This window comes from Notothenia coriiceps, unplaced genomic scaffold (assembly GCF_000735185.1).
Source record: "Notothenia coriiceps isolate Sejong01 unplaced genomic scaffold, NC01 NC01_scaffold00024827, whole genome shotgun sequence".
Classification (NCBI taxonomy): domain Eukaryota; kingdom Metazoa; phylum Chordata; class Actinopteri; order Perciformes; family Nototheniidae; genus Notothenia; species Notothenia coriiceps.
The window spans coordinates 3,390-61,714 of record NW_011357528.1 but is presented as its reverse complement, the minus strand read 5'-3'; the positions used below and the strand labels follow the sequence as shown (position 1 = coordinate 61,714).

General features: G+C 39.1%; 4 protein-coding genes and 1 long non-coding RNA gene across 8 annotated transcripts; 2 read left to right on the top strand and 3 right to left on the bottom strand.

Moving 5' to 3' along the window:
• Positions 1-16,747: 16,747 nt before the first annotated feature.
• LOC104955804 (tudor domain-containing protein 3-like) lies at positions 16,748-23,527 on the top strand. Its single transcript, XM_010783199.1, has 7 exons — positions 16,748-16,952; positions 17,877-17,961; positions 19,459-19,524; positions 20,196-20,356; positions 21,467-21,608; positions 21,731-21,802; positions 23,306-23,527. Exons 1-7 carry the CDS (start codon positions 16,915-16,917, stop codon positions 23,501-23,503), a joined length of 762 nt encoding a protein of 253 aa, XP_010781501.1. The 5' UTR covers positions 16,748-16,914; the 3' UTR covers positions 23,504-23,527.
• Positions 23,528-24,942: 1,415 nt separating this feature from the next.
• LOC104955803 (uncharacterized) lies at positions 24,943-27,020 on the bottom strand. The gene is made up of 3 exons (XR_799485.1): positions 26,829-27,020; positions 26,047-26,224; positions 24,943-25,108 (listed from the first exon to the last, which is right to left on the bottom strand). It is a non-coding gene; the product is annotated as an uncharacterized lncRNA (long non-coding RNA).
• Positions 27,021-28,783: 1,763 nt separating this feature from the next.
• On the top strand, positions 28,784-35,635 carry LOC104955802 (cadherin EGF LAG seven-pass G-type receptor 3-like). Its single transcript, XM_010783198.1, has 8 exons — positions 28,784-28,904; positions 29,481-29,687; positions 31,856-32,030; positions 32,961-33,073; positions 33,849-33,928; positions 34,612-34,738; positions 34,986-35,105; positions 35,560-35,635. The coding sequence occupies exons 1-8, from the start codon at positions 28,815-28,817 to the stop codon at positions 35,566-35,568; spliced, it is 921 nt and encodes a 306-aa protein (XP_010781500.1). The 5' UTR covers positions 28,784-28,814; the 3' UTR covers positions 35,569-35,635.
• A 3,409-nt stretch (positions 35,636-39,044) lies between these two features.
• Positions 39,045-42,535, bottom strand: nsun5 (NOP2/Sun RNA methyltransferase 5). Its single transcript, XM_010783197.1, has 5 exons — positions 41,386-42,535; positions 40,229-40,439; positions 39,882-40,046; positions 39,568-39,636; positions 39,045-39,383 (listed from the first exon to the last, which is right to left on the bottom strand). Exons 1-5 carry the CDS (start codon positions 42,308-42,310, stop codon positions 39,179-39,181), a joined length of 1,575 nt encoding a protein of 524 aa, XP_010781499.1. The 5' UTR covers positions 42,311-42,535; the 3' UTR covers positions 39,045-39,178.
• A 605-nt stretch (positions 42,536-43,140) lies between these two features.
• Positions 43,141-53,675, bottom strand: mybl2a (v-myb avian myeloblastosis viral oncogene homolog-like 2a). Of its 4 annotated transcripts, none has more exons than XM_010783194.1 (14): positions 53,516-53,675; positions 53,379-53,429; positions 53,100-53,159; positions 51,866-51,968; positions 51,495-51,566; positions 51,168-51,260; positions 50,824-51,044; positions 50,527-50,647; positions 47,985-48,038; positions 47,509-47,735; positions 46,518-47,220; positions 45,518-45,760; positions 44,911-45,111; positions 43,141-44,747 (listed from the first exon to the last, which is right to left on the bottom strand). In XM_010783194.1, exons 2-14 carry the CDS (start codon positions 53,387-53,389, stop codon positions 44,145-44,147), a joined length of 2,712 nt encoding a protein of 903 aa, XP_010781496.1. In that variant the 5' UTR covers positions 53,390-53,429; positions 53,516-53,675; the 3' UTR covers positions 43,141-44,144. The 4 variants fall into 4 exon arrangements, with proteins under 4 accessions (XP_010781496.1, XP_010781495.1, XP_010781497.1 ...); XM_010783193.1 differs by having other exon boundaries at positions 53,379-53,432; positions 53,516-53,674; XM_010783195.1 differs by lacking the exon at positions 47,985-48,038 and having other exon boundaries at positions 53,379-53,432.
• Positions 53,676-58,325: the final 4,650 nt, after the last annotated feature.

Below are 58,325 nucleotides of genomic sequence, written 5' to 3'. Positions count from 1 at the left end.
CTATCTAAACAGAGTCCCTTACCTCACTGAGCTGTAGTTATCTCTCTCAGTCTGACAGCAGAGAGCTCTCCCTCTCATTGTTTGAGAAACAGCTTCTAATATCCATTAGCGCAGCTAGCTACCCAGATGCTAACAACAACAATGCAAATAGTGAGTTTGGTAGAAATATACTGTATAATAGTAAAGTTATTTAAGATGATGCCATATTTATTGAAGATTTACATTATAAATATTCCCCACAATAATTCAAAAGCATATTCTTCAAAACTCTCTGCTGTAGTATGACCAACACAGAAGACTATTGATGTGTGTGTAGTGAGTTTGGCAGTAATAAGTTGTATAATAGTGATTGAATATTATTGTATTCTCTTTTTTCGGAGTTGCACTTTGCAGACGGTCCCTGAGCACTCGTTTCTTCTCCGGCTGCGGATAGAGACCAATGTAACGTGTCCAGCTCGGAGGACGGCCCGTATTGGCTCTTTTTGATCAAAATGTGATTGTAGTTCGTTGTCAGCCTTACCACGGTACTTAGGAGACGTCATTTGTGTCTGAATAATGTTTTTTTCATGAGTTATTGATCCGTGAAATCAGAATCTCCCGATATCGTTCCAACTTTACTGAACTAAGCCAGAAGACCGTCTGATTTCGTAGACTGCTCGGTTTGCTGTTGCTTCACTTTATTTTTATATACATATACATTTATTTTGGACGAAAACTTAGCGTGAGGAAAGGCAAGTGTGGGGTGAGTGCGTGAGATATGGGTTAATTGCGTGACTCTCACGCTCAATGCGTGAGTGTTGGCAGCCCTGTATACATATACATACATACACACAGTATATGCGCTTGGGCATGTGTTTATCTTACAATTACCAGCTCTGTTAACAATCAATGACTTTAATTAAGGTCTAAGCCACACTTTGAATTTGGGAAGCCGTGGTTAATAATGTATGCTTGATCAATGTTAAACTAGAGACAGTAAGCACCTGCCTTACATTTCCTAATACTATTTGATTAAAAGTCTCTGAGGCTTGCTAGCAATCAGAAAGTCAGGGTCAACTGAGCTCCTCAGCACTGCCGATTCACATGAAACTGTGTTCTCAATAGAAAATGTGTAAGATACCCACTTGATGGGGAAAATAAGATGGCTGAAGCTTCAGCACAGCTTTGGCAGAACTTCAGAATGCAATTTCTGCACACTGTGGAGTTTGATCCACATTGATTGTGCATATGCCAGTTGAGTAGCACTTGAAATGTTTTAGCTCTATGAAACCTGATGTACTTATATGATTCTGTTTTCTTCAAGTTTGTATTTTGTTGGTCGAACGCACTTATTGTAAGTCGCTTTGGATAAAAGCGTCAGCTAAATGCAATGTAATAATAATATGGCAGCCATCATTAAACAACAGTTAAGGAGACCATTTACACTGACCATTAACTCTTTAGATGCACATATAGGCATGTAAATATTGTGTAAGGCACAGTAGACTTGAAAAAGTGTATCTGTGTATAAATGTCTTTCTTTGCAAGAAATAGCCAGAACACTGAATTTGTTTGTATTGTCTAATATCTAATATCTATATCTATATCTCGCCACTCTCCTAAGCCGTGGTGACATGGTGTATCACAAAGACAGAGCAGAGACATTTAAAAAAGGTAACACCAAGTAAAGCCCCATTTCATACACAGCAGGGGAAGTGCAGACACCTTAACACAGTGGGGTTTCTAGAAGTAGAATCATTTTGTTTTTTTCAAGACCACGACTGCTACACAAAACACTGGCAAAGGTCAACAAACATTTTGTGTAACACAATACATGACACGCGTCTCTCATGGCGAGGCAGTCTATCTCTGCCAGATATAGCATAATACAATGCAACTCAGTATGGTGGAGATGGGCAGATGGTACCGGAGCTTGTTCCTCTCCTGTGAAGGTCACCGTTTCAATACAATGAGCCAGACCTTGTATCAAATGGAGAATATGACACTTCATCCACTTTGACAGTTTTTTTATTTTGCAGCTTGCCTTTGTGAAAGGAATTTCAGTATGATAAGAGGAGGAGAATAATTGAGAATTATAGCTGTATATATTAGAAAGACATAATGATAAGTATTATAACATTTCTACCTGATACCAAGTTATTTGATAAATATTATGAGCATTTCATCTTAATCATTCTCCAACTAAAGAATGAAGTTAAAAATGCATGAGCACACAGTGAACACCAATATTTACATTTCATCTAGGCTTATTTGCACAAGATCTGCATATAATGCATCGCAATCAATCAAAGTGTATTTATATAGCCCAATATCACACATTTCACATTTGTCTCAGGGGACAATTTCAACAGAAAATAATTGTAATAAATGTAATAATAGCACGCAATCTTCTTGGACTTTTATTGCACAGGAGGCTTAAACAATTAAAATCAGCGAGTGATGTCCTGACGGGCTGCTATAACTATAAAAGCAACCACTTGTCACTATGCTTGCTGTGATTCAAAGCCCCAAGCCTTGAATATTCTTTGCATAAACACAATGAAAGCCCCATGGCTCCAAAAGGCTTCCTGCGCCCGTTACAATAGCTTAACCTTGAGCGTATTATTGCTTAAGGGCCTGGCATTAGTCTGATTATAACATCAGAGCCTGGCCAGCCTCATAAAAGAATGCTTATTCTACCATGGTCTGAAGTAATTTAAGAATAGAAAGCAGAATTACATCCAGCCTGCCGAGTAAACTGCACCTACTGCCACAAGATGTTAACTCAGTAATTACCCAAATGAGAAAGATGCTTTATGTCAACATGTGTGTATTCATAAGTCTTAAACATGCAATGTATCTTAGCCTGTAAATGTAGCATTATGAACAAATTATGTTTAGAAGGGTGTTAATGTGTTGCCTTTTGGCCAGTGGCAACATTATTTCACCATGCTGGTAAACAAATGCCGGCATATAAACAGACTGGTCCCCATGGTAACTAGAGATGGACAGCCTCAGGCAACTTGGAGGGATGTCTGATTATAGCAAATGTAATCAATTCAAGTCATTGTGCCACTGCTCACCTATAAATATTTGTAAAACATGTAAGATGATAATAATAATAATAATAATAATAATAATAATAATAATAATAATAAGATAATGTCAGTTGTCTGCAAAACAATGAGAGATTAATTCAGCATTGGTTGACTTCTGTGACATCTGTTAACAACAGTTTACTTAGATTAAGAAAATCCATCTTAAAAAAGGTTAATATGAAATCAAATCAATACAATAAACACCTCATGGAGGCTACATTTTCATTATTATTCAAACCAAGTTTCACAGACTGAACCCATATTAACTCTGGACACACTGGGGTAGATATTTAATGGATATCACATATATCACCGCAGGGAGTGTTATTGGTGGTCGGAGAACATTAATGTAAAGTATGGCCTATGTTGGTCTGGGAGAGAAACAATGGTCCATAGTTTCCATTTCTTTGGAGATTTAATCCTTTTTCTCTGAACTCTAACAGTTATATCACCCTCTATCAAGAACCGTCTGTATGTTTGAAGGGGGAGTAAAGGAAAAGCTTAAGGCTCAAAACAGAAACTTTGAAGGAAGACCACTCAACCATGATAGCAAACTCACAAAACATCATCAATTATCTTCCCGCACTCAAAAGTGTTGTCAAGAATGAATACCAAACCTCATCCATTTGTGTTGTGAAGTACTTTTACTCAAAGGTATCAACAATTAATGTTGTGACGCACTATCAGCCAAAAGTAACAGAAATTAATAAAGCTTTAAATCTATTTTTGAACGGGGTGAGCTAACATAGATAAAAGGAGATAAAGAGGTTTAGGTGTACTTTATGAATGCAAAATAAAGGGTTCTTTGTGGCAGTGTACAAACATACAGAGAAACATATTCTACTAAATGCGACAGTTTATGAATACATGCAATAATAGTTTTCCATAGTCATATTCATTATCTACTGTTGCATCTGAAACAGCCCTCCGCCTGACTTCTGGCACGGTGCCTGGAGGACTGTAAGCCCCGCAGCTCTATGGTGAGAGGGCTCGATCGCTCCACAACATCAGACAATCCTCACTTATTTGTTGTAAATATTTAGTAAATATCATTTCAAGTACTGTTTTATACAATATGGTTAGATTTATTTCGCATTTTGTTTTGAATCTGTTAAATATTGTTGTCCTCGACACAGTTGTGTGTATTTCTACCAATATGTCCGAGAGCAAGTGTTACTACATCTCCAGATAGACATGACAAGACAAATGATATCGCACTGGCGTGAGGTCAAATTACTTTTTCATATTGAATGATCAAATTCCATCCTCCTCAGTCTCTCTCAGGCAAGGTCCCATGTGAGACATCATTTTTCATTGAAAAATACACAGAATGATATAATATGTGCCGATGGTACGGGCGAAGCGATATGGTCCTAGTAAGTAAGGCAGCAAAAGATAAGGAAGTAAACATTTTTTAGATAGTTTTTAAAAAACTTACAGTTTTGGAGGCAGTAAAAACATACTGGATGACCATGTCCCTCTTGGTGCTGAGGTCCTTGTCTCTCAAAGGGGTCTTTTTTTCCTCATTCAAGTTCATGTCCTCCTGAAAAGGAAAAATAAAAAAGGAAGATATAACTGTTTTGACATTTTAATTGAATAATTTAAAATGCAATGTTCTTTGAGGGTTTTTTTTTATATCAGCAAACCTCTAGCAACCTGACTTGATTTGTTTTATCCAACAGCGTATTCATTATACGATACTTTAGGAATAAATGCTCAGGGCCAAAGTGTTAGCATAGACTGCTGATCCTTACCTAGCAAATTAACTTTTTGCTATTAACTTTTATGTAATTAATTGAATATTGCAAAATTGGGCAAAACTTTAGACAGTGATTTAATTCCTGAAATGGTATTAGTTCAATTGAGGGCGATGTCATATTAGAGGGTTAGACATTATTGCATGAACAGCAGAACAAAGTCCTATGTTACAGAGAAAGCCTGTTAGTATAAGAGTGTTGCATTATGGGGGAGCCTTAATGTGGTTTTGCGAGTGTCTACCTGACTGTTCATCTACAAAAAAGCATGTCTGGAGTTAGTCAGGCCCAAAAGTCTCAAGTAATTTAACTTCCTTGAGTTATCTACTTTCCAATGACGAGTGATTTCAGTTCTATGCAGGACATTAACAGTGTATTACAAATGAGTAAAGCAAACAGTCATCTCCCAACATCTCTACAGCAGTTCACCCAGCACCCACTCCGGTATCAAATAATGCCCTTTCGCAAAATAGCTAGCCAAAAAAGTATTTGAAACACTAACAATCAGAGAAAATCTGTTTCTGGTCCTCAAGTGGAGGCAAGCATTTGACAAAAAAAAAGGGTTAATAGAGAGTCTATTATTAGAACCATCATGCTGCTGAAAGATGTGTCATATTTGTCAAGTACTCCATTTTATCAAATAATTACATTTTAAAAAGTGTAAAAATGATTTCCTGTATTTATATGACACATTTAAAAGATTTTCAAAACAAGCCAAATCTTTACCATTTTAAGTCACTGTGGCTTTGTCTTGCTTTAAAATATTGGATTTACATCAAGCAACTATATTGTTTTTTTAAGAAAGTTTATTACAGCTTAAGGAAAATTTGATTTATTTTTAATGCCAGTGACATAAAAGCATAAATATTAATTGTATGATGTTACACCTCACTGCCAGACAAAAGTTGATCATCCTCCGTCCCAAGTTTGAGCCTTTAAAAGAGTGATTCAAGAGATTGTAATGTCAATTAAGGCCTTATTTACGATGTACGATCGTTGTATTAAATGCCTTTAGAGGACTTCAAGGAACCCTGAAAAAGATATTGTACAATAACAAAAAAAAAACTACCATCATTTTTTCAAACAGAGCCAAGATCTCCTTTTCTGAGGTGATCTTTGATGAGAGATCCTCAAAGTGATGTGAGGTGGATGATGAAGCAGTGGACCAATCATTGGCATTTGGTTTAGGGTGAGATAACGGTGGCCGCTCCTTTTTACTCCCTGGGATCCGAATACTGGCGAATCTGTCCAGCTGAACAAACAACAATGAAAACACACTTCAAAACATGAAAAGTACAAAATAAATATAGTGATAAGTACACAGAAGATGCAAAGTGAACAGAAATTGTTAGATATTCAGAACAGATTAGCAACACTATTAGTTTATTAATGAGTAGGAATGTCACAATACCAGAAATGAACTAGTTTACACCAATACCAGTGAAATTCCACTATTCTCAATACCCATTTAATAACACGGTAAAAACAACGAAAAAAGAGATTCCATGTACTTTAACATACACTTCTTTATTACTGCTTGTCTACTGGATTTGTTAAGAAGTTATACAGCTCATAATTCCCTCTCTATTAACCATTTACATATCTCCTTCTGAAATGTATTCCAGTATCTCAACAAGGTAATGTTATCATTTACATTAGCCTCATATAAAATGTTCAATAAATAGTTTGAACACAACCTCATGTTTGTCAATAGCACCTCTATTCACCGGCAGCTAACAGCTAACGTTGAGCAGCTTTCCTCCTGCTGATTCAACAAAGATTTGTTGAGGAAATGTAGCATTTTAAAGGAAGAGTAGGGTGTCCCCTGGTTGCATTAATAGTGAGTTTTATGCGTCACAATCCCTGGTTCTATCGTCACAGTTAATCTGGAGCCCTGATGTATTTATGGCACATTTCTAAAAAGAAGAACCGCCCCTTTTTCTTTCTTTTTTTTGCATTGACTTGGTTCTGGTAGTATTGTTTCTCATGACATCCCTTATGATGAGTTAGAAAAGAACGTATATTAGAATAAACAAAGAAAATACAATACACAGAACATATGTTAAACACACGTTGAGCAGAGCACTACCTAGAAAGTATGTAGAATAAACCGTAACATTAGTCGATGAGACAGGCAGTCAGTGTTGCTCTGTGCCGTTAATAAATCCAAAGTCAGGCACAAAAGACAAGCAGATTAGATGACTTTTAGTGATGTTAGATGTTGCAGAGACTGACAAGAGAATAGAAAGCATCAACTTCTCAAATCTTACCACATCATCTGTGATGTTTCTAAAGGGTAAGTGCTAAAGGTGGGGAACAGAAAAAACAAATCAGGAAACAAAAATAACCTGCATTAAATGTTAAACATACAGCAGCCTAGAGCAGATTACTGTTATTATTTTTAAAAGACACATCTTTGATTGCTCACTTAGTGAAAAGTGTTGGTTCTTTAGATTCTGCATTAGAGAATTAACAAGGTAATGTTGTGGTGTTGTAGTTTTAGGAGAGAAGGATACAATAAAGTCTGAAGGGATAAGGACCTGGAACTCTTGATGCTGTTTTGTCCCCACAATATTACACTCATACAAATAAAGACAAATATCCTTTAAATTGACATCTACGGTTTAACTAGATATGATGTTAAGGTATGCAGTGGCTATCAAGGATTTGTTTTAATGGACCTAATGTTTGTCAGTTTAGTAAAGCCTAAAGTACTGCACATTCCCCAGGGGCCTGTACTATCATCACCAAGCACAATGGGTGGGTGCCAAATGTCCGGACAAAAAGCGAAATCTTCTAGCTACACCCAGCAGGGCAGTTTAGCAAATGATTCAACAGGTTAAAATATCTCCACCGGATTGACATGGTGATCAACATCAAGGGGACTAAATAATTATAAAACTACCTAAAAGAAAGGCCTTCTCTAACAAGCTCCTTGTTGTCTGCTTTTTCCTAGACTTAATGTTCAAGTTACCATCTGTATTTCAAACAGGTATAAGGATTCAAAAAGGCCAAAGGAATGATCCTAATAAGGAATGGTAAATCAATACAGAAAATATTGAATTTCAAAATGTTTTCATAAAATGAAATGCTGAATGAAAAACTGACATGGAAAGGTTACATTTTCTTCAAGCATAACAGCAGACGGTACAGAACTTCAGATAAATAAATCAATACACACCAGTGTTTAATTAATATAAAATGGCCGGGTATAAAATGTGTCAGCCTGTCAATAAGCCATCCCCCTAATGAGTGTTTCCAGATTAACATCGTACAATTTGGTTCAAAATGTGCTTGAAAGCAGACAGAGAGTTGACATGGGAGAATATTAATAAAATGACCCACCATAGGAATTAGTTGTCTCCACAGATCAGCTTGACAATTGTGCAAACTAATTGGACACAGCTGTCAAACTTTTACCATCAAATGCCCACAGCTTGACGAACCAGTGTAGTACACTGTACTGTATATGGAACAGCACCCAAGCTAAACATGAACTGTTCTGAAGTTATATTGTCATAATATGCTTAGTATTATATAGTGAGTATGCTCAAAAGTAAATAATCAAGATGTCATGAAGTACATGAAAGAAAAACTAGCGTAAGGTTTACATTAAAGGTGGGGTAGGTTTTCAGTTTCAGAAACCGGCTCGAGATACACTTTTTGTTATATTCCATGGAATGCTCTTAACATCCCGATAGCAATGAATATCTTAAGTGCTTTGACAAAAAATCCATAAAAAAATGTCATCTGTGGAACCCGTAATACTGTAAAAACTACAACCATTGGATTGCCGCCCTGTCTGTCAGCCTTCCATCTTGTGCACGCACAAATGTATCTCGTGCCCTCATTGGGCGTGCCGTCATTGGGCGTGCATTGCAGCAGTACTTCAATGACTCGCCAGCAACAGGCGGCCACTTTCACCAGGGCAGAGTTAGGTTCAACATCGTCTACTGGNGCCGTTACAAAATAATCGGCTCGTTCGCGACCGACACATCACTAACAGGCGGCCACTTTCACCATGGCAGAGTTAGGTTCAACATCGTCTACTGGTCGCAAAAGAAAAAATGTAACGGAGCAAATTAAGAACAAAAAGAAAGTGGAAACTAGGAGAAGTGAAACCAGAGTCAATATCGGAGTTGCTTTGGCTGTGTAGTATTGCTAACCTATATATGTGTTTAGCTTTGCCTGATATGTAACGTTACTGCAGCCTGCTCTCGCGGAGGTGCTCTGTAAGGAAGTCTGAAGGAAGGGGCGGATTCTTTTTGGCTGTGTACTTTCAAATTTTAGTGCACTCGAGCCGGTTTCTGAAACTTACCTACCCCACCTTTAAGCATATAGAGTAGGAAATGAGGACGTGTTATTTCACACATCTCTACTTCCTTTCCCCTACACTTTGTGGGTGATAAAAGGACAAGCTGTCTTTCTTAACACTTTGCCGAACGTCATCATAATTGAGCTTTTCAACCTCATGGAAACAGCCATCGATCGCTATTGGATTTTAGGGGCAACTCAACAGCGACCTAGAGAGATTTAAAATCTTGTCTCTTTCAATAGTAAACTGAAACTCAAGACAAAGGCTATGCCGCTGCTAATGCTTGTTTCATTTTAGAACTACATCTACTAGTTTGACAGCTTGGTCAAAGTGTCATGTTGCACTGGTCAAACTCATTTGAATGTGGTTAACATTTTTCAAATGTATGCAAAAAACAGACCACAACCATATCACCACAACGATACACTGCACAACTGCTTCTCCTGCACTCCATGGGACATGAAAAGAAAACCTTTTCTATTTTGGATAGAATGCGCTGAAACTCCCTCCGACGCTGTATATGGAGGAAATGTGCCGTAAGAGCATAAGGGAACGTAATGCTAGAAGGAAAAACAGAAGCTGACAGCTGGAGAAAACCTACCCCAACAGCACCCTTCAACTGAACTTCTAGGTTACTTGTTGTCTCAGTCCTTTCACTGCTAACGCAAACAAGTGATGGCCTAGTCCGAACAGTCAAATAAACCGTAGCAGTAACTTTGTCCTTAGTTCCGGCAGGATTAATGCAATGATATATGATTAGGACATAATGCCACGTAGATTTTCATTTTTTTCACAATTGTTGCTACTTGTTTTAAACAGTCTAACCCCAGGTTAATCAGCGCCTGTTAACAAATACCATTGTGGATGCCCTGAAGTCAGCTTTAGAGCAAGTTAATTAACTAGCAACGCTTTAGTGTTTGTTCAGATTATCAAGATCTCACTATTGCAACTATTTTCATTAATAGACTAAATAGGCTGGCCTGACCACAGTCATTTGTCAATATCAGTAAATTCATTTTACTTTCAGCTATCACCCTGTTCATTTAATTAAACTCTGATAACATCTTTTTCAATTAACTGGGAAAACTAATTCAAGAGAAAAAGCTGATTTATAAAACATGGCGCATGCTTTCCAATACTGAAATAGATGTAAAAACAGAGAAGGGAGGCTTCATGGAGGTTGGGGAAAACAACATTAAAGAATTTCAGACCAAACCCAAAACAACATCCAAAGACATCTCATTTTGAAAACATATGTATAAGGGCAATTCCACAAACCTAATAGGGTTGTGAATTATCATGACAAGGCAAAAGTGAACACTACAAAGGTCTCCCCAATGGATGAAACAATAGTGCTTTGTCATCCTTGCCTTAAAATAAAGATTTAAATGAACATTTCCTGTAGAAATCCCCATTTTCTTAACATAAGGGGTTCCTTTTTCTCCATGGTTGGGTATGTTCTAGGGCTAAAAATGTTATATAAATATCATAAAAATTTCAAAATGCCCAACATTTGTTTTCTAAACTTACAGTACATGGAGATGAAAAACAATTGTTTTACTGTCCGGTAAAAAGGTTTAAGGTTAATAGAATATGTAAATTGAGTGTGTCACATATAATTAATTCCTTTTGAGTTATTTGAGCATGTACATTCAGTAACATTGCCCTTGAACAATTAACATTTTCCCCAAACATTAGTTGGATAGAACAATGATAATAAACGCCCATTAATGAGACCATAAAATGTTATTAGAGCTTACACTGAAGATAACTGTTGAAAATGAACAGTCCTTCTCACCCTTTTTAACCTGCAATTACCAAAGGTCAAAACAGCATATCAAAAGAACATTAACACCGCGCATTTACATGTCTTCTGTTCTATTTCTCTTTAATTTGATTATACTCGGCTAAAAAATAGCCACTGAACATAAAGTGGCCTTTAATAGCTCATCTACTTTCGACCAATTGCAGTAAATGTTGTGGTATTGCAGTGCCCCCTATTGATATGACTAAAATAAGGAATGCCCTTAACTGTGAAAAAAAATATGTACAACGTTTTTAGTACGTTTTTAGTATGTTTATAATAATGGTTTTAAATCATAAATGTTGTAAGACAGACCAATCTAAAGACAGAGTAACTAAAGGCTGTACCTCAACAGGTACATGTATTATTTAGTGAGACTAAATAACAAGATGTCCTTTGGTTGAGTATTTCTGACAGTTAGTTCTATAGAACAAAATGGCGAGTAATTAGACATTCAAGGCTCTCTGGGAGGCAACATGGTCTCAGCTCAGTGCACTGCTTTTTGTCTGAGTATATCACAAGAAGAACCAGAACAATAACTAAAAGCCTTAAATGTGTATTTCAGCTATTGTAAGGATGTGTAGCTTTTCTCTCTTGTTGACAATGGTGAAAACAATCTGGCTAGAATAAGCTGTCTATACTCTGTCTATCCAAAAAGAAATATTTATATCGTCATTTATTGTATCCATCATTATTACTGTATTGTAACTTATTTTTAGTGTGCATAAAACTAATCAGGGTAAAGTGATTTATTATTATATTTACAAAATTGATTTCTAATAAAATGTTGTGTGCATTAATTCTGAACGAGTAAACCATAACGTTACTTTTACACACATGGAGACATAGGATAATGTACATTGCCAGTCAATCTGAATGCTTTAACACACTAGAGCTGCTGTATATGAAAAAATGAAATAACTTTTATTATGAATTGGCTCTATATAAAAATGACAAATATTATTCTGACATGAACCAAAACCAACCAGACTTTCAAGTAGCACTTAACTCTTATTGCAGTAGAGATGGTGTTTCTATTAGTGATAGTAAATGATAAGACTTTGGGATAACAGGCTGGATTGCAGAACCATTGATGCGCACACCTTTTACTACGATTGTAGACAAAAAATCTTTGAATCCCGTCAACAGGGTATTAACTTGTGTGAGCTCTCTCCTAAGAATGGGGTCAAAGGAAGGTTGAGCGTGCGTTAAGTAGATCTGTGTCATACACATGTCTCCTGTCTGACAGGTGGCTCTGTGTGTTGCTAAAGAAAGTCTGGATGCTTTGAGAAAGAGACTGCTATAGAATAAGTCTAAATGGCAACCAACACCTCCCTATATCGACCAGAATAATAAATCAGACATTCACCAGTCAGACACAATGTTGGTTGGTTTGTGATAGTAGGAAGGACATGGATTAGTGTAATGGCTAAACCCTGTGCTAATTTTAACCTTTTGATTTCCTACATGCAAATTCAACACAGTAATTGTTATTGTCAATAAAAATGATACAGTAAAAGATTCCGTTGAGTACGAGCTATACTGAACTGTAAACAAGATTATTCTGCGACAGATCATATGTCAAGTAAATCAAGTACACTAAACAGTGAAAACACTTCCACCTCAGTTCTGCAGCTTTAGCTGTGAATTGCTCAAAACTTAATCCAGCTGAATATCTGTGTTGAAACAGTAAGAAATATAATACATTAATACAGTCATTATGACATTCTAGATACACCTACTATATAGAAATAGCACATTTGCGTGTGTGTGTGTGTGTGTGTGTGTGTGTGTGTGTGTGTGTGTGTGTGTGTGTGTGTGTGTGTGTGTGTGTGTGTGTCTTAATTCCACGGGTAGTACAAATGACGTAGAATTGTTGACATGTTCACATGACATCATTGGGAAAAAATGAAATGGTTTCCTACCCCCACCCTACTGTAGTTGTACACTAACACGTCACTGCAGTCTTCATTTACAATAAAATAGAACATAACATACATACGTTACAGTTTAATCTGCCATACTTACAAACTTTGGTTTGCGGTCTCCATCATCGTTTAATGTGTTGAGGTTGGAAGAGCCTTTCTTCTTGTGAGGTTTACTGTCTCGTCCGGAAGTGGGTTCAAACCGCTGATTATAACTATCCATGATTTTGACGTTAAGTTAATGATTTCTCTCTATAGCAGATGGCCAGCCTTGATATGTATCTAATGCTCGCACACAACCTAAAAGTCTGAAGGACACCACCCACAAAAGTGCCTACATTACCACTAACGTTGTAAACTCTGGGTTAAAATCACATCGGTTTGTCAAAGTCAGAGACGTCCATAGGGATATGTTCACTCTCAACCAAAGAGTGGTAGAATATCTCAACACCCCGTTTAGCTAACTAGCTAGCAACTTTGCTAAACTATCACTCACTGGCTGCTTTACTTAGCGCTAATCCAATTTAAGGACTGTCACGTAATGCGTGAGTTTCCGCGAACAGAAAGACTGCTGCATCCAACGTACCGTTGCTGTCCTCTGAAAAAAGAGACCCGTACAGTAATTCAAAGCTCTATACACATTACAAACTGTAGCCGAAGCGTTGGCTGAATAAGTTATGGTGCAGATATTTTTTTTTTGACAGACCCGCGCAATGAGAAGGTCAGCTGAGCGTGTTTGATCTAACCAATAGCATCCACTGAGACACAAAAATGGCATCGTCATTGGCACAGCCCCCTCTGTGTACGGTTGAAAAGACATTTGATTGGCCGTATGGAGCTGTCAATCAGTTGCAGTTTGTACAAGGGTTGTTCGCTTTACACACCTGGGTCTCCCGTCGGTGTGATGGTTTTTGTAGCCTGGGTCTACCTTATAAACTGTCATTCCTGTAGTGCCGAATATAATTTGCAGATTTAAATTGCATTACAATGTATCAATTTAGTGAAGTCTTTTAGGAATCAACCCACAGGGCACATTTTCATTATTGGAAGCTGCCAAAAACAAAATACATAATCAAAAAACGCTTCAAAGTAGCCTACACATAATAGCCTATACATATAGTAATTTTATTGTAAATATATTTGCAATAAAACACAAAGTCATCCAAAGAGACGCTAGAATTTGCATTATTTTGGAAGCCATTCTTAAAACTATTAATTTTCTTTTTTTGGAAAGCTTAATCTAATGTGGCATCGGTATCAAGTCGTTCCATCATGTCAAAACATACATTGCCCTGAAAGCTTCAATCAATTGTGTGTAAGTAATAAAAGGTCATAAAGGCTGCAATTAGGTTCAATGAGAAATAAATTGGTTGGTCAAATAGCATTTCTTACTTTTCAGATATGCTACAGATGATTTTGTGTAGGCTATAGTATGTATTTTAGAATTTGTTTTACCCTTTTCACCATCCTAACCTGTGTTGTACAGTGCTCTAAAAGCCTAACTTCTAATGCAAGCAGTTATCTGAAGTGTGGCTTGGAACTGTCTCTTTTTTTAAATAACCAGGCTGTTACACTGATGTTGTTGTTCTGTGTTTGACCATTTAAAGTTAGCCTCAAGCCATATCCCAAATACCTTGTCTGATGCAAACAGCAATGATGTGATGTGATGTGATGCAACAAACAGACACTTTTGTGAGAACCTTCTCATGTGCTCTACTCAAACAGTGAAAATCTCCCTCAACACACACAGCATCTGAGCATTTTTCAATTTAAAGCCAATAAGGAACATCTGTGTCAATCTGTTCTGTATCTGTTATTAAAGCTCACAAATTAGAGAAATTAGAGAAAATATTAATTGTGTGGAAAAGGACATCAGTGATTGCTCTTGGTGGATGTTTTTTGTAAGCTTATATTCAGTTGATGTTGTCATTAAGCAGTTATGCTTAATCATGCAGAAATGTCTTCCTGAAGACAATAATAGCCTAATGATGTTAATAGGATAACATGTCACAAGTAGTAAACCTTTACACTGCCTTTGTGCTTCCAGACAGCTACAGGCTTGCCAATCCTTCTTAAGACCTCAGCATTGGATTCAAATTATAATTAGACATGTGTACTCCACTGACAGTCACACTGTAAACTATTGTTTGATTGAAAGTCTCTCAAAAGAACATATCTTTGCCACTAGCAAAAACAAGAAGTCCACACTGTGGCTTCTTAACAAACAGGTTGCAGATGCCTTTTAGCTGTCATTCACTCTGTTATATTTTGAACATTCATTTTTTTTAAAGGCAGAGCTGTGATTCAGTTTAATTATGCTTCCACAATTAACATATACTAAATATGCGATTGACTGGGACACATTCTCACCAATGGGTAAACTGACATAATACAGAAAACTGGCATGTACATTTGGAATAAATAAAACATATGCTTTTTGTGTTCTTAGTTTGAAGTCAAATGTCACTATTAAATACAAAATTCAGTTATAAAATCTAATGTTTTTTCTTTGACTTCAACCTCTTGAAATCTTCTTATCTTTCAAGACCTTTATTCCTTGAGTCCCTGGATGGCTGCCTGCATGGCTGCCTGCAGTGTGTTAACGCTCTTCTTCCAGCCAAAGACATGCCTTGTGGCATCGTGCCTTGCTAATCCTTCCAAACAACAAGAAATCTACCCTTCCAAATCACTCAAAGAAATGCCATGGGGATACCAATCCTGAGGCAAAAATAGTACAAATGTAAATGTTTGTGTATTGATAATAAAATTGATCTTTGTTTTTTGAATAAACAGAAAATCTATCGCCTTGAGCTTGAATGTTGTTTTTTCATAATTGATTATTGTGTGCTTTATAAGAATGAGTATTTCAAGACAATATGTTCATAACATGCACAATTACAAATACAAGTCAAGGACAGATTGTTTAAATAAAGTACATTTACTCAAATAAAAGATCACATCACATTGTGAATGTTTCTTTTGTGCATAGGTTTTTTAAGAACTTACCTTACATGTTTATGTATTTATACAACCAGTCATTAGTCTGTTTGCTTTATAACAACATTTTCATTTTAATTCAGTAGTTCTACTACCAGCAACCACAAGTCTAAAGTTGAATGCAATGGATGCAATGAAACAACGTTGAATACTCTTTTTGGTAGCAATTATTAATCAGCTGTTCCATATGACAGAAAAAGAAAGAAGAACATCTTGTAAAACCTGTGCAGTGGGAAATAAGTTTCTGTCTCAACAATTGAGTGTGCATACACTGCCATCCAGTGGTCCCAACTACAATTGTATAATCAGAATCCTGGGTTTTATTTGGCTAGTCTAAATAGTAATACTTATACTACACCTTGCCATGTGTCCCCAAATAATGTGACACAGTTGTGCTTTCAGACTGACAAGCCGTTCTGAAATGGATGTATGATTAATGCTTTCAAATATTTGAGCTAATATGTTACGTTCCAGACATGCAGACATGTGATGTTATGTGTCAGGGTCCCTGTCTGACTTATACAGACTGTGGCCCTTTCTTTTTGTATTGGTTTGCATATAATATACAATACAAACGAAAAGAGAAATAAAGAGGGAAATGTAAGCCTGCCTACAATTATTTAAGATATTGTGTTGCTTATTTGTAAAGGCACTTAAACGCATAATTGAATAAGCAGGTATTTCTATTTTGGCAGGATCCTACTGTATGATATAACATCGCATATTAGGAGGACAGTCACCTTACTAATGTTGCCATTAGTTTAAAAAGGATTCCAGTAAGAAAAGGTTAGGTTATAAAGAAAAAACTATCCATAAGAGAAGAAAAAAAAACGCTCAAAAAAATGTTAAAACGTATTTTGACCCCCACGGCACTCCATACGTGAACACTGGATGACGCTAGTTACGTAGAGTCGTTCACATTAGCAAGCGTTATCATTGTTAGCTGAAGAACATGTATTACCGAATCAGATAGTCGTTATTTAAGTGTGCTCACTTATAACTTATTGGTGTCGGTATTTACACATCTACACTGTGGACGAAAATGACTGATGTCACAGAGTCCCTGACCAAAGAGGGCTGGTAGGTAGCATTGTAGCTAACGTCAGTGAGCTAGCTAACTCAATGAGGTGCCAGATTGGTGTTGGCTTGCAACACTAATCATTATTAGCTATACATTGACTTTATAATTTTGCGAGAGCACAACGGTTTCCAAAGTAAACACGACCAATTCAGTCTGTGTGGATCGTGGCAACGCTATTACTTATACGGCTATCTAACTTCGAGCTAGCGAGATAAATAACATTAGCTTGATATACCATTAAAGCTAATACACAATTAGCTTGCCATTATAGTAACGAACACCTATGACTGTACACTTTGTGTTAACCGATAAGCAGTGATTCAGTGGTCAAAGAGCGCTGGATTCAGCTAAATTAAAACACTTGCAACGATTTTGAAAGTCAGAAAACGCCTGGTTTCTGTAACTTGACGTTGTTTATATCTCATATTAATATATGTGCTGAATATTTTAGATGATCGCTGCCTTTAAACGACATAATATTAACATTTACCCTCCTATACTTGTGCGGTTTTGTAAATGGTATGGTCCCTACTGATGTGTTGCACTCTTTCCCAAATATTGCAATTCTATATTTTATAGATGCCGCTTCGAAATTAAAGGACATCTGAATAATTTTTAAGGGGGCAGATTCAGCCAAATATATATTCTGATGTGAGAGGTTGAGGACCTGGTTCCCGCCTTTAACAACCATAGCCACATTATTAAGCCTTACCACGTGGTGAAACACATTTTTAAAATCTCGAAGCTGTTCAAAACATGTCCTTAATTGTCTAACATTACAGCAGATATACAGTAGTAGATAACTTGTGGTTATGATGGCAATGGTATTTGTGTCTTTTACAATGATATTGTGGTTGGGCAAACTCACCTACCTGTGGAAACAACTGTCATCTCTCCTCTCCACCTTGTCTGTTGTCTCACAGGTACCTCAGCGATGAAGGCATAGCAGAACTGAAAGGATCTGCACAGAAAATAACTCCCAATGACATTATTCGTATTGCACTTAATGTAAGTTTAATTTAGCAAGTTCTACATATGCAACTTATTTCAACTGAAATTGCTTAGTATGTATTTAACAGTATGCAAAACAGTATTCAACAATGTGTTCTCACAATAATTATTACATTTGATTTCATTAGGCCATTAATTCTAAAGCACATACTGATGTACTCACCAAATAACCATGCTAGTTGAACAGACAAAGCTAGAAGCACACAATTGGAAATTCTTTCTTTATTCTTTCTTTTGAGTGAATGTTCAGTATATTTGATATTTTGTAAGTGAACTAAAAAGCATATTATTGAGCTTATTGCTATCTTAGAATGAACCTTTTATTGGCAGACCCAGCATCTGCCAGTTAATTGCAGGCACTTGTCCACTGTCAAAACACGATGTCGGAAAATAAAATGGGGCCCAAAAATGATTCGAAACATATATTTTAAATTGAAAGAGTAAACAGAAAAATTCACTAAGCTATTCATGAAGACCGGTAACAAAGACGGAAGAACCACAAACGGCCTTGGAACTTGAAAAGCTTTTCTGTAAGACACACAGTGAAACTTCTTACCTGACTTGCAACAGCAGACAATTCCTTAACACACAATAGTTTAATTTACTACAAAAGCTGTGTCCTTTTATGTTTTGGCCAGATGCTGCAAACACCATTTTTACTTATCACAGCACACCTAAACCAACCAACCAACATTTAGCAACTTAATTCTGGACCTTGTACTTCAGTGAAATCTTTAACATAATTTTAGGATTAATTTGGACCATTAGCTGCTTTACTCGCTTTATTCTTTTATCACAGAACCCTGATTTCCCCATTTTCTCTACCCTGTTTGGAGCCTTGATGCAACCTTTTGAAATAATTGTGTTTTAGATAAATTCATTCCAACTTCAACATAAAGAATCAATTCCTGTTTTAGTTTTACTGGGGATATAAAAGCCCTCTGCTTAGAGATATTGTTGCCGCAGTAAAAAAACAGGAGTAGGTCATAGACCCTCTTGGGATTACTGCCTCGTTGCAGCCAACAGCTCTGATTCAACAGATGTTTGCAGGACGGAGATCATTAGAAAACAATTGACCTTTATGTTCGTATCAAAAGAGTTATGAGATTGTTTGAAAATATATAACTGTTAAATCTACAGTAAACCACAAATGTAAATGTTGAAATTATTTAAATTAGATTGTGCTTAATAAACTATGGAAATCAAAATGACGACATCTTTTACACCATATAATATAAACTGCATAGTTTGAGAACTACATATATGCCTTTATAGCAGAAAAGCATGAGAACTTGATGGTTGTTTCTGGGGTTGAGGGTAGGTGAAAGGCTTCCTTTCTTTCTAACAGGCAAATTAATACAATTAGTTTTTCTCTGAAGCACACTACAGTGTAGGTAGTCACATCTTTGGATGCATATATCTATTCCATTATTCGTTTGTTGTACTTTTGGCACAGTATTTGTTATTTTCAATTAAGCAGTGTCTCATTTGCAGAGTGACCTCAGGCCTATTGGGAGAAAATGTATACCGCCAGACATCAATAGTGGAAGAATTGAGAAGGTGAGTGCTACACAAACTATTATACAGCCAGTACAAAGTGATATTTATGATATGTTTCTGGGAAATAAAGTGCTACTATGGTTTTTTCAGCTCAGTCAGTGCAGGCTGTAGTTCTCATGAGAGCCACTGGATGGCCCTGACACACTGACAAAGAAACATCCGAAAACTGCTCGAACTGCTTAAAACGGGGGTTAAGCAACTGAAAAAAAAAAATGTAAAAACATTGTCAGAATATTAAATCATAATTCTATGTGGGCATAACCCATTCAGACATCTTTACATGATGCTTGTCACTCTGGTCATACCCATTTCCTCTTACATTGTATCTCTAACAGAGAGTGTCATCCGAGCAACTATAATTACATTAAACATACAGATTATAGTAAAGCCTGTGGATTGCATTAACAGGTGTTACAGTCATATTTTCTCGGAAATACTAAAACAATTTTTTGAGAGAATTTGAATCTGAATCTATTCAAAAAATAGTCGCTGAATCAAAAATGTAGCTATGAATTTAGCAGGAATATACCTTTTCTGATACACGTATGCTAAATAAAGAGAGCAAAAACTCAATGGCTTCAGAGTTCTATGCTGGCACAATCTTCCCCCACAGGCTGCTGTTTTTGCCTTTTTAAACCATAATTAATTTGCTGTCTCTTGCACATGGCCAGTTGGAAGGTCCATATGTTCTTCAGGTGCAAAAGGTGAGGAATGTCTCGGCTCCTAAAGACCGCGAGGAGTGCCAGGGCGCGCCGCGAATGCTGCGTCTACAAATGACAGATGGGCACACCATCTGTGTTGGATTGGAGTTTAAACACCTGTCTAAAATCAGGTACCCATATAAGTGTCGTGTTGTGTTTAGGAATATGTTAAGGTAGTGCAATCACTGGCATTAGGTATACTTTTATTCCATAGGAAGTTAAATGTATAAAACAAATTGTAAATAAAAACACATTTTTAGTAGCAAAGGAGGCTGTCATTAAGCCAATTCATCATATATTTCAAAGCAAATGTGTAAGACGTTGCCCTCACCCTTCCTTTTCACCTCCTTGTGAACACTCACCCCACCACATGCTCAATTTTCCATCTATTTGCAATTTCCACATGCTGGCAGCTATCTAACAATTTCCAGCCTTAATTACATCTCCATCCCAGCAATGGTGGCCTTGGTGACTGCTGCCATGGTGACTAGCCAGTCTGTACAGGCGGAGTGGCCAGAATGTGGGCCTTGACTTCCTGATGGGAAGCGAGGAGAGAACAGAACAAATCCCCTCTTTATGAGCGGCACACGCGCACTGGCTGCCAACAGCGGTGCCTCGTGTTTCTTATGAAAGTGTGCGTGAGGCCATAAGTGTGGGGCAAAGAAGGATGAGATGGATTACAGGACCGTTCGGTGTGTGACACAGTGATATAGAGGAATGATGATTAAGCAGTGAATTGCTACATTGAGTGAAGTGTAAATAGTGTGTGTATACGTGCTTGTATGTGATTGAATCGAGGATAGAGAGAGCCTCACTTCTGCATTGGCCGCTATCACGAGAACAGCATCTATCCCAGAGGTTTGGAGTGAAATCCCTAATTGTTGCTTTGGCATCCGGCATCAGTAGCTGGAAATCCCTCTAAGTCTCTGTGCTTTCTTAATGAGAGAGGCAGAGGCCTTATCAGGCCTGATGAGATAGAGGGGGCTTTTAATTTACCATGAGGATGGGTGAGCAGCTGGGATTATTAATAGTCTCTCCTAGCCTTGCCACCCATCCCCTGGCACGGCTCCATGTCATTTATAAAGTGGTATGGGCAAGGCAATAGGGTGGGGGACCTGGTATAAGCAGTTCTAATGTCCCAGACCCTTGAATGTTTTGCCATTTAACAGTCAGTTAAACAATGTAATAACAGCAATTATTTTATACATACATATTTATTGTTTTTATTTGTTTTTTCTCAGTCTTAATACCCCCCCTGGAACAAAGGTAAAGCTCCTTGGTACAGTCCAGGTTAAAAATGGTCTTTTACTGCTCGATGACTCAAAGATCTCTGTCCTTGGAGGAGAGGTCTTTCAAATGGTGGAGAAATGGGAACTACAAAGGGTGAGAGGCGATTTTGTCATGATGACTCAGCTTCTTTTGATAATAAATGTTGAAACCATATGATAGAAATCATTGTAAATCCGCTTTAAAAGCCTGTTTTCAAACTTTGAAATGATTTCTAGAGTCTGGCCAAACACAGCAGGAGTAACATTGGAGCAGAAGGTGGACCCCCTCCCTTTGTGGCGTTTGATCAGGTAAGGATAGTACAGATAACAGAATAAAGTGAACTGATCTCTGAATAATATACACTTCCATCACATTGTCAAACAATGGAGATTCATGCATAGTTTTAGATGTGAAATAAGCAAGTATACTCTTTTCCTAGAGCCTTAAAAAACGATTAAACCTCCTTAAATTCTTCCAAATTGTTTGGTTTTGCCCATTAAAATGTAGTTTCTCATTTGAGAAAATACTGAGCCTGAGTCAATACTCCCTTGCAGAGGATCACTGTATCAGCTTGACACTTGGATTTGGGGATTTCCACCCACTCTAAACTCCAGACTTGCTAAAGCTTTATAAAGTAACATGAAGAGCATTTGTGTATCTTCACACAGCGTTCTCTTTCACAGTTTAAATGTATTTCTAACGCTGAGCCACTCTATAACTCTGTGTGGATTTGATGTCTGCTTTGGATCATTGTATATAAATAATATAATTTTCATGGGAAACTGGCGCTCGGATGCAGATTACAAAAATAAATTGGTGCTTATATTGTCCTTGGCTCTATGTTTCATTTTCTCCCATCTGATTAGTTCAATGTATTTTATACCCCATCAGACAATAGAATATGTTTGCCTCATTCTGGTTCCCTTACATTTTGTTAGGCATACTTATAATGAGAATCAAAAGAAATTAGCATGCAAGTTTGAGTCGTCAAATTATTAATCAACACACTTAACCTTAATGATCACTACGCATGCAGATTCCCCACAAGAAGCCTGGCGTCTCCATGGAGCTCTCAGACATTTATCTTTGGGAACTGTTTTCTATCGAACATAAAATAAGTTAAATGTCCATTGCAAGGTCTGTGAATTACCCAGAGTACTAGAGATTTTTTCCATCTTCAAGATTTTTAAAGATTTTTAGGCCTCAATTAAGCCTCAGTGGTGGAGAGCTCAAAACCCGGGGAAATTAAAACCTTGCTGTATAGCTTGCGTTGCGCTGCCTTATTGGGGCGAAAAAACCCACTTCAAAGATATATATTGTACACCTAATGCATTTGGCGTGTTATCAATTGCAAGTCATTAACAAGTTTTCCACGTTTCGTCAACCCTGGCTTTATAATCGTGCCTCGTATCACTTGTCCTGCTCGGAGGGCTAATGCAACAAAAAGATGGTGAAAATACTTAATTAGTCTTTGCTCCAGCCACTTGTTCACTTCTGTGAGTGATCACACACACAGGCATGAGACAGCTGCAGGAAGTGTTGAGTATCATATCAATACTTCCACCTGATAAAACAATACAGTTCAAAGTTGAGATTCATAACATTAACAATGAGCTGAGAGGCACCCTTGAGATTTGCGATACAGTTGGTTGCTACAACAATAACTTAAACACCATAAGCGACTTTATTATACTTCTAACTCCAACAAAATGTGGACATGTCAAGTGCAGTGATCCTTTTTTAATGAGCTCTAAATGACCGAGGAAGATCTTTGAGCTCATGTTCTTACTCTCTCTTTTTGCTCTCCGTAGAGGTGTGAGAGGAAGGAGGAAGTGGACACCAGAGACCTGGATCAGAGGAAGACCCTGAAGTCTCAAAGTGTTGCTAAAGGTCCGGACGAGAATGATGAGTTTGAAAAGCAACGGACAGCAGCGATTGCTGAGATAGCCAAGACCAAAGAGGTATGTAAACCCTTATCATGGGCCTTTATCACATCTTGGAAATGGTAGCCACAAGGTACTTTTGTATTGTTTTAACTGTCTCAATATATAAGCTTTCATGGACATGAATCTATAAACTATATTCAGTGATGCAAATTAGTCGCTTTTCGGCGCCTCCCGCTTTTTTAACGCCGATTTGGGTGACTTGTGTAATTCGTGGAGAACCGAAGAGTTTTCGTTTTCGTTTGGGGGGGGTGAGTCCGTCCATCAGTCGGACGGACGGATGGACGGACAACTTCTCACTTCAAAAAAGAAGAAGAAATCTAGATTGCAAAATAATTAAACGAACGAGTGCCTGTTTTTCCTGGCCAAGGACAGGTTCCTTGAACACAACAGGAGCGTAACGTGGTTATGTCTCGTCTGAAAGGAGTCTAAACTAGAGTGCGGACGGAGAGCACCGGAACGCCGCTCCAGCTCTTCAAATATTGCAGTACCCATAAGGAGCCGTACACATGCCGCAGTGTTTGCGTGGCTGTGTCTTTAGTTGTAAGCACAGTGGCGATCTGTTATTAGCATCTGGTTAGCTAGCTATGCTAACGAATTTAAAGAGCTTTTCTACAACCAGGTGGAAGAGAACTCTCTCCTGAGAGGCTCAAATAACCTCAGCTCAGTGAGGTTAAGGCACACCTTGATATGATCATTATAATTATTAATGAGACATTAGAGACTAAATTATTAACAGTTATAAAATACTATATGACTGTAACAAAAAAGTTGTTAAAAATAACAAGAATACAGTTTGAAAGGGGAGTGATTTGTAAAATATCCAAAAAGAAAAATCTGCTTCCAGTTCTGTTTCATATTGATGTTGAAAGATGTATCCATAGATCTCCTCATGTTGTTCTCAAAGTGCACCAGATTGATGCTTTTAACTTAAATATTTAAAAAAAAATCTTCCCGGTGAAGCATGCCCCCGGACCCCCCTAGAGGAGGTTAGGTCCCCCCCACTTAAATCATGTTCACATGGATACTAAATACATTTGCACACATCTTGTGTCCATATCTTTCTGNCCCGCGCGCGTGCCGAATATTCGCTGCTTATTACCACCGAATATCCGGAGCCCGAAAAATGGTATTCGGGACAGCCCTAGATCATTGACACGTTACCATGATCCACACACAGCTATGCAATCAGGATTAAACATCAGTGGTAAATAAAACAACCACAAAATCATAAATGGAATACCAAATCATATCATCCATGGACGAACACAATTATTAAATAAAAAGCATATAAAAAATATTCACTTCCTCTGCGTTTTCCACGGCAGCAGTGAGTTCATGCATTAAGAAAACATGACTGTATTCCCTTCAGCTCACAGTAGCCAGATGCATGACTACCAATAGGGACTTTACCCGTGGTGGGGAACTGTTGTTATGAGTACTTTCTTACTGAAGAACTGGATGGAAAAATATTATTAAAATATTCATGAAATGTGTTTCATACATCAAGTACCAAAGTAGTTGAATCCAGACTATTTAGCTTACCATCAATGGAGAAAACTCCCATTTTGGATTCAAGAAAGTCAAAAAGAGTGCTTGGACCAGATGGCCTTCCCCCTGGTCCCTCCTCTTCATCTTCATTTCTAGACCTGCCTCTTCCCCTTCCTCTGCCTGAGAAGAACACAAAAAGAAGAACATGCAAACCCAAATAAGAACAGTTGGAATGATGAACCTGGACGTTTAAATATAAATACCTTCTGGTCCCAAGTGTCTACATTTAAAGTAGTTATAGCGGGCTCTGTCTGCATACATATATGTGTGTCTGAAGAAAAACTACAGGAACATATAAACACTCCTTCAAGTTTCTCTAGAGGGAATTCAGAAGAAATCCATATTTGAGGGATTGCCTCCAAACGGCTCTCAACATGATGATGGCTGAGCCAGCGGCTAGCAGCTAAGAGTGCTAACAGAGCGAACAATGCAAAGGCAACAGAGCTGACTTAAACTCATGGCCAATACAACATTTGACATTTCCGAGACAATGCTGTGTATCATGATTGGTGTATTTTGGGGGTAAGCAGTGTATGTGCGGAATGCAGAAACAGAGATAAGCCAGTGTTGCAAACCAACAGTGAATCACATGAAACACAGAGGGAGAGCGCCTTTATTGTCTGCTTAGGATGACATTACTCCCTAGTGTATTTACAGAGCAAATTTTTGTTTCCCCGCTTTATTAATTCTCTGAATACCGTATATAATAATAAAAAAATAAATAAAAAAAAGTTCAGTGTGGAAAAGTTAATGTTCTGTAGCTGATTCAAATAGATGATGTATAAAGCAACAATGGAAAAAACGTCCCTGTGCTAAACGAGTTTGGGGGGGGAGCAGTAGTTCATTCAGGGTGACAAAATATGTTCCAAGTTACTGCAAGTTGATTTTCCGAAGTAGAATATCCATCTTAAATGTGACAGTTTGCCTGGGAAAATAGTCAGTTGCAATTTTCACGCCCTTAATCTTTAGAAACATAAAAGTGCTTTAGGCTATGTGGCATATTCTCAAAGCAAGATTTTAAAACACAGCAGGTGTGCGTGTGTGTGAGTCGAGTGTACCTCTGGGTGGGGGCCTGATAGGTTCATCTACCACTGGGCTAGTTCTGGCCTCAAAAGTTCCTGTCAGTAGGCTATTTAGTGCCACTTCCAGGTTGTTGTTGTTATCCATTAGCGCCAGCCGAGCATCCTGCATGTTAAAGCCCATCTCCATGATGTCTCTCAGAGCACGTTCATCCACCTACACAAAAGGTGGATAACATTACATTAGGGAGAAGAAAAACAAAGATTGCAGAGAGAGAAAAAGACCTGTGGATGGATATTGGTTTGCTAAGTAATATTAGACTCATATGTAAGGTTTGTTGTGACAGAGAACCCTCCTTTTAAGAGGACATCTAGGTTGGATTCGTGGGCATTCAAGTTACAAACTATCATTAAAAAATCCCCAAGCAAAACACTTTGATATCCTGTTCCATCCTATTTATACGTTTAGCCCAAAGCTGGCTGAGTTCTGCCTAGAAGCTGGCGGGTCGACACACAAAGCTAGACGAATGGACTGCCACTTGATTGCAATAAAGGTGGCCAGGCCTCATATTCATTTCGATTTCCACTATACTATAATCAATGCTTCACATAGTCTATGAGCCATGAAATAAGACTTTAATCCAGACAAAAGAAACCAAAGAGAAATGCAGTACAAGTTCCCTGCTTTAAATTGCTTTGTTGCAATGAATAGAGGCTTCAAAAATATGAGGTGCAATCATCATTTGAAACTAAGAGGCATTCGTAACGACCGTATATTAAACAGACTTTTGTAACAGTTCAAAAAAAGTTTGTCTTCTCACCAGCTCTCGATAGTTTCCATCTTCTCTGCTTTCAGGTCTTTCAAATCGCTCTTCTCGTCTCCTCTGCTGGTATGTGTCTCGGCCCCGGAAAGAGGAAGCAGCAGTGGATAAATTACTGCCCGCATTCTCTCCACCACCAAATGTGCGCGGCCCCTAACAAGACAAACAACAGAGATCAATACAGCCTCAGCGCTGCACAGAAAAAGAAAGCCGACACAGGAAACCAAACTTTCTAGTTGACAGTGGAGGTAGGAAGTTACTGTTAAAAGCAGTCGATGTTGAGATGAATGTCAATAAGGGGCATTCATTATCGAATCCGGGCCAAATCAAACAGTTTGTGCAGAAATTGCAATCAATGAGAGAAACAGCCAAATTAGTGAACATGGCAAAAAGAGCAGTCCCTTCTCAACATACATTAAAGGTTATTAAAAACATTTTGATAAACACAATTATAATATCAGTGATGCAAACACAGGTATGGTGAAAAAAGAGAGAACTATTCGAAGCAGAAAGAAACATCGTAATATACCATCTGACAAAGGCCTGTGCTATAATGCTTCAATTAACTGGCTGTTCTTTATAATATACTCAGATCAATAGGAGACAGAGATGTTAAGTTATAAATCAAGGGTTTTTATTATTATTTACAGCAGGAGTGGGGAACCTTTTTCCTTTCAATTTTTACAACATCCTCCGAGGGCCGTACAAATTATTGAACTCAACCTCTGCTTAAAAAAACTAAAATCACAGCCAATTCATTTGGCCTTTCTTTCATGCTGTGCAAAGAACAAGCAGATATCTTACCATGACTTGCGCAAGTATGGGGTGGACCTAACCTCCTCTAGGAGGGTCCGGGGGGATGCTCCCCCGGGAAGATTTTTTTTTAAATGTTGAAGTTAAATATATCAATTTGGTGCACTTTGAGAGCAACATGAAGAGATCTATGGATACATCTCTCAACAACACCCATTTGAAACAGAACTGGAAGCAGATTTTTCTTTTTGGATATTTTACAAATCACTCCCCTTTCAAACTGTATTCTTGTTATTTTTAANAAAAGAATGCCGTGAATAAACCGAAATACACGTGTCGAAGCGGTTTGCTGCTGATTACTACGCCCCCCCCGCGCGGAACGAATATTCGCTGCTTGTAATCAGCAGCGAATATTCGTTCCGCGCGGGGGGGGCGTAGTAATCAGCAGCAAACCGCTTCGACACGTGTATTTCGGTTTATTCACGGCATTCTTTTTGTTATTCTACAGTATTGTTGTTTTATAGTTATTTGTTAATGTATACAACCCAATTTGTGTTCTTTCAAATTGAAAAGGATATTGCATTGTGTGTGTTACTTTCGTTGCAGTTGTATATGTCTTAAGTGTAATTTGGCTTGGCTTTCTATTTTGTATGGACATGCTTTTATTTTGAAGGAGAGTTAGCGCAGATGACAGGAAGTTGTTGTTGCTATGGAAACAACGTGATGGAGATTAATGGAGAAAAAGTAATATCTACATATAAAGACGGAGAAAGTAAACGATAACGTTTATGGTTAAGTCTTAGCACCCCCCGAAGAGGCACAAGCTCTTATGTTGATATTGGAGATTACAATAAATTCAAAAAAAAAAGAGAAGAATATCCGAATAACGAAATTGAAACCCGAATAGTACTCCAACGAATGAATATTCGGGTACAGCCCTACAACTTAACCCTTTTTGTTTGTAATGCTGATGGATTTTAAGATGCTTTCTCATTCTCCTTCTATGGTCCAATTTTGCAGAGTTGGAGAGTCAAACTTTGATGTATTCATGAACTTTAAGTCCTAATGTGGAAACAACATGGACGCTACAAAGTAGATGTGTTGCACATAAGAAACAGTCAGTCTTTCCATTTCTTTGTGTCTGTCTCTTTTAAAATGAGACTTTTTCATAACTAACCCTCTCTCTGTCTCTGCAGGTATGAGATCGGGGGTTGTTGGACGGTCAGGGACTGCATGGTTGTCTACAGGAACACCTCTCATGTCCGCTGTCAGTGTCAGAGACTGGGCACCTTCGGTGTGCTGATGGACAGCTCACACAGAGAGGTCAGTGGTTGGTGGAGACCTACTTACAGATCCACATATTAACAAACATTTCATTTAATTCATCATCATAATGAGGTCTGTATTGGATTAATTGAACATCTCCTATCCTGATCCCGCTGTTTAGACACACATACCTATTTCTGCAAGTGTCTCAGTTCTTTTTTTTACTTTTAAACATCTAAGCTGAAAATTGCTAGATTTAGGATGTAAAGGTTTGAAATCCCACATAATTAATTCGGCCTAACATTCTGAGGGCTAAAGGAAACTTGTTACAGCTGTAGAAGGTTTTCACGGTTTAATACAAACCCCCTGGCCATCGCGGCACAGCATACTAAGTGATGATGGATCAGATGTGGATGTTTGAGGTTAGAAGAGTGAGGAATCAGAAACCTCATGCCTCAAGATGAATTTAAAGTTCTATATTTCTACAAATAAGGTGTAGTTTACATGAATTGAAGACATCTTTAAGATGTTTATTCCTCATCATTAGATCCTCTTTTTCTTTTCCTCTTCCATTCCTGTCCATCTTCCATCAACTGACCCCCTCTCTCCCTCCTGTCCTCTCCCTCTGAGCAGCAGCTGGAGGGGGATCTTGAGACCCTGGCCCTGATCACTTACTCCTGTCTGTGCCTCTCCATGATGGCCCTCCTCTTCAGCGTCCTGGTGCTCTCCTGCCTCCGAGGCCTCAAGTCCAACATGAGAAGCATTCATTCAAACACAGCGGCGGCCATGTTTTTGTCGGAGCTGGTGTTTCTGCTCGGGGTCAATCAAACGGAACAACAGGTACGATTCTGGTGGGGGAAAGTGTGTTTGTTTCTGTCGCCCTGTTTGTTTTGTTGTGGCTTTAACTTCCTTGTCTTACTCATTTGTATCACTACAGTTCCCAACTTGCAGTGTTGTGAATGAATAAGATGTATTTTTCGCCTCTAAACTGTTCACACCTCCACACTGCAACTACCAGTTTAAATGACCTTGCCTTACACTGTTTTCCTTCTAATCACCCTCTGCGTCTCTCCGTCCAGGTCATTATCTCTTCATCTGATGTGTGTCTGGTTTTGTAATGCTCCTCCTTATTGTTAAAATACTCTTTCTGATATACTTACTACTTTTTCTTCCTCTGCCTCTTCACTTGATCTCTTGATTCCCTCCTCTCTCCTGACATCTTTAATTTGTCAGTTTTGCTGCATCGCAGATGTGTGTGTGTGTGTGTGTGTGTGTGTGTGTGTGTGTGTGTGTGTGTGTGTGTGTGTGTGTGTGTGTGTGTGTGTGTGTGTGTGTGTGTGTGTGTGTGTGTGTGTGTGTGTGTGTGTGTGTGTAATTCATCACCTGGCTATATTTCTGCCAAGTTGCTGCTCTTTGTCTCTGGCGGTTTTCTAAGGAATCTATACTGAGCTTCTTTTAACCTCAAAATCTTGGATGTCAAATTCTCCTTTCTTTATCTTTAAGATGTAGTGGCTAAGCCGTAGTATTTCTCAAATCAAGTATTTCTCCTTTTTCCAAAGTCCATGAAGGTTGATAGACAGGAATGTTTATTTGATTATTTCAGCTGCTCTCCTCCAGAGTTTGACAGAGAGAGAAAGTCAAATTAGATCTGAGTTCAGTTGTCGCACTTTAAGCCAAAACAGGACGGACAGCTTGAGCCTTTTGAGCTGTAATCCTCCTTATCTGCTGTTTATATTAGTTTAGGACACATGAAGAAATCACACCAGACTGTTTGTTCTCACTTTATTCTTTTTGTATCAAAGCATGGTTCTAAAAGCTTGCTGTCAGTTGCCAGCAGCCATCTTTTTAACTCACAAACCTGTGTGTTATCAAGACTTTTTTATTTGATTCTGATAGACAGCACCTCAGCTCTCTTAGAAGACAGTGACTTGAACTTTCAGATGTGTCAGTTCTGTAATTTAGAGCCACTTGAGTTTGAATGGCATCTTTTTCCTCTGGTTAAACAAACAAAAGAGACCGAGGGACGGAGTTCAAATAAACCTCTTCAGACACGCTTGAATGCAGCCTCAGGGTAATTTCCTCCGAAAGCCTAAATGCTAATACAGTATACTGCATTATTCATGGTGAAGTTTAGCATTACTTCCAATTCAAACAGCAGGACTTATCTCACAAAAGTGATTTGGAAGTTTTTCTCCTGCCCTGACAGAAATGACTGGGATTCCTTCCTGATCAAATGCAAACCCTGGCATTTGATGGAGCTCAGAAATGTATGCTATGGCAGATTACAATTCTCCTAGCACTGATATGACATCCTCTCTGCATTTGCATCCCATCTAAAGCAATACATACAATTTCTACATGTTCTTCAATACTAATTGATTTAAAAAGTATTAAAGTAAATATATCACCTGTGTAATTTCCATAAAAGATGATTAAAGATTTAAATATATGATTTTAAATTAGTGGTTTAAGCAATGGAATTAATTATGAGCTGATAATCCCCTTAAAACCAGGAAATACAATTGCCTTAACGATCACATTACCTGCGTTCTTTGCTGTTTTCTTTCCTCTACCAACGGTGCTCACTGTCATTCCCATAATGGACGTTAACAACGCACTCTTGGGGGTTATTACTTTAATTCAGCACATTAATGACATCAATTTATATTCATATCAGTTATTTTGTACATTTCCTGCAGACTTACTCTAACATGCTGCCGTAAACTGTTCATTAGTCGCTTTAGTAATGAAATTATGAATGCCTGTTACTTCATTGCTGACACCTGCTGCGTTGTAATAAAGACTTGTTGGTGGCTTGCCAAGACGTCTGCATCTGTCCCAAGATCAATATAGAACATTTTTAATTTCCCTTCGTCTTTTCCTTTTTTTTTTTCATTGCCTCTCCTTCTCTTGTTTCATATCTGTCTTTTATTTTTCTTCCCCCTTCTGCTATATTCCCCGTGGTTTTTTCTCCTTCCTTTAATTATGATCTTTCTCTCGCCCTCCAGTTCCTGTGTACAGTCGTCGCCATCCTCCTGCATTACTTCTTCATGTCCACGTTTGCCTGGATGTTCGTCGAGGGGCTTCATATCTACCGCATGCAGACGGAGCAGCGCAACATTAACTACGGTGCCATGAGGTTCTACTACGCCATCGGCTGGGGCGTGCCCGCCATCATCACAGGTAAAAAACACACATACAGATGCAGACATGTGAGATCTTTGAGAAATGTGTCCGAAGCATGTCTATGCATCCATGTCCCTGTCACATTTATACATTTATGAAAACACACTGTCATATACGTACACACATCACACACACACAAAGTCACAATGAGTCTGGCTGTTCAGATAAGGTGTGCTTTTGACACTTGAATTAAATAGGTTTCTGTGACATTTTAATATAGAGATAGGAAAGTACACACACACACACACACACACCCACACCCACACAGACGCAGGCCATTTCTCCCTTGACACATATGGTAAGAAAGTAATATCTGTCTGCTTTTTTCTGTCTTTCTTCTTCTTTTACATACACACACAACCATTTCTCTGTCAACACCCGTCTCTGTGGCTTTAAGTGTCACAGTCTCACACACACACACACACACACACACACACACACACACACACACACACACACACAATTCCTCTTTCCTCCGGCTCGGAGATGTGTTTAATCTGTCTGTCCGTCTTGTTTAGGCGCTTCCTGTCTGCCTTACTTTTGCAATTCAATTTGCAAACCCTCAACTGACAGGACCTTGACAGTTGTCCTGACAAGGACACCAAGGAGTTTTCACAGTTCACATCACAAGTGTCCCAGTTCTAACCAGAACTGTGAATCAAGAAACATACTTATACTCACATCTCTGAAGACTGTCATTATGCATATACAGCCCAGTTGCCAATGACCTGATCACCTTTAACATGAGGATTTGTCCACTGAAATGATTACGAAGATAACTATTAACTAAAAAGCTTAATACCTAAGATGAATTGGGATATGTTCTTTTTACGTCTCTGAGCTGTCCTGCTACTATCACTCAGATGATTACAAGTACATGCTGTCACTTCCTGTTGTGTCTGATCTGACTGTGTGTGTCTCCTGCAGGCCTGGCTGTGGGCTTGGACCCAGAGGGATACGGAAACCCAGACTTCTGTTGGATCTCCATCTATGACAAACTCATCTGGAGCTTTGCTGGTCCGATAGCCATCGTCATACTGGTAACTGGTTTCGTTTCTTATATTCTCAATACGAATGTATGCAAACAAACTTATAGTGTAAACATTCACATGATAGACTTTTACTTAAGGGTTTACTGTTGATAAGCGTTCAGTTTACAGAGTTGTTTTTGTTTTGGAGAGAAACAACCATTTGAGCTTTTCAGATAAATTAAAATCTGCTTAGAGTACCAGGCTTGAACACTTCTTCAGATAAAATGTGTAAACTTCATTATGAATTTATCCTTAGCCAAGTGTTAATTGGCTGCACTCCGAATTCATTTAGGAAAGTCAACACATGTTGCTAATCCATAGTTTTAATAACTTCCCACATGAAGCTATAACCTTTTGCTCTACAACTTGACTGCACTTACATCTTAGGCATGCAACTGTGCCAGGCTTTTTTAAATTAATGAATAATTACAGTGCATTCTGGTCTGTTATCAGTGTTACTCTTTCATACACTTTAACCTTTATTAGATGTGGGTTTTTTATCAGTCATTTGTTCAACATGTCTTTTTTGTATTCACTAATTTGTATTTTTTAACTGTTTGAGCAAAGGAACCAAAACTAAATTAAAGAGCAATTCATTTGTCATTTAATTGTCTGTCTTTATCTTGAATTTATTCAACCTTTTTCCCTCTAAGATGACATATTTTATCCACATTGATTTTGTTTCATTTATCCTGACCCCTGATGTTGCTCACGGCAGTATTAGATTAGCTGAAATGCATTAAAAATGTTGCCTTATCATTTCTATTGATTTCCTTCTATCTAGATGAACGGAGGGATTTTCATGATTGTTGCCAAGATGTCTTGCAATTCCTCTCAGAAGGAGACCAAGAAGCTCCCTGTCATGTAAGTACTGGGCCACCATGGTAAAAAAAAACGTGTTTATCCTAATTAAAGATCTTCAAAAGATCAAACTATATAAAAATGGTCTAATTCAACTTCTAACAACCTTTACATAGCTTTAAAACTACAAACTAAATATAAAACTCCTACATTGTTTTCGCTGTCATACAAGTCGCTGTCATTAAACAGCAGTGGGGGGTGGAGTGTTGAAAACTGATCTGTGTTTGAATAACTTACAGAGAATATATTTGTATTTGTCTCATTCAGTCAATGTTAATTTGATAGACAACAATCATACGAGGCCTTTATCGATCAAACTATAACGACTCAAAGAAATCCCTTGAGCTCTGTGGTGCCTGTCTTTGCTTCGCTCCAACAACTCTGTCTTTTTTTCCCAAAAATGTCTCTCTGTTGCCTTTTTCTGCACTCTTCCTCTCACTCGTCAAGCCTCATTCTAGCAGGATAATTAGGCGAAGTGACCTTATACATAAAACATGTACCTATTAACAGGTGCTTGTCCCTGTATAAGTCATAAACTTGCACATCCAAGTAGGGATGCGACATGTTGATGTTGTCTGTCTAAAGAACTGCAAACGTATGCAGATGTTATGAGTCATTATGACATGTAAATGTCAGCCTTTTATTACCCATTTCTCCCCCATTGATCTCCATGTTTCTCTCTCCAGAGCTACTATTCGCAATGCCTTCTTGCTGTTGCTGGTCGCCACCTCCACCTGGCTGTGTGGTCTGATGGCTGTGAACAACAGCATCCTGGCTTTCTATTACATATTCGATGTCCTCTGCTTAGTCCAGGTAGGAACGCAGTGCATCTTAATACATGTTTTCTTTACTCTAACACTGATTCCATTTCCATCCGGATAATAACAGCTATCGCATTTGTATAGACGGAAGATAAATACATATTTACTGCCCAAATAGTAGTTACTTTTTTAATTGCTCAAATAACAAGAGGAACAAACATTGCTTATATAAAGGAAAAGACGTCATATATCCACGTATCCAAACTTAAACTGTGTCTTTCTACTGCTCTCTATCCCAGGGTCTGTCGGTGATGCTGGTCTTCACTTTGTTCAACTCAGAGGTCAAAGAGGCCTGGAGCGTAGCCTGTTTGGGAAAAAAGAGTCCCGGAGAGGACCCACCAAGACCATCGCAGAACACTGTAAGTTACACACACACACACACACACACACACACACACACACACACACACACACACACACACACACACACACACACACACACACACACACACACAGAGAGAAACAGCCTCCGTACTACAGCACCTTACTGGTGCAGCTTGTCTCTGCTGACCCTTAAGAATATAGGTTGTCTGGTATCTTGGTCTGGATAGACGTATTATGTTATCACAGCATATTTTGTTAATAAAGATTTAAAAAAGATTATTATAACATTCTAATGGGGTGTTTGTCAGCTGTAGGACACTTGCATCATGATCACAAAGTCATTGACTATGTTTTAGTCTGTTCTACAGTATTCCCCTTTCTAGCTGCTCATTCACAATGTGGCCATTACGAAAGAAGCACAAAGACCCTCCTGCCCTCCATTCCTCCTTCCCTCCTATCCATCCATCTCTCCTGTCCTTCTGCCTTCAGGGTTTGTGACTGACCTAGATACAACTTTCTACGGACCAGTGAAACCCTGCCTGCTCTTAAGCCCACTTTTAAAAAGTTGTGTGTGTGTGTGTGTGTGTGTGTGTGTGTGTGTGTGTGTGTGTGTGTGTGTGTGTGTGTGTGTGTGTGTGTGTGTGTGTGTGTGTGTGTGTGTGTGTGTATCCACTTATATCTTGTATGTGTGTATGAACTTTTTAGTTCATAGCTCACTGCACTCCGTTTTCTTTGGCCTCTCTTGTTATGTCTCCTCTGTGCTTTCGCCAGTGTGTATTTTTCTGTGCGTGTTTTTGAAGTTGTGTATGCATTTCCACAGTGTAGAGTAGAAATCTAAAAAAAAACTAAGAAAATAGTTCCCCAAGACAAGGATTCCATATACAAGGGTTACGGAACAGAAGGTTCCAGAGTTTTCAAGACAAGGAGTCGGAATTCTCCTTCCTTCCAGCCACATTCAGCCACCTGAACACACACTGTTCACTTCTGTCTGTGCCATCAACTGATCAACTGTGCTTGACTACTCTCTAGTCTCTCGTTGGAAAATTGTAATTGTGTTTTTAAGTCTGTTCTGTACTCTGATACACGGCAACAGCATATCAATGGAGTCCATTGAAGAAAGCAGAGGCAACTCTCCTTTGGCTCTAACTACTCCACGCTCTGTTACCCCTGCTTCTACCCAGGATGGTTCAACAGTCAGCGAGAGTATTCAGAAATCCAGCGACAACGTGTCCATGGATTTCCTTGAAGGAAGCAAAGGCATCTACAGACCCATCAGGGTGTTGTTCGACGCCCCCATATATTAGCGGGCTCTGCAGATCTGCTGGCATGTCAGCTCTTACAAGACCAAGATCGCACTGGTGATTGAACTTTTGCGGCTTCAGCAGAAAGACATGACCCCATCTAAGGTGACTGTCGATGACATGACAGACCTGCTGCGAGAAGAAAGCAAAAGCTCTCTGAGAGTGCTGCTCTGGGACTTTGAACTAGAGGACCGTGAGGAAGACGTTGCAAAGCCTCTTCTCAATCTGTTGTGGGAGGTAATCAACAGCATTAAAAAACCGAGACATCGTGTTTGAAGCCAGAAGGCTGCTCATGTCCCCGGGTGACATCCCTGCTGGTTTTCGTCCCCCAAAGCTGATGAACTTGGCTCAGGAGTACGGCAGGAGACTGACAGAGCGACTGCAGTTTGTCCCCAGCTCCAAACTGCTCGGCCCACGAGATGTGGTGTTGCATGTGGTACCAAAAGTCCTACAAGGCTTCTGGTCACCTCCTCGAAGCACCTTTCTCAACATGCCCTCGCAGAAGCTCAATCAAATGGCTGTTGGGGTTCTGATCGACTGTGCTTGACTACTCTCTAGTCTCTCGTTGGAAAATTGTAATTGTGTTTTTATCCGAGATGATATGGTCATGTCTATCCAGGAAAAGCTCAGACAGATGTACCCGGCTCAAGACATCCGGAGGAGGGAGCTTAACTCCTTTGCAGCACAAATACTGAACACCATTGCAGATGCTGCAGTGAGTGAGATGTGTGTGCTGTTTGAGCCTCAGAGCAACACACGTGGTTGAAAATTCAAGCAACAAAACCAACTGCAGCCAGCTAGCAGATGTAGTGGATGGATGGTGCAAAGACCATTCACACCCTGGCTGGAGATCTGAATGAGGAGCTTGGTCTGGAGGAAGACAGAGAACAAGGCCCTGCTGTGACTCTGGCTCTTCCAACCCCCCATGATGGACCTGTTGTCATGACTGCAGCGGAGGATGAACGGACAATTAGGAAGCGTGAGGTCAAAAGGAAGAGACGAGTCCAGCCCTTCTTGGTTCAGAAACAGTCTGATGCTGCTGCCTACCTGAAGACGCAGACTGAGAACGTTCCTCAGTTTTCCATTTCATTTCTATTACTGTTGAACAATTAAATTAATTGTTGCATTTAAGTCATACTGTTTCATTTTTTATGATTTTGAATTCATGATCTAACAGTTACTGAAAGTTTTTAAGGTGCATTTCTAATATGAACAGTTGTGTAATTGAAGGGGTACGTTAACCATAGCTGTTAACCATACCTGGATTTCAAGGTGATGGGTAAAAAGATAAATTACTTTGTAAAAGTGTCTCTTGTTTTGCTGTTTGAAATCATTCTCTAAAATCAAAGCTTATTGTTAAAAATGTAAACCAGCAAGGCTTCCCCTAATTATATTAGGTAGTATATTAGTTAGTCATATTGAATTCAAACAGAAGCTTGAAGTTCATTAAACATTTTGATTAAAATAATAATAAATAAGTTGGAAAATATTTTTGAGGTTGAACAAAAAAAAAATCAACCATGGTCAAGACTTAAATAGGAAGTGTGTATCTTACTTGGTTAAATAAAGAGTAGCAATATACCATCAAATATGTCGGGCAAAAAAAACAAACGTAATCCATAAACTGAGATCTATTTATTATGGCAGGGAGACTAATAAAGGATGAAAAGGAAATAGGGAGAATCAGTCCTGCTGAATCCATCCCTGCTCAGTTCCTGGCCTAATTCAGCCCAATGTGTGTAATATACTGTATGCCGTTCATGTATACACTATCTGGAACTCTGTGTGTGGTGTGGTGTGTGTGTGTTTGTACCTGGTTGTTAAACTGTCCAAATATATCCTCAGCAGGCCCATAAATGTCTGCCATGTCAAATGTGGTCAGACCAGCATCTACGTAGGCCTGCATGGCCTCCACTGGAGACGAGAGAACATAAAATACAATATTAGTCAATTATAATCTCAACGACTGATGTTAACGTAGTCTACATCTACACAAATCTGTATAGGGTGTTTTTTTTTCTTTCAATTCCAACCCAGTGACCCTTTCCACAATAATTCAACAAAACGTATAGCTTTAATTTTTTCTGCTATATTTCCACCATATTAGTGTTTACCTGCTTTGGGATTATTCACGGCTCCGTGAGCCCCGGACACCTGCCACATCCCGTTCAGCACCCGGCAGATCTCCAGACCTCCGGACAGTCTCACTTTGGGCACCGGGGACATCCTGCGGTTTGAGCCGGGGAAGAGCTACTAGGGGCGGCCTGCGGTATGAACACAAATCAGCTGTCTTCCACGGTGCAAGGCATCACATGTTTTTCATTCATGAGAGTTGTCAGTCAATTTAACGCGTTAAGCCGTTTAATACTACAGGGTGGAAACATATAAATCAGCAACATTTATACAAATTACTTACTTTATGTTTCCTACAAGACGTATCCGAAACAGCTCCTCAGTTCTCAACAACACGGGGAACAGTTACAAAACATTTTTGCGTAAGTGTTATAAAAAGCCTCGAGTGATTCAACCAATAGGTGACTCTGTTTAGACGGATATTGAACTTCTTCAGCTAATAGGCTGTTGGCTTACTGCCCCCTACTGGATAGAAACGTACATTTCTCTGTGGAAAACAAAACACCTGAACATGTTGAAGAGAAGTTCAATCAATCTTAAATAAAACACAGAGACGTGATACAGTAAAAAATAATCTTTACTTTTCTGTTACATTCCACACATCAACAGAGCCCTTCTTAATAGAGCATTCCCTCCACATTACATGCTGTAGCAGTCCCATCTTGTTTCTTCTATCACTCCACTGTTTTCACTGTTTCCACCGTTTCTACCGTTTCCACTTTCTTCTTCTTCTTCTTCTTCTTCTTTTTCTTCCTCTTTCTCTTCTTGCTGGGTGTACCGTCAGCCTGATCAGCTGCAGGAGTCTGTTTGTCCTCCGTCTCTGAAGCTGCAGGCCTCTTCCGACGGGTGGAGGGGATGGGTGGTGTCGCCTCCTGAGCGCTGTGACAGAGCAGACAACTAAAGTCAACCTCTAATTTCAGAAATCAATTATGTAATAAAAGAATACATGCATCTGGAGAGGGCCAGAGCGAAGTGCCACTGCCGAATTACTTATTCTGAGCAACCATGACCCAATTACAGTATTTTAGAAACCAAGACAATAACTTGACCCCATAGTATTTACCTTATCTGAACCGCTGGCTCCTGCTTCTCTGCTTCATTCACAGCCTCGCTGATTGTGACAGGAGGATCACTGAAGCACAGAAGAAAATACAATTGTAAACCAAAAAGAAATAGCTACATATATTCAATTAGAGTGGAATGAATGCCCAAAATGTAGTCTGGATCATTTCCATTCATCAAAATAAAGACATCAAAACTGCATTATATTTTCTACATGTGTGAAACATTTGCATGTAAACACTATTTTCAAAACTACGACAATAAGAGTTGAAACATCAATATATATTTAACTTTACATGACACCCCAGTATTCACCTTATCTGAACTAATGGCTCCTGCTTCTTTCTCCCAGCCCCGTTGTGTTTCTCCAGCAGAGCCACGAAGAAGCCGTGGGTGCGGGTTTTTGCAGGGTTGGCTCGGAGACACTGAGTGAGCGGCTCCAGGCCTCGTTCAGGCCACTGAGACAGCAGATTAACCAACCTGAAGGATAAAACACACCTTATCAGAGTTCAAACTAAAAGTTCAATCAAGGAGGAGCCACAAAAGACGTGTCCCAAACAGCAAATATAAAGGAATAATAGGGAAAGCCTATGATCAAATATTTGCAGGTACACAAACATCACTGAGTTTGTTATTAGTTAGTGAAAATGTACTATTGCTACCTGAAGCCGGGGTTCTCCTGCAGACAGGCCGCTACGACTCCCTCGTTCTCCTGGCTGTGGATGGAGCAGGTGGAGTACACCAGGCGCTTCAGGCGAGGGAACTTCAGGCCGTGGTTGAGACAGCGCAGCTGGAAGCAGGCCAGGGCGGCCAGACGAGCCTTAACCTTCTCCTGGTCAGCAGAGGACGCATCGTCCCGGAGACACACCATGCCTGGAGGACACATAGGTTTTAGAAATTATATTGAAATCCTACTATTGCATGTAGAGCATGCTGATTATTAAAATGTGTACAAATATTTTTATTTCATTCAGGTTGTCAGGGACATTAACATGGGGATATTCAGAAAGGAAGTTGACTTTAATTTGAATTAAACAATATAAACAACAATATAATAATCCCGTACAATGCGAACAAAGCACCTTGAGTCGCAACTGGTCAAGGTGCAGCCAGTGTTTCTACTCAAATACAGTCACGTGCTTTTGTATAGTAGTCATTGGGTGGTTAATGGAAAACTACAAAAATAAAGTTAAACGTTCTGCTTGATATTTGGACCTTTAATAAAACTATAACAAATATTTTAAAATATGTTTTCTTGTATAATAATGGATATTTTGACCTCTTCGGGATTCAAACTGTTATTTAAATGAAACCGGTAAGTAACAAGCCACCATAATATCAAAAAACTGTAATTCCATAGATAGTGCTAGGAACCCAGACACTGCAGACAAGAGGGAATATACTGGTAAAATATGAAACAAATAAACATAAGGAATCTGACTCCAACCCAATGAGCTTGGCTGGGAAGATTTAGTCAACCTAACTGCGTGTAGCTATAGGGATGATGTGTCGTTCCGATACGGGCCAAATCCCTGGAGTACCTGATGATTTTATCCTAAAATGTCCCTGAAAAACTCTCGTTGCATCATTGGACATGAATATGTGGTATCAAATAATCTCCAGTCAGCTGAGATGATGATGTTACAAGATGGATGCAGTGGTGACTCAGGGGATATGATGAACACCAACACGGTTTATATTAAAAGCTGTGTTGCTCAAGGGAGATTGTGATCATATATGATTGTATGATGTATACATCATAAAACTATACAACTAAGGTCACCTTCCTTAATTGGGGATGTAAAGGATGATATTCTACCTGATCCACTGCAGGAAGGATCCAGCAGGACGTATTCAACATCTTTAAACTGCGGGCTGTCAGGGTCCACCTTCAAGAAGTCCTGGTTGGCCAGCTGATGACAGGTGACCCCGGATCTGAGCAGGAGAGTGGCCATGGTGGACAGACGCTTGGCATCCAAGTCAAAGGCAAACAGCTTGCCCTTGTTCTTCATGATGGCTGCCAGGTGGCTGGTTTTGTTGCCCGGGGCGGCACAAGCATCGATGATATGTGCACCAGCCGGGGGGTTGAGGAGGTAAGCAGGGAGGCAGCTGGCTTTGTCCTGCAAAATGATGTGGCCGGCCTTATACAGGAAGTGGTCGTGGAAGTCAGTGTTAGGAGGGAAGACCAGCAGCTCTGGCAGATGCATGTCCATCACAAAGTATTTCTCCTTCAGGGTTAAGTCCTCCAGCCTGGACGCCTGTCCCAGGTAGGAGAAGCCATCCCTCTTCAGATAGTCCACAGCATCCTCCACGGTGGTCTTCACGGTGTTCACACGCACATACCTGGGCAGATTTTCCGCGAGCACTTGCTTGACGCTGGCCGGGAGCAGGTCCTCATTCTTGCTGACCTTCTGCTTCACCTTCATACGGGCCAGCACCGACTGCAGCCGGGCGCGGTGCTTTATCATCATGGTCTTCCAGGCTCCTCCGCACTTCAGCCCCTGGCCTATCAGCAGGTCGAACACCAGCACCTTGGCCAGGTTCATGCGCATCTTGGTCTGCTTGAGCAGCTTGGAGGAAACGATAATTTCCTCCAGGACTGAGGAAAACTTCTGGGTCTCCAAAACCAGAGCGAACAATGGTTTGATGTTCTCAAATTTGCTGTCGTAGACCAGAGTTTTCAAAGCGCCCTGCTTCTTCTCAGCTTTGTCCAGGATTTCTGCGGCTTTCACGTACAGAGCCATGGCCACTTTTAGCTAGTTAACGACTCAGACTACTTTACCTACTTTCAAATGTTTCTCTTTTTACACCTGACCGGAGACATTCCTCCTCCTAAAGGACCTTTCGCTCTTCTGGTCAGCTTTGTTCTACTTCTCAAACACGTTTTTATAAGACCAACTTCAAGATTGTTTTCCCACCATCCACATGGCAGAGGAAAGCTCGTGACACCGGAAGTACTACCTTTGAGGCACTGTTTTGGTCTGACGTAGGAATGCCGGGGCAGCCAATCAACGATGGCATCTGAAAAATAATAATATTACGGCACTTTTTATGATATACACATTATTAGTGCAACGAAGAAAAGCAAAAAACAAATAAAAGAAAGACATCTTAATAAAATTAAAATAATTGAATGACCAGACATTGGTTTATTTTATTGATATAATTTATCAAAGGTTGCTAATCAAATAGAACATATCCACTTGTATACCTTACTTCTAAATGACATGATAATGCCTTACCTTCTTACCATAAATACCCTAGATTGTATATATAAAACTTATAAACTATCCATTAAAATATTTGATAAATGTTTAAATTACAGGAGAATTGAAAATGTAATTTTAATGGACATTTCCAAAAGCCTCCTTGGTATTGAAATAATAATTTCTTCTCTTGGTTGATAGATTTCATTCCACCTTAAGTCAGGGGTGCTGGGGATAAATCACTCAAAATTAAATGATCAACTATCACCTTTTAGAGTGACAGTTCCCAGGTCATTACAAAATGAAGTTATATTGTTACTGAAATGCAGAAAGTGGCAGTAGAAATGGATGTGAGGGACAGGAAACTGAAGAGAACATAGCTTTATTATTTCATAAAAATGATATGTCCATGTGGAGATATGCAAAATCACAGGATTTAAGTTCACACTGGTGTTATTATTATATTATTGGTACAATATGGACGATCATCGCTGCAATACATCAGTTAGCTGTCATTCAATGTGAACTTTAGTTCAGAATTATCTTTCCCATTGATCCCCCATCACAAGTTACAATTCAGTTAAGATCAGAAACAGTTCATCAACAAGACTCTTGAGAAAACATTTAATTAAGGGCACCTTTCAAGCATCGCTGACCAAAAACAGAAAAATATAAACAATTTGAGAAAGACTAAGAAAATAAACATGGCTTTCAACAAAAAGCTTGTTCAATGTACTTCCAGGTGACCAAATACACAGTATATCTGCACTTGCATAAACACACAGCATAAATAACAAGGAAGGGACAAAAATGGATTCCAAAAATGTAGAAAATGCACTGTACATTTTGCCTTAGGGTACTGAGAAGCCATGCATGCTGATTTACCTGCCTAGAGCAATTATTATCCAATTGCTGCATAAACAGAAACACACACTGATGTTAGAGTTGTGATTTTAAGCAATGTTATTGAGTGTAGCATCTTTTTTTTAACAATTTCAGGAAAACATTTTTTACACGGTAAATTATGCTCAAGTCAATACTGTTGGAATGCAGTCGAGCTGCTTTATGTGAAGAGCAAAGAAGTTGCATTTCACTCAATCCACTAGCAGAGGAATAGTTTGTGCTGTATTACAGTATCTTGCTATTTTAACCAAAGAGATCCTCAAGCTACTCTTTGTCAATATACTTTTAGTATATTATATATTGCTGCTGTTGACTACTGCTGCGATGTTCAAATGATGCTGAATTCAGTTGGTTTAATCCAGTGTTTTGAAGACATGTATTTGAGGGGGATACCTTCATTTTTTAAAGCATAGTATGTAGAATCAGTGGTGGAGGACAGAATAACCAGACCCAATTGTCACATAACCAATCAGTGTTTAGTGACCCCACTGGGCTTTTTACCAGTCTTGGTCTTTAAAGAGTTTTTGTATAGAAGCAGTCTCTCTGTGGTGTGAGATGGCAGGCGGCTCCTCTTGGCTCTCACGATGCACGCTGCCATGGGACACAGCCGATCGAAGCCCCCCGAGGTAGCCGGCACTGCCAGCAGGTTCTTGGTGATTCTCTGAAGCAGAGGAAACCGAGTGGCAGATTTCCAGAACAACACGCTGGAGTTGCTTTCCCACAGCGGTTCTGATAGGTACACATCGAGCTCTGATGTCTTCATGCTCTTTGCAGCCGGCTGGAGGAAGTTGAAGATGGACTTACGCTTGAGGTTGTTCCCGCTGAGTCCGTCGGAGTTGTTGTCGTCGGAGCTGCCACTAGATACCTCCATCGTCACGCTGTCTTGGCTCTTCTCTTCGCCATTCTGCTGGTTGACCTCTTTGCTTGTCTGGTCTTTATCTGCCTCAACAGGGGGAGATGCTGAGGCCCCCATGCTTTCCACTGCGGCTTCCACAATGGTGCGCGCCAGATGCTTTGGTGGTGGCGATAGGAAACCTGTGATGTCCACCTCCTGTTTGGCATCAGGAAACGGCTGAGAAAAAAACATTCAAGCGAGGATGAGAGTTCAGATTCTGGGTGCAGATCCTCAGAGGAGTAACAGAGCGCTCAATATAAACACTTCCATTCAAATGTACAAGATGCCATTTGATGCAATACATAAAGCACAACATAAAAGCACTGCTTTATTTCAATACCTGCAGTTTGATCCTCGGGTCGAGCACAGCAGCTATTATCATGTCCTTCTGTTGAATCATGGACTGGAAGTGTGTGTGGAGGCCAGTGCGCAGGGCCTTGTTGAAGTGGGTGTAGTTAGTGACGAGGCTCTCCAGAGCCTTATCAAGGCCGATGAGGGACGGTATGATGAAAGAAAAAGTCACTCCATTTCCTTGCAGTACCTGGTTAAGAAGAAGCAAAAAGGAAATTATCTCACATAATCTTTTACTGACAACACTACTGTATTTCCATACATGTACATAATATTTCTAAAAGGTATTCACAAAGAAAGTATCTTATACTTAAATCTGGGCTGAATGTACTAATGATAGTAGATATTAAAAAGATAGTAAGTTTCAATGCGTATTACTTCATATTTCTTCTTAAGCCGTCTGCATCATTATTTTCCACCATTTCAGAAATAAATTACAACAAGAAAGTAAAGGAAACTGGAAATGCAAGTATAAATAGGAAAGGATTTGTGACCAAATCGCTCAAGTAATGTTCGGGTTTTTAAAAAACATATACAAGTGCAATTTATTATGAAATATGATCCAACACATCCATGAAATCTACTTTCTCTTTTACCTGCAAGGCCTCCTCAAAAGGCTCAAGAAGACCCAGGATGTCGATCACTTGCTCCCTCTTGGCCATGACCAAAGGCGGGACACTGGCTGTGTCGTTGGCCTCTATGCGAGCCTGAGCTAAGAGAGTCATGATGGCACTCCAGGTGGACTCCTGCACCATACGCCGTAAAGACAGCATCATGGAGTTCCAGCGACAGCTACTGGAGGAAGGGCACAGGGACACGTTGCACTCCTTCATCAAAACCTAAACAAATAAAAGATTCAAAACAAGTTAAAGAAAATAATAATCAGGAAAGTATACTCTCTCGGTTGCTGCAAACAAAAAAATGTCAGATCTCCGATAGAATTTAAAATATGTATAACAGTAATGTTTGTATAAGCTGTCTCACCTCAAATAGCACATTTAGCTGATATTAGCATTTTTGTCAGACATTGTCTTATCAGTGAATAAGATGACATTTGCCCCTGTTTATCCGTTTGTCACATCAACTTTGCACCGGCTAAATGTTGTTTATTTATTTGCCTTTGATTTGGACAGCAGCAGCCACACCCAGCTAGTGTAAACGGTATTGGCATAAACATCACTATTTGCACAGAATCTTTTAACGGGTGCCTGCTTTAAATACTCAATATATCTGATGTCAGTAAACTAAAATAACCATTTAACAAAATCCTACTTCTTGATAATTTTGGTGAATAAATGTTTCTGTACACCAGCAAGAAAAAAAGAAAATGAATCCTTCATATCATGTACAAGCTTTTTCATCAAAAAATCGGATTAAACCTAAATGATGTAGGACAATACATTTGAAAGGTTTAATACACAGAATAGACCTAATGAACACATCATTTCAACAAGACACACTGCCGGCACAACCTCATCTTTGGATGTAAAATCTCTGAAAGCCGAAAAACTGATTTGGTTACAGAAATATGTACCGTTGTAAAAAGAATATAATAATACAGGGTAAATTACACTTGCAAGAATTAATTTCTCCTACCTCGCTCCAGTAGGCGCTGCTCCTAAAAAAAGCCACCACGTTGTGGACCTGGGAGATTACATTTTCCACAACCCTGGAGTTCTGCAGTGCCTCTTTAATCACAAGCTGCAATGTTTGGGCCACACAGGTGGCCCTGTTCCCAATCTGTAGCTCTGAAAAAGGGGATTCTGTTCCAGGCATCTGGTTCGACAGAAATGACACCATCTCATCTCCATCTGGTTCTCCCCTGCTGGATGAGCACATGATCTTATAGTCGCAGAACAAACTGTTCCCGGCCAGGGTTTCTTTGGCCTGGTTGGTGAGGACGTAGCCGATGCTGCGAGGAAATATGCCGTAGCTCAGCAGAACACCTTCAAGCTCCCTGGCCACAGCCGTGCTGAGGTTTTTGTGGCTGAGGTGGCGGAAGGCCACAATGGGACGGCGGATCTGCCAGGACTCACTGACAAAGTGGAGCTGCACCACGACTATGGGATCCTCCACTGGATGGGCATCATCCCCTGCCCAAAGGTCAAAGGTCACGTGAATGGCGCTCTCACCATCTTTGGATTTGGCAAGGCAAGCTTTAAGGTCACGAATGAGCTGAGGCTTGATGGTTCTCTCCACATCATCATAGAGTTGTAGGCCCATGACACGCTGGGACAGCTTGTTGCATTCAGGCCGGACGGTACTCATGAAGGACCTGAAGCCTGCACCTTCAATAAAACTGTGGGGAATAAAGTGAAGGAACATTGGTAAAGTGCATTTTAAATAATGGATGCAAATGCATTAACAAGACTAGTGGTTGGATGTGTATATTTAAGTACATTTGCTTTGCCCAACAGATTAGAAAATGTGTATTCTGATGCGGTAATTCAAAGTCAGGGGACACATATAACATGAACTACAGAAGGTAGACCCACGAAAGGATTTATCTGACTTGGTAAAGTAAACTTAGTTTAACAAACTAACAAATCCAGCAAGGACACTATCAGCCACTAGCGCTACAATTCACCTGAGTGGCAGCATGTCCTCCGCGATCATCCTCAGTGCTGCAGTCACAAACTGTTTCTGTTCCACTGGCGCAGGTGCCGGAGCAGCACTTGAGCTCGAGCTGGGACTGGAACTTGAACTGCGGGGCAAGGAGGGACTCATGGATGCTACAGTCTGTGGAAGCGGAGTGGGCGTCTTCGGTCTGACTTTCTTCTGACACTCCTGCTTCTTTTCTTTTTCTGGCCTTATCTGCAGAAAAACAAAGAGTAAGCAAAAAAAACAAGCTTGGCATCTGGAAGCATCACCGAAAAAAATATACATTTTATTTGATAACATGCATCCCAGACCACCCATAAAATGTTATCTGGTTATTATTGTCGTGGCTCTGTTTGGGAGCTGCTTTATTGTAATGTAACTGAAGTAGCTCTACAACATTTTAATGTCTTTCAGTCGGTAAAAGTTAAATAGCAAAAAATATAACCATCATAAATAGCTTACCACTTTTGGAGTTACTGGTTCAGTGTCTAATACAACGTCACATTTGAAGTCCAACTGTAAAACAATATACGAGTTGAGCACAATAGTGTCTTTGTAGCAAAATATTATAAAATAACCACAAAACACATTTTCCTTCCATAATCTGAACAGCCCCAGTGCATGACATTAAGGATTTTGGGAGATGGCCCTGTGGGCCATCTAAGCTCATTTACAGATGGCCCTGAGCCCAATAGAGATTGCCCTGAAAAATGCGCGAGGACGTAATGATGCACCAAGGATTTGGGGGGCCTCCCCCTAGAACATTTAGATTTTTGCAGGTCTTAGATGCTGTCTGGTGCATTCTATAGACTGAATTATAAGATGAACCACCACAATATTATATTGTACAATTTCAATTGTATTCTTCATTTCACTTGTTTGTTTGCATGAGTTCTTGTTTGTGTTTGCTCGCTTGCATGCCCTGCATAGCTATAAGAAATACTTAAGTTGTTGGTCAAGACACTTTCCATCTGTTGAAGGCAAATGCCTTCATCAGATGTAAAAAAGTAGAAAACATTACATTCAGTTATATCTGCCAAAACAAACATTATTTAACCTATTATGGCCCTTTGTTAAAAATGTTTGTAATGTTATCTACTGTTAGTCTGGGAGACCTTGAGTGTACACTGGCCGGCTTATTAGAAATTAAGAATTGGCAAGAGGTCGAAACCACCCTGAAATAACTGCTTTATACAATTATTAATTACAAACAAATTGAAACATTGTAATACACTGACTTNCATACACGATTCATACAAGATCTTTTTGTTACTGCTGAATATATACTTATATATATATGGGCACCCATTTCCACCAATGAAGACTACAAATATGACAGAATATCTTTAATTGCAACACTATCTCACCTATCTTCCTTCATCTTAAGTTTTTTAAGTTTTCTTGTTTTATATTTATATTTGATCCCTACTATAATTATAACCAGGACCGTGTGTACATCCTAAAAACGCATTGGCTATGTGTATTTAATCTACATATACCGCAGGGCTCAACATTAACGACTGCCCGATGGCCCGAGGCAATCTAGTATTTAGCTCGGGCAATGAAGCCTCACCTGCTGGTTGCCCGATCGGGCAATCTATTATGGCAATTGTGGAGACGTGTCAGTGCCTGACAGCGGTCAAATCGGTTGGAAAACGATGAAAAAGTTGCCAAAAGTCGGTCAACCCGTCTTTCTTCATGGACGTCACCATTTTGTGTGCTTCGCGGATGCGCTCGGCTCCTCTCGACTGCTGCTCGGTCAGCTTCCGGATGAGGAGGCATTCGTTTGACCAACTTCGCGATGTTCGGGCTGGCCCGGTCAATACGATTTCTATTCAATGAATACTACCCGGACAATGAATCGAATGCAACCACATTTTCGCGGGAATTTCAATTTTTTTACGGATTCTGATGCTGAATACCTAACGATCAAATCATTTAAAGTCAGTGTATTACAATGTTTCAATTTGTTTGTAATTAATAATTGTATAAAGCAGTTATTTCAGGGTGGTTTCGACCTCTTGNAAGTTTCTAGACCAACAACTTAAAGAGCAACTTGCAGGTTAGAGACATCAATTTCTTTGAAAATCTAGTGTATTCATCATTTTCCTACACATTTATTCACTGATGTCTCTAACCTGCAAGTTGCTCTTTAAGTTGTTGGTCTAGAAACTTTCCATCTGATGAAGGCAAATGCCTTCCCAGATGTAAAAAAGTAGAAAAAATGACATTCAATTATAACTGCCAAAACAAGCATTATTTACACTATTATGGCCCCTGTTAAAAATGTTATAATGTTATTTTGATTCTCTTTTTGGGGGGGGGGGACTGCGGCTCAGTCTTTCCAGGTTGTTCACCTGGCTTTGGTGGACTAAGAAACATTGTAATACACTGACTTTAAATGATTTGATCGTTAGGTATTCAGCATCAGAATCCGTAAAAAATTGAAATTCCCGCGAATATGTGGTTGCATTCGATTAATTGTCCGGATAGTATCCATTGTATAGAAATCGTATTGACAGGGCCAGTCCGAACATCGCGAAGTTGGTCGAACGAATGCCCCCTCATCCGGAAGCTGACCGAGCAGACCCGAGCAGCAGTCGAGAAGAGCCGAGCGCATCCGCGAAGCACACAAAATGGCGACGTCCATGAAGAAAGACTGGTTGACCGACTTTTGGCAACTTTTTCCAACCGATTTGACCGCTGTCAGGCACTGACACGTCTCCACAATTACCATAATAGATTGCCCGATCGGGCAACCAACAGGTGAGGCTTCATTGCCAGAGCTAAATTCTAGATTGCTTCGGGCCATCGGGCAGTCGTTAATGTCGAGCCTTGAGCCCACATAATGTTAGAGTATATAAGTAATCATTAAATATTATAGAAATGTATATTCAAATGTTCCCCCTAAGAAATTATTGAGAAAAAAAACATGAAAATGGCTGTGAATGTTGAAAAACGATAAGCCTTTTATAGTATGTGCTAAACTTAATAAGTACTGTACCTCTCCTTCCACAAAGTTCTGAATATCAAGGGAAATGCTGTCAGCTAGGTCTTTGTACAAGCCCAAATCTACTTTCCGCTTGATGGTGGAGTTCCAGCGATTTTTCACAGAATTGTCTGTCCTGCAAGAGGAACCAAAAAATATAAATTAAAATGTCTTGGTGAAAAACAAAACAGGCTGAAACTTTCTTACATGCATTTCTTTAGTTTAAGAATAACAACTGAATCATGCATTTAAAATGTCGGTCATTTCTCTCTTTATAAACTTCAGCAAATCCATAACAGCAACTCAACCCACCTTCCAGGGAGCAGCCTGGCAATCTCAGCCCACCGGTTTCCCAAGATGGTGTGGGCTTTATGGATGATGAGGTCTTCTTCATCGGTCCATAAGCTCTTTTTGATAAGTGGGTCGAGGTGGTTGTGCCAGCGCTCACGGCACCGTTTTCCCAAACGTCCCTTCAGGTGCCCGGCAATCAAAGACCACTGTTTATTGCCGTACTTGCCCACCAGCTCTACTATCTGTCAAGAGATATATAGTAGAAACTCAATATGTTAACACAGGAGTACAAAATTAGATGTGACAACGTTTACAACAAACTGGTCTTAAGTCTGTTTCAGATGTTCTGTGTAGTTTTTTTTTACCATTTCATCTTCCTCTTTGGTCCAGAAGCCCTTGACTAAATCAGGATCCAGGTGCTTTTTCCAGCGGTGCACACAGTCAGATTCTGTCCGCCCCTGCCAAAGTAAAAGCCAATTTGTTTTAGGGAAAAACAGTTGAATTATTTAAGAGGAAAATCAATCGATTGGTTAGTATTTTTCTTTTTTTAAATGTTCACAACCTGATAGACAGACACAATGCTGCAAGACACCTGGCCTCACTTTGTCACACCAAACTTTAAAAGTTTACATATAGCTGATCATTAATCATTTTCTCTGACAGGATTGATTGCGTTTCCGCTAAATACTTACTGGTAAAAAAATTGCAATGGTTTTCCAATCTTTTTTTCCAAAATTGTTGATCAGGATTTTGAGATTTTCCTCCTGCACACAAGAGAAAATCTGTTCAGATACAGTACCATTTTAAAGTAATTTTAAAAACTGATAACTTTTGCCAGTAGCTACGGAACAAACTCATCCATAGAAACATATGTGATTACATTTCTTAAGCATGAGTTTGCACAACTGCCTCAGTTGGCACTTTTTGCAAGCATGCTGCAAAATGTAGGCCATTGAAGCTATGATAGCAAAAAAAAGGAAATAATAGTATGTTGCTTCAGATAATGTAATCAGATGAATATCTGATATATAGACATCAGGATCAGAGCCCTCTTTGTACTCACTTCTTCCTGAGTCCATTTGACTTTACACTTCGAACCATCCTTCTGGTCAGCTGCGTCCGAGTCAGTGTCAATGCACTTATTACTATCCCCTTCTTCGTCCATGCTACAACCACAGAAAAACAGAAATGTAAACATGTATAACTGGGTTTCAATATATGACGTTTATTAATAGTGACATAGCAATCACTATCTACTGTCTCTCAAGTGATCATTGATATCAACATAAGACATAGTTGATATGGACTTTATATTGGTGCAATTGAGTTTGAATGTCAATTTTAGAAATAATAATTCATATCATGTTGCATTGGTGTACCATAAGATGTTTCAGAAAGTGATGCAAAAACAGATATGTCACTGCAAGAAAGCATCAAAGTCTATGGTAAAAGCAACGCAGAGTACTGGCCGATGCAAATCACCACTTTATTAAGTCAATATCAAACATATTATTACCTTATGCAATACAAATTATGAAGTGATCAATCTGCCACTGTTTATCAAAGGTTGTGTAGTTTGCAGAGATGTTGAATTGGACTGCATGATAGAGGCGTTTCTGCAGCTTTGTGTGGCTCACATTTAAAACATTAGAAACGCATAATGTCCCGTTTTAATCTTCTATTCTTTACCATTGAAAAAAGAAAACCGAATTGCTACTGCTGCTTTGAAAACAGGCATTTGCAATTACATTTTTCATATACAAAATACAAATAACAAACTACGTTTTTTTGCCTAGCCTGTAAATGTTCCGTCTGTTGAAAGCTTGTGTTTTTCTTTTTCACGTCCTACAACATTTTCAACAAGCAAGCATGTTGTGCTGCGCAGAATCGTGATAGCTTAACTGTCCATAGAAAAGTTGACATAGCTTAGCAGCTAACAGAATCTGTTAAACCAAACAGTTACTCTCGACTTACATACACATCGTTGTCATTTATATCTCAACAGTGCGTTTAGCAACTCTCAAGACAAAATTATTGGGACAAATAATCAAAAAATGGTATTTCAACCAATTAACTTATAACAAAACTTGACTGTAACTTCAAGCTAGCTAACTTGGCTACATAGTATCATGAGCACGCTTTAGGAAACGTTGACTGTTACTTAAGTAGGGCGCCTCTAGCGGGGCATTGTGTCCGCAAATGCACACTTTTTAGTGGCGAACAAATAAGGAGTTTGAGATGATAACAATGGAGAAAGTTAGCTGACATTACAGTAGGGATAACAAATTCATGCCTACCTAAATTCCAGACTGTGCAACTGCTTCTGGAAAACAGCCGGGTCCAGCTTTTCCAGCTCACTACCACGACACAACAGAACATAGGACATGAAAGAGAGGAAACACTCGTCTCACTCACACTCTCATATAATGTAGCAATGTAGCCACTTGATGTACAGCTGTATTGATGGTTACATTATAATTAATACAGCTGTGAGACATGTCTACCTGGCGAACTGCATAAACACACTTCATATTATTTATTTAATTTAATGCAACGTTAACGTCTCCCACACTTACCCGCGCGACATCCCTCCTCTGTCTCTGCTGGCAGACTGGAGCTCTCAACTGCTGCTGAAATAGTTTAACAGAAACTAAAACAAACCGTAGTTTGGGGGATAAAAGTAACCTCAAATAACACACGCTTGATTACATACCTGTTAGTTATTCAAATACAGACACAGATGAAGAATTTGTGGTCTTGTATCTGTAGAAATTTACCCGGGAGTCCGGGCTGTGGAGCAGGCGATGTGTTCAAGAACAACACTGCTATACAATCTCCCCGGAAACCATGTGAGGGACGGTTTGGTTCCAACCGGCGCAAACGGCTAACGGCTGCTGTTGCTGCAGGCTCTGCTGCTCGACATGCTGTTTCCTCTCCAACATTAACGTTTATAAATCACTTTAAAATCATACCAGTGTCAATACAGCCTTCAGAAAAAGTCATACTTACTCGTTTATAAGGACAACACAAGTTGAAACATGATAGTGTATAATGTTCCACGTTCCACCACAACATTAGCCTCGTACAAAATCAGGTTAATTATGCTAGGCTAGGCTACAAGTCACGTTGCTTTAAGTAAATCAGGCCTAATTCGATTTATTTTCAGCTTTTTTTTGCTGAAATGACACTGCTATGTTATCATAGTTTATAATGTTAAAGACAGACGTACATTGTTGAACCTTAACTTGTTCAGTTTGCCTGTTTCACATCCCCATCCATTGCAGTCTTAACAGTGTTGCCAAGCAACGGTTAGTTACTCAAAGCAAATGTAACTAATGCTTACTATTACACAATGCCGCCTCACAAAATAATGGAGGAAACTAAGAAGTTATTTAACAACACAAACAACAACAACAATTGGAAGTTCAGTTTGAAGGCTAAATTAGTCAGGCAGAGAAACATGAATACAAAAAAACACATGCAGCAACGACACATGATGTTCATTAAATTATCTTTGATTTAATATGTTTAAATAGGCCTACATGATTTATAAGGTAAATGAAAACTATTGTCTTGCAATTCCTCTAGTTTAACAGAGATAGACCTACTGCTTCTCTTCTACGCTACGATAGTTAGCTTTTAGTCAGTGTTTGTTTTTTCTCATTTGCAATCTGATAATACTCCCCTTCCTTTGTATGCAGTAAAATAAATAAAATTGCTAATATGTTAGAGGACTCAAGAAAAAAAGCTAATTTTAAGTTAAAAAACATATAGCCTACTAACCTTTCATCAGCTAGCAAAAACCAGCTAGCATTACCTAGCTAGCTCGTGTGCTTTGTTTTTTTACCTCTTTATTTTCTTTTATTTAATCTGTTTTGTAAATGGTCAAAAACTATTGAAATCCTGTTGCCCATATCATTTGATCATAATGAAAATGTCTAAAACTATGTATTATATGTTAAGTATACTGTATGTGACACACACTTCCACTTACATAAAAAACAGAGGTCGACTCCGAATGATTCCTTTCCATCTGTGTGTCAATCACCCTGATCATGTGTTTCTCATTTTGACCACTAAGTGGTACAGTTGTACAGTAATGTGAGCTGTTCATATGTTGTTCTCACTGGTGGACAGGTGTGTCTCCGGGAGTTAATAATTGACCTATTGGATCACTCTGGATAATTTCAATTAATAAGTCTCTGTTGGTTATGGTGGACACTTATTTTTCAGTTGTTATGCAGAGATAAAACACAAGAGAAGCAATAAAACAGATAAGAGAGCAAAGAAAACAAGACCAAACAGCCATAACAAAAGGGACGTTAATATACCAACATATTCCTCTTTAAAGATTTCTTGAAATTCTCTTTAGATTCTTCTTATAGATTATAAATAAATCATTTAGGGACAAGGGGGTGAGATTAAATAAATTATACTTCTTCTCACTCCTTTTCGAACACTAGATGTGGCACTGTTTATGTTGCTAATGCTGTTGTTGTTGTTGTTGTAAATGTCATTTTTTGTTTTGATTTCTCTTACATGACTATGCACTGCAACATCTGTTTTGTTTTGTAATTATTTATTTTACTTGTTCGAAATAAATGTATCAATCGATCAAATCATATAAATCTTTTATATAAAATATTATCCAAAAATCTTCAATTTTGCTCATGCATTATATTTATTTCCCCTCTCGTGCTTGGTCTTTTGTTTAATTTTGTTTTACTTTTAACTGCCTCTATTTTGGTCCTGACCTTGCTTTGATCATGTCATTGGTATGATATATTTCCAATCTTTTGTTAATTTATTTATAAAGAAGGATACTATGTCCCTATGACATGTTATAAATTAGATGTGTGGTTTTTATTGTGACTTTGAAGTGTTTGCGCTGTCATTAATGTTTTCCCTGCTGATGAATCAGAGTTGGTAAACATTAATCAGATGATGGCATAGATAGCATGATATTTGCAGAGCTGAAGTGTGACAAGTTTGTGGAATGTAACAAGTTGCGAGCTAAGAGGACTTTGAGCAATTGTGCAGTTACCCTTTAATCCTCGAGTTGCCTCCTTCAAGTTGCACAATATTCTCTGTTCAAATCTGGTTGAATCTGACCTGTTTTTTCTTTTCAGTAACTTTATTCAAATCTTTCCAAAGTGAAAATTGTTTTAGATAGTATCGAAACACAGTTTATCAGAAGTAAAAACTCTCTTTAAATATTCGGTATCATGAAGTATACCCGAAATGTAGCAGAATTGATTACAAATAAAAACAGGTAAATTAAATAAACATTACATTGCATTTAGCTGACGCTTTTATCCAAAGCGACTTACAATAAGTGCATTCGACCAAGAAGATACAAACTAGAAGAAAACAGAATCATACAAGTACATCAGGTTTCATAGAGCCAAACATTTCAAGTGCTACTCAACTGGCTTTAGATAAGCCAGTCCTTTATTAGTATATAAGTGCTTTGTTAGTAATTCTATCGCTCGAAGTCGAAAGAGATGAGTTTTCAGTCTGCCCCGGAAGACGTGTAAGCTTTCTGCTGTCCTGATTTCAATGGGGAGCTGCAGCTATTGTTTGTTTTCTTAATCTTTTTAAGGCTGTAGGCTTTCTTTAACTAATCTACTTTGTGAATGGTCATTGGCTTAGCTTTAGAGAGTAGAGATCGGAGTCAAAGTGGTCTGTGTGTTCCCTCAGAGCTCTAAGCTGTTCCTGATGGAAACACTCGTACGGTCAGAGGGTCACTAGTTAATCGAAAAGCGTACAAGTTGGGACTTTGGTGCTATAAGTGCCGCTCCTGGCATCATTAGTAAGGCTTATGTAGGAACTAGTCGGACAAAAGTGCCACTAGTTGCTGAAAAAGAGTGACTAGAATAATGTTTTATTCAACTAGTAAAGCAGAGTGCCAAACTAGTGTGGCCATATATCCAACAAGTGAAATCAAAGTGTAGGCAGCTGCCGTCTGATATCAAGGATATGGAATAAATACTCAAACGGCTTGCCATAGATGAGCAACAAGACACAAAGCATGATATAATAATGGCTGGGAGACTCCCTGATGATAAGAGAGACCATCCCATTACTGGAACAGATTACGTGGTCCTTCTGGGAAGCCCAAAGTGTCCAGAACCCCTTAATCAGAAGAAGTTTACAAGATAAAGTATAGGGCTGTTGGCTTTGGACCAAACAACAACAATGGTGCACATTTGGTCCACATCGGATGGGATCAAACTTGTACAGAATCCCACCTACAGGTTCATGAATGTCCTACCAAGAGAATACATGAACTATCTCTATATCTAATAAGAGAGCCCATCCCATTACCAAAGAAGAGATTACGTGGTCCTTCTGGGAAGCCCAAAGTGTCCAGAATCCATAAATCAGAAGAAGTTTACACTATAAAGTATAGGGCTGTTGGCTTTTAACCAAACAACAACAATGGTGCACATTTGGTCCCTTTGGAAAGGATCAAATTGTGTTCGAATCCAACCTACTATCTCTTGAACACCAAATCAAACATGGTTGAATATCAGAATATAACCAGAATCAGATTAGTTTAAATATAAAACATCAAAATGATCGAACAGGTTGCCCCTAAGGACATATTTTACAAAACCCTAGAGAGTTAAATATCTAGACATTTCAGCTACTGGCTAGCTGTTAGCATAGCAAAATCATGAGTTCAATATCCTGGTGTTTGTCGGGAAATGTTCGGACCTGATTACTTTTGAATAATGCAGGTATGGCACCAAATATATGTGAAATCTGTACAAACATGCTGTAAATAGGAAGTACAGGGTGCTCATATAGGACATACATATTTTATACATATTTGTATTATTGTATTATTGTATTTTGTATTCGGGATTGTTGGAAACGTTAGTTCGATCTCTGTGTCAAACACACAGACAAATTGACATTAAAGTTGACTTTTGACTTAAACCAAGATACAGCATTGATAATCTTTTAGCTCTGATGTTGTGTCCGATAGCAAGGGCATGACAACTATAATAACTTCTTAATGTTAGCTGATCAGAATCCAACCCTTAAGTGGAACAGGAATTTCATTATTTTGTAGGTCAGGCGCTTTTCTTTCCAGTAGATATCCGATTATCGTCTATATACGTCTGCAGGATGCCTGGAAAGCACTCTCTCTCCCTACCTATCAGCGCGACTGTGGCTGTGAGGTCAGATTCATTGGACTCCAATCCCTGGCCCAAAAACACACACTTGCAGCAACACACACTAGTTGTTGTTTTGAAACTCTAGCACCAGTTTACATCCCAAGTGGGCCCAATGGTTCGTCCATCAGTAATGGAAGCTATGGGTCACAAGCGGGTGTTGAAATGCCCCCCGCTTGTTGCACTGGCCTGACCCTCACACACACACACACACACACACACACACACACACACACACACACACACACACACACACACACACACACACACACACACACACACTTCATCATCATATCTGTGCTGACCTTAATGTGGAAGTCTGTCAGTCGGCAGGGAATT

Excerpts from the sequence above, each read along its gene's own strand:
- LOC104955802 (XM_010783198.1), top strand. The coding sequence starts at position 28,815 with ATGGTTGTCTACAGGAACACCTCTCATGTCCGCTGTCAGTGTCAGAGA. Across the intron at positions 32,031-32,960 it reads CGTGCCCGCCATCATCACAG|GCCTGGCTGTGGGCTTGGAC; the intron begins GTAAAAAACACA and ends TGTCTCCTGCAG. Across the intron at positions 33,074-33,848 it reads CGATAGCCATCGTCATACTG|ATGAACGGAGGGATTTTCAT; the intron begins GTAACTGGTTTC and ends CCTTCTATCTAG.
- LOC104955804 (XM_010783199.1), top strand. The coding sequence starts at position 16,915 with ATGACTGATGTCACAGAGTCCCTGACCAAAGAGGGCTG. Across the intron at positions 20,357-21,466 it reads AAACACCTGTCTAAAATCAG|TCTTAATACCCCCCCTGGAA; the intron begins GTACCCATATAA and ends GTTTTTTCTCAG. Across the intron at positions 21,609-21,730 it reads AGAAATGGGAACTACAAAGG|AGTCTGGCCAAACACAGCAG; the intron begins GTGAGAGGCGAT and ends AATGATTTCTAG.
- mybl2a (XM_010783194.1), bottom strand. Across the intron at positions 51,567-51,865 it reads TCAAATGGACTCAGGAAGAA|GAGGAAAATCTCAAAATCCT; the intron begins GTGAGTACAAAG and ends TCTTGTGTGCAG. Across the intron at positions 47,221-47,508 it reads GAGGACATGCTGCCACTCAG|TTTTATTGAAGGTGCAGGCT; the intron begins GTGAATTGTAGC and ends TATTCCCCACAG.
- nsun5 (XM_010783197.1), bottom strand. The coding sequence starts at position 42,310 with ATGGCTCTGTACGTGAAAGCCGCAGAAATCCTGGACAAAGCTGAGAAG. Across the intron at positions 40,047-40,228 it reads CAGGAGAACCCCGGCTTCAG|GTTGGTTAATCTGCTGTCTC; the intron begins GTAGCAATAGTA and ends TTTATCCTTCAG. Across the intron at positions 39,637-39,881 it reads GAGCCATTAGTTCAGATAAG|TGATCCTCCTGTCACAATCA; the intron begins GTGAATACTGGG and ends TCTGTGCTTCAG.